We start from the raw sequence: 60,206 nt of genomic DNA, 5'->3' as shown, positions 1-60,206 counted from the left end.
AATTGTAGGAAGTCTCTATGGACCCTAATGGGAGAAGGGGACTCTGGAGACCTCAATTTAATGTGGGGGAGGACTCTGAGGACCCTGATGTAAGTTTGGCAGTCTCTGGGGACCCTAATGTAATGGGAGAGACTCTAGGGATATTGATGTAATGGGGAGGAACTCTGGGGACCATGATGTATTGATCAGGACTCTGGGGATCTGGATGTGATGGGGAGGACTCTAGGGACCCTGATGTAGGGGGGGGGGATTCTGTGAACCCAGATGTAAGTGTGGGGAGGTCTCTGAGGACCTTGATTTAACTTGGGGGGACTTTGGGCACCCTGATTTAATGTGGGGCAACTCTGGGGATTTAAGTGTGGGGAGTCTGCAGACGCTAATGTGAGGTGGAAACTCTGGGGTCCCTGATTTAATGGGGGGGGGGGGGCTCTGGAGACCCCGATGTAAGTGTGGGAGTGTCTGGTGCCCTAAAGTAAGAGGCGAATTCTAGGGACCCTGATGTCATGGTAGGGACTCTGGGGGCCCTGATGTAATGGGGAAAACTATGGTGACCTTATTGTATAAAGGGGAACTCTGGGGACCTTGATGTATGTATAAGGAGGTCTCTTGGGACAATGATTTAATATGGGGAGACTTTGGGACCCTGATGTATGTGTGGTGAGTCTCAGGGGAACTTAATGTAAGGGGGAACTCTGAGGACCCTGATTTAATGGGGGGGGGGGGGGGGGGTGATCTGGGGACCCTGATGTACAGTATATCTGTAACACTTTGTAAGTCTTGTATTGTTTTTCTACAATTGTAAGTAGTTTGTATGTACAACATTCGTATTTATGTGTATGTATACGCATTTAATAAAGCACATAAATATATTACAGAGGTTTATGCTTCCTTTCTTTTGCTGCAAAGTGACCTTAAAAGATACAAAGCAAAACAAAGTGCATGTGGAAGTTTAGTCCACCTGGTCCCAGAACTGCCACGTTTGCAATATTTACAAGTAACAGATCACCAAAAAATGATGTGCACTAAACTAACAGCTCTCTTGCACCGTAGCCTAGGTGGCACGCGCTCATCAAGCACCAAAAGATCATCTCCGGCACCAGCTGTTCTGGGAATGCAGCTCCCAGGCGGAGCAGAAAAATCTGCTGACCATGCCTAAATTCCCCCCACAGCCCGGCAGGGAACCAGCATGTGGGAACTCACCAAAATAGAGGCAACTTACAAAATACACAGCAGAGCCAAAAGGCTCAGTCTTCACCTCATCCCAGTAAGGCTACCCTGCAGGGTATGGGCATTGCTACAGCAGACCACAGCCCTGGACATACATAGCAACCCACTGGCTAACTCATACAATGCAAATGCATACCAAGGTGAGCATACAAAGTGGAATCCTCACTGGGCTCTGGGTACAGCCCTCTAGAAATTTGTAATCTATAGGGGCCAATCCAGATAAATACAGCTGCTCTGGAACAGTGAGGCTTAGCAGTTACAGACTTACAGAGACAGGTCTATCACCAATAGACACTAATAAAAAACTGAGGCAATGTTGGGAGTGGGAGGGGTTATGCAGGACTGAATTAAGCTGGGACCTCTGCTGTGTCTGGCAGTAACTTTTCTTGCTGAGCCACCTGAGATGTTGGAAAGCTCCCTGTCTGATCTGTTAGACCATCCTGCCTTGTTCTTGACCTTTGAACTCTTTGCTCCTCCCATGATCTTCCTATTTAAGCTATGCCTTTGCACTTCCTGTTTGCCAGATTATTATGCTCTCTCTAGCCAATATCTTTCTCTAGTCACTCTTGCTGCTGTCTGTATCTTAGCTATCATGTGTTACCAACCTCTGGCTTGCTCTTCGACTACGCTTCTGCTTGATCCCTACCTGCTATATCTGCAAGTTGACCCTGGCTTGCTCACCTCCTGGTGGGGCGATCCTGAGAACCGCGACTAAAGCAGCAAATCTCATCTCCACCTTCAGGAGCTCTGGTAACTACCAGTTAGTACTTAGACCTCCGCACCTCGGGCGAGCCTGTGTCATCCACCAGTGTGACCTGTTTGTATACCTATTCTGCTGGTCAGTGGGCCTCACTACTCCTATAGCTATTGGACTCCGAGCCTGACTCCAGACACAAGCATTGCTATTTGACAGTGTCCAGTCACCTGGAGGTGGGGCATACCGAAATGGTCTTAGAATAAACTCTCCTGTGATGCACAGTTAGGAAATTGTGTACACACACACAAACAAAACAACATAATCAAAGTCTTTATTAAATTTTGGCAAGTTGATGATGATAATAAAGGTGACCAGCTCATCATCAACTCAGTCCAGTCCTTCAACTTTTGGTGTTTCTATAAAGTAGGTTGATGAAAAGTCATGTGAGCCTTCTTGCGATAGAGAAGATAAATTCTGGAAACTCTCTCCCAAGTGCAAACGCTGATGCCTGATCAGAGCTTTTTTCCAGGAAAAACATCTCCCACATTCTGAACATGAATATGGCTTCACTCCAGTGTGAGTTCTCTTGTGTGAAATAAGATTCTGTATGGTGGAAAAACATCTCCCGCATTCAGTGCAGGAAAATGGCTTTTCTCCCGTGTGACTTCTCTCGTGTCTAATAAGATAATTCTTCTGAGGAAAACATTTTCCGCATTCCTGGCATGAAAAGGGCTTTTCCCCCGTATGGCATCTCTGGTGTTTTATAAGAGTGTCTTTGTGAGGAAAACATTTCCCGCATTCGGAGCATGAAAACGGCTTTTCCCCCGTGTGACATCTCTGGTGTGAAATAAGACTCCCTCTCTGAGTAAAGGACTTTCCACATTCAGAACAGGAAAATGGCTTTTCAGACATGTGAGACTTCTCGTGATAGATAAGATGAGCTCTGGTCACAAAACATTTCCCGCACTTTGAACATGAATATGGCTTCTCTCCCGTGTGCACACGTTGATGCCTTATCAGGGCTCCCTTCCTGGAAAAACATCCCCCACATTCTGAACATGAAAATGGCTTCACCCCTGTGTGAGCCGACTGGTGTGATTTTAGACTTTGTTTGCTGGAAAAACATTTCCCACATTCAGTGCAGGAATACGGCCTCTCTCCTGTGTGACATCTCTGGTGTTTAGAAAGGCTGTCTTTCTGAGGAAAACATTTTCCACATTCGTGGCATGAAAACGGCTTTTCCCCTGTGTGAGATCTTAGGTGTAAAGTAAGATGCCCTCTCTGAACATAGGACTTCCCACATTCAGAACAGGAAAACGGCTTTTCAGACATGTGAGTCTTTTCGTGATGGATCAGATGAGGCGAGGTGGGGAAACATTTCCCGCACTCTGAACAAGAATATGGCTTTTCTACAGAATGCACATGCTGATGTGTGATTAGGGCTCCCTTCCTGGGAAAACACTTTCCACATTCAGAACATGAAAACGGCTTTAGGCCAGTGTGATTTCTCAGATGTCTTAGTGCGCCTGATTTCTGTGTAAAGCGTTTCCCACATTCAGGACATGAAAACGGCTTCTCTCCGGTGTGCGTTCTCTCGTGATTAATAAGATGGTCCATCAGGGAAAAATTCTTCCCACATTCCGAACATGAATACGGCTTCTCTCCTGTGTGAACTCTTTGATGTCTCATAAGAGACCATTTCGAAGTAAACGTTTTCCCGCATTCGGAACACGAAAATTGCTTCATTCCGCTGTGAGTTCTCTGATGGTCAGCAAGAATTTTTCTGGAGGAAAAACATGTCCCACACTCAGAACAAGAGTGGGACTCCTTCCCTGCATGAGACCTCTGGTGTGAAGCAAGATGAGTTCTCTGATGAAAACGTTTGCCGCAGTCAGAACAAGGGAAAGTTTCCCCCTCTCTATGAGCTGTTTGATTGCTGTTGGTAAAGGTGACAGAAGACTCACTAATTGTAGACAACAGAACTGTAGTGTGAGTTGTTGGATGGAGGTTTCGGGAAATGGGGTTTTCTTCTGAAGAGTTGGATGTGATATCCTCATCTTTTTCACCATTTGTTGAGATAAGGGGAAGCTTTATTATATTATATGTTCTGAATTGTCCATCTGCATAAAAAAAAAAAGTGGAAAAGCATGTGTGTAATTAAATAGCAGGGCATTATTTAGATGTCTGATTGTGTTAGTATCATGAAATATAAGTTTTGCAGTTAAAATAGAACTATAGGCAAAGCTTTTTTTTTCCCCATGTTGGATCGAATAAGGGAGGGTTATAACCCCTGTCAGTTTATTTCTTGCCATCTGTGTCCCATTGGGGAGATTTACCTTCACTTCCTGTCCCATAGCCAAAACAGGAAGTGAGAGGAAACCCCAGCAAATTTAGGCCATTTCTTGGGGCCCCCCAGGTCACCAAATCTAGTGTTCCCATTGGAAGATTTCCCCTCTATTACTTTTCTGCGGACAACCCAAAATTTAGGATTATCTTTCACTTTTAATGATAATGGTAAACAGAAGAAATAGAGAAGGTAAATCTCCCTAACGGGGACACAGACAGCAATAAAATCTGACAGGTGTTCTAATCTCTCTCCACTCCATCCAAAACATTGCCTTTAGTTATATTCAAAGAATAAGTTCACCTTATTTAAAAAAAAAAAATTAATTATATTTTTTACATTTTTCATTAGAAACCTATGAAGCATTGCACCCACGACCAGCAAACCGTGGGTGTAATCTCAGCCTCCTGCAGGCTGTTCGTGGAGCTGCCTGCCTGTACCTCGTAGGGGCAGGCAGTTTGTGAATGACAGGAATGATCAATCAACTACCAAGCGCACTCTTCAGTGCCCTGTTAGTTCATTGAGAAATAAAAGATGTCAGCCGCAATGGCGGATGATAGTTGTAGTTCTCCCATTCACAGAACTCTGTACATTTTTGAAATTGTGACAGCGGGTGCGGGGAGAAGATCCCCAGCCTGCTTTCACAACAGGGATTTGGGGGGGTGCAGGAGCTGTTCAGTAAACATGGGTGTAAAATGTAACATGTTACTAAAGGTGAACTTATCCTTTAACATTCAGGAAAAAGGATTTACAATTTTTCACAACCTAAATTACCATCCTGATCATCTCTTCTGGAAATTGTCTCAGATGTACCTCTCAGTAGATATTATTTTTAACTGTTTCTGGTTTAAGGTCTACTACTTACCTATGCTGATTTCGCTAGGAAAATCTGCCTCTTTAATCCTCAAACATTCTTCCTCCTCCTCGATTTTGGCATTACTCACTGTGGAGTCTGTAAATAAAGATGAGAGTGAAGCCCCCTGTACTGAGATGTATGAGAGACCCCAGAGAGTGTGTGTGGAGGGAGACTGGTCACGTCTCAATGACATGATGTAAGGGGGAGAGCCGCAGTCTAATAGAGGCTGATGTCTCCTGACTCCCCCACTGGGCACAGACTGTCTCCCCATTACTGTCTACTGACAGAGGAGGGGGGAGAAGAAGAGATTGTTGTAGTGACTGAACAAGGAGAATCTGGGAATCTTTTCTGGATTTAGTGTTTATTACTCACCACTACTGATCTCAGGAGGAATGTCTTCCTCCTTACATGGATCATCATCTATCACAAATTGATCTTCAGCTTCTTCTTTCACTTCAGCTTTAATCTTATTCAGACTTTCCCACTTAAAAATAGAATAATATAGATATTACAAGGATTCACTAGGTGATTGTTAAGACCATCTACAATAACAGTTGAAAATAAACACCACCTACCTGATCCTCCTGAGGGATCTCCTGATGTTCCTGTGTGGAGTCCCGGGAATACAGAGGACGGGGACATCTCTCTGGGGGATTTCTGTTACTGGATCCATCTGTAGGAAACACACACACTGACTGAATACATTGTTTCTATGTCTTTATATCAGAGGATGTGTGTATCTAGGTGGATCCTCAATACTCTTCTCTTCTTTACAAGAAATGAAAGTCTCCTCTTACCCGGTGATGTGAGGGGTGGCTGGTTCTCCATCATGATGTCCTTGTAGAGATCCTTGTGTCCTTCTATATACTCCCACTTCTCCATGGAGAAATAGTGTCATCCTGACACCTTATAGGAACCTGACATACTATCTCCATATATCGGAGGATGTGTGTATCTAGGTGGATCCTCAATACAAGAAATATTCTCCTCTTACCCGGTGATATGAGGGGCGGCCAGTTCATCATGACGTTCTTGTGTCCCGACTACATCCACCGCTGTGCACTTGAAATATTCAGTAGTTTATGAACTTGAAACTGCCAAAAGTCAATATAAAAACACATAAAATATATCTTGTCATAAATATAGACTGCACACACAGGCTTATGCCTTGGATAGACAGTTCCATTAATATTTATTTATTTTAGGTACTTATATAGCGCCATCAATTTACACAGCACTTTACTTTAGTCCCTGCCCTCTAAGAGCTGCCAGTCTAAGGTTCCTAACTCACATTTATACATACTAGGGCCAATTTACACATGAGACAATTAACCTACCAGCATGTTTTTGGAGTGTGGGAGGAAACTGGAGTCCCTGGAGGAATCCCACACAGGGAGAACATGCAAACTCCAGGCAGGTAGTATCATGGTTGGGATTCAAACCAACAACCCCAGTGCTGCCAGACGGAAGTGCTAACCACTTAGCCTCCCGTTAAAGGGGTTGTAAACCCTCACTTAAAAAAAAATAAACATATTAAACTTACCTCCACTGTGCAGTTTGTTTTGCACAAAGTGGCCCCGATTATCATCTTCTGGGGTCCCCCAACGTCGCTCGTGGATCCTCCCCGCATTGGTGCACCCCCTAGGAAAAGCGCTCTCCTTGCTTGCGCACTCCCGGTCGTTACCTTGCGTTACCTTGCGTGCGCGCTCCTGAGTCCAGCATTTGGCATCCATAGACGCCGAATGTAGGACTCTGCCCTGCCCCCTGCATCATTGGATTTGATTGACAGCAGCGGGAGCCAATGGCTGCGCTACTATCAATCTATGCAATCAGGACTCGAGACACCGGCCGGAGCTGGTGTGCTTGTTCCTGTCGTGCAAATTTCGGGGCTCAGGTAAGTATAAGGGGGGCTCGGGGGTGCTGCTGCAGTAAAGAAGGTTTTTCACCTTAATGCATACAATGCATTAAGGTGAAAAACAACGAGTGTTTACAACCCCTTTAATTGAAGATCAGTGGGTAAAAGCCAACGTATTCTGGTGGCTCACAACTCCCTTAATCAGCGGTTATGCTGGTGGTGATCAGAGGAATACCAGATCACTGTGCAGGTGCCAGACTCACAGTCAGTCTCCCAGATAGCAAGGATAAGTTACCACAAATTTGTGGCAGTGTTGAATTGTAAGTCTGTTAATCTGCTACACATTTTCACCAGCAAGTTGTACACTTGCAGAGCACGTGAAACACAAGTTCTAGTTGACACTTTTCCAATTTGTAGCAAATTTGTGTGGCAAGTCTCCAGCACAGGGGTCTCAAACACAAATTACATGAGGGCCACTGGACAAGTTTTCAACTTTCAAAAATAACATTAAACTAGATACAGTGGTAGTTACTGCTTGCTACCAGTCACTGCAGCTTCACTGTGCCCATCAAATGTAGCCTACCAGTGCCTGGATCACACAGAGCGCCGATCTCCCGCTGTGTCACAGGGCTTGGGTTTAAATTGCCTGGGCGGCCGCTGTAACAAGGTTCCACCTCCTAGATGGGCTTCTATGATACACATCACACCGATTCAATTTCATTGGATCAGTGTGCCACCTATGACAGGAGCTGGTCTAGGAGGCGGGACTTTGTTACAGTGCCACTGAAAATGTCAGACCCAAGCTCCATGACACAGTGGGAGATCCCCACTGTTTGTGACGAACACAAGGAGAGGAGGAGGAGGAGGGGAGCACCCCCACCAAGCTTGCGGCACACTCTGTTTACCTGCCCAGGATCGGCCCTGCCGCTGCAGTCACAGCTCAAAGCGGCCCCAGGGCAGGCGGCCTTCCGGGAAATTTCCTGGTATCCCAGTCTGGCCCTGATCCTGGTGGACCAGTCCTGCGGGCCGTTTGTAACCAGTCTGTGGGCTGTAAATGGCCAGCAGGCCAGTACTTTGAGACCCCCTGCTCTAGTCAGAGCAAAGTTGCAGTGGTGAGTCTACAGCAAAAGCTCTGCAAGTCTACAGCATGAAAATTCAGCCACAGTGCCCCCTGTGGTGGGATGATTATTACACAACATAACTGAATCAGAACTTGCCGCAGACTTGCAGAATGTTTGCAAAGAAAGTTGATCTGGAGTCATGCAATGCGGACTTACTGCAATTGTGCAACAAACTTGTGAAGTCTGACAAGTCTACAAATAGCTTAGCAGGTCATTTTCTATTTTGCAGCTCAGTTGCTTGCTATCCGGGCTGTGATCATTCTCCTTGTCAGGCTGCCTAAAACCGGCTTATTTCGAAAATAGATATTAGTATCTGCTAGAGTTGCCCATGGAAGATTCCAAATTCTTCATCCTTGACAGTGTGCCTGCCCTGTTTTGGAACGGTATTGCTCCCAGCTGCTATAGCCGACCTATCGACTCCCCAAATCCAGCATTGCATGATGGGAGTAATGCAGAAAAACCCAGGTGACTGCCAAAAACCAGGGGGAAGTGATATGTCTGCTCAGCACAGCCCCCGGCCCCATCTAATGTTCCACACATACAGAGGACTTGCAGGAAGATGAGGATTTATAGATGTGACATGACCCCTCCCCATCCAATCCACACACAGTACTGGGACCCCCTTCTCTCATAATAAGACATTATTACCTCCTCCTCACTGGGTACACACTCTGCAGACTCACATCCCCACCAGGAGGATTCTTGTTGAAAACGAACCCTCCGGGCTACAACAAAATGGCCGCTACAAGCTTCTGCTCTGAGACTTCCTGCTGTTACTTCTGAAAACAGTGTCGCCCTCTGGTGGTTGTTTTAGCTCTACGCAGGAGTAACGTCTCTCTGTCACTGTGAAGATTGCCCAATCACTCGGTTGAGCGCCACTATGTTTCCTTCTAGCGGTGGTTCTGATCAGTAAGCCAGCGCTCAATAGAATAAACGGATATGTGATTGCAGAGCTCTCATTCTCCTTTCATTAAAAAAATGTAGAAAGCAATATCCATCGTTATAGCTCAAAAAAGTCACCATAAAGTTATTAAAATCTGAATATTAAATGATTCTTCTGGATGTCCTCAATGTAAAGAGCTAGCGGCCATGTTGTTGTAGCCTACCGGAAGCCTAATGATGCGTCAGATTAGGTAACCCGTCAAATCTTGTAACGGAAGTGACGTTTCGTCACGGCCATCTTGGTACACCCCGCACTAAGCCTAGAGTCTGAAGTCGCAAAGCGGACATCTTTTTACACCCATCGAGGTCTTGCATTTCACACTTATTTTTATGAGTAAACTGAGCTTATATAATAAACTACAATATTTAGAACTCTTTGACACTGGTTTGATGTTGAATCTTAAAAGCAGCGGTCTTCTGTAAGATTAGCAAACGTGTGAGATCAGCAGGCTTGCCACTGCTTTTAAAATTCAACATCAAAACAGTGTCATGGAGTTCTAAATCCTGTATTTCACCATAAAAGCTCAGTTTACGGTGAAAATACTTCTGAAATACAAGACTTTAATGGGTGTACAAATATGTCCGCTTGGCGACTTCAGACTGTAGGCTTAGTGTGGACGCAGGGAGTACCAAGATGGCCATAAGGGAACGTCACTTCCGTTACAAAAAAAGATGGGTCGCCTAATCTGACGGAACACCAGTAATAGCTTCAGCTTAGTGGCTAGCGATTGTGTGCCCAGAGAAGATGAGGTAATAACGTCTTCTTATAGTTTTGATAGTAGAAATATTTTTTCTCTTATTATTACATAGCTCCCAACTGTCCCTGATTTGGAACAATGCCCCTCTGTCCCTCTTTCCTCCTCATTTGTCCCTCATTTTGGTCTGATCTATATAGTTGTATAAAAAATGCACTTTTTATCTTTCAAAAAGTATTTCCCAGAGCTAAACCTTTCAACCAATTTCTAAATTAAAGCACTTCTGGGTTTAATACATTTTTTTTGTATAATTCTCCTTTAAGGAGGGTGTGGTAGGGGGCGTGTCCTATGTCCACATACTTTTGCTAATAGGTGTCCTTTATTCCCATCTCAAAAAGTTGTGAGGTATGTTATTATTATGTATATAACTCCCGCAGGTTGTGCTATAAAAATACCCCCCCCCCCGACGTAAGTTCAGCCTTGAGTGCGTCTACGCAGCTTTCAGACCAGTAGGGGGAGCTCATTCCCAGCCAACGCCAGAAACGTTCACTATTGTACTTGTGGTTCGACGACCGCCCAGTTGAGATGTTTTGTCAGATTAGGTGACCCGTCAGAATTTGTAACGGAAGTGACGTTCCATCGCCGACATCTTGCTACACCCCGCACTCGTCCACAGTAAGGATGCAGTGAGAAGTCGCCAAGCGGACATCTTGTTACACCCACCGGAGTCTTGCATTTCACACTTATTATTAACAGTAAGCTCAGCTTATATAGTGAAATACAGTATTTAGAACTCCGCCGGACTGTTTTGATGGTGAATTTTAACCCGTTCAAAACAGGGCATTTTCACCCCCTTCCTTCCCAGACCAATTTTTAGTTTTCAGCGCTGTCGCACTTTAAACGACAATTGCACGGTCGTGCGATGTTGTACCCAAACAAAATTGACATCCTTTTTTCCCCACAAATAGAGCTTTCTTTTGGTGGTATTTGATCCCCTCTGCGTTTTTTTTTTTTTTTTTGCGCTATAAACAAAAGAAGAGCGTCAATTTTGGAAAAAACACAATATTTTTTTACCTTTTTCTATAATAAATATCCCAATTTAAAAAAAACAAACAAATTTTTTCCTCAGTTTCGGCCGATACGTATTCTTCTACATATTTTTGGTAAAAAAAATCGCAATAAGCGTATATTAATTGGTTTGCGCAAAAGTTATAGCGTCTACAATATACGGGATAGATTTATGGCATTTTAAAAAAAATGTATTGATTTTTTTTTTTTTTTAGTAGTAATAGCGGCGATCTGCAATTTTTTTTTACCTGACTGCGACATTATGGCGGACATATCGGACACTTTTGACACATTTTTGGGACCATTCACATTTATACAGCGATCAGTGCTATAAAATTGCATTGATTACTGTATAAATGTGGCAGGCAGGGAAGGGGTTGACCACTAGGGGGACACGAGGGGTTAAATATGTTTGCTAGGGGAGTGATTCTAACTGTAGGGGGTGGGGACGTACAAGGGGAGGAGACCGATCTTTGTTCCTCTGTACTGGGAACACAGATCGGTTTCCTCTCAACTGACAGGACGTGGATCTGTGTGTTTACACACACAGATCCACGGTCCTGTTAGCTTAACGGGCAATCGCGGGTGCCCGGCGGCACCGGGTCCCGAGCAATGCCGCCAGCGTGCGCGCACGCCCCCTAGACGGCCGGGAAGCCCAGGACATCATATAACGGCCACCCAGGATGGGAGATCCCATCTCAGGCCGTCATATTACTATGGGCGGGTAGTGAAGTGGTTAAAAGCTACGGCAAACCTGCTGATCTCACAGGTTTGGTCATCTGCCAGAACACCACTACTTTGAAAATCAACATCAAAACAGTTTGAGGTATTTGTAAATACAGAACTTCACAATATAAGCTCAGTTTACTGTTAAAAAATAAGTGGGAAATGCAAGACTCCAGTGGGTATAACAAGATGTCCGCTTACCACCTTCTCACTTTATCCTTACTGTGGAGAAGTGCGGGGTGTAGCAAGACGGCGGCAACAGAACGTCTCTTCCATTACAAATTCTGACAGGTCGCCTAATCTGACGAAACACCTACCTGGTTGCCAATGTGATACTGTTGCGTTGCGTATAGGAGGGTCATTTTCTTGTAGCTCAAGTGGGAGACATTAAAAATGCTTTGTTTATTTTCAACTACTGATGATTTGTTCCAGACTAGAGAGTGTGTGCCCAGTGATGAGGAGGTAATAATGTCTTTTTATTATGAGAAAAGAGGGTCCCAGCTAGGGTGCCCACGTGTCCCGGATTGGCCGGGATTGTCCCTTAATGCATATTTGTGTCCCTGGTCCCGGGCACCTTCATTCTGGGACAATACAGTGTCCCGGAATGAAAAAAAAACATACCGCCAGTCCGCCACCCTGATAAACATTGCCTCGCTCAGCCAAACTAATTGGTTGCTAGGGCCGCCCCGCCTCGCATCTAGCAACCAGTGACGTCGGCTGAGCGAGGCTTACCCAGTGCTGCCTTGCGCTGAGCAGCGCGCCTCCGTGTACACCACGCTCCTCGGTCCACCTCAGCTCCGCCCCCTAATTCTGGCTCCCTCAGTCCCTCTCTCTGCATGCAGAGAAAAGCAGGGGCCGCCCTGACCCCCTCGCCCCTGTCAATGCAGAACTCGTGCAGGAGCCCAGAAGAAGGAGGAGCCAGTGTGCAGGTAGCAAGTGCAACCCACAGCTTACAGAACAGGACAGCAGGAGAGAGGTATGTACAGTCCATTACTGTCCCCCTGCCCATCCCACTGTCCCCCTGTCCATCCCTCTGTCATCCTGTCCCCCTGTCCATCCCACTGTCCCCCTGTCCATCCCTCTGTCTTCCTGTCCATCCCACTGTCCCCCTGTCCATCCCACTGTCCCCCTGTCCATCCCTCTGTCCCCCTGTCCATCCCACAGTCCCCCTGTCCATCCCTCTGTCCCCCTGTCCATCCCTCTGTCCCCCTGTCCATCCCTCTGTCCCCCTGTCCATCCCACTGTCCCCCTGTCCATCCCACTTTCCCCCTGTCCATCCCACTGTCCCCCTGTCCATCCCACTGTCCCCCTGTCCATCCCACTTTCCCCCTGTCCATCCCACTGCCCCCTGTCCATCCCACTGTCCCCCTGTCCATTCCACTGTCCTACTGTCCATCCCACTGTCCCCCTGTCCATCCCACTGTCATCCTTTCCCCCTGTCCATCCCTCTGTCATCCTGTCCCCCTATCCATCCCTCTGTCCCTCTGTCCATCCCACAGTCCCCCTGTCCATTCCACTGTCCCTCTGTCCATCCCACAGTCCCCCTGTCCATTCCACTGTCCCTCTGTCCATCCCACAGTCCCCCTGTCCATTCCACTGTTCCCCTATCTATCCCACAGTCCCCCTGTCCATCTCACTGTCCCCCTGTCCATCCCACTGTCCCTCTGTCCATCCCACTGTCCCCCTGTCCATCCCACTGTCCCTCTTTCCATCCCACTGTCTCTCTGTCCATCCCACAGTCCCCCTGTCCATCCCACAGTCCCCCTGTCCATCCCACAGTCCCCCTGTCCATTCCACTATTCCCCTGTCCATTCCACTATTCCCCTGTCCATCCCACAGTCCCCCTGTCCATTCCACTGTTCCCCTGTCCATTCCACTGTCCATCCCACAGTCCCCCTGTCTATTCCACTGTCCCTCTGTCCATCCCACAGTCCCCCTGTCCATTCCACTATTCCCCTGTCCATGCCACTGTCCCCCTGTCCATCCCACAGTCCCCCTGTCCATTCCACTGTCCCCCTGTCCATCCCACAGTCCCCCTGTCCATCCCACTGTCATCCTGTCCCCCTGTCCATCCCTATGTCTCTCTGTCCATCCCACTGTCCCCCTGCTCATCTCACTGTCCCCCTGTCCATCCCACAGTCCCCCTGTCCATTCCACTGTCCCCCTGTCCATCCCACTGTCCCCCTGTCCATCCCACTGTCCCCCTGTCCATCCCACTGCCCCCCTGTCCATTCCACTGTCCCCCCATCCATCCCACTTTCATCCTGTCCCCCTGTCCATCCCACTGTCCCCCTGTCCATCCCACTGTCCCCCTGTCCATCCCACTGTCCCCCTGTCCATTCCACTTTCCCCCTGTCCATTCCACTGTTCCCCTATCCATCCCACTTTCATCCTGTCCCCCTGTCCATCCCACTGTCATCCTTTCCCCCTGTCCATCCCTCTGTCATCCTGTCCCCCTATCCATCCCTCTGTCCCCCTGTCCATCCCTCTGTCCCCCTGTCCATCCCACTGTCCCCCTGTCCATCCCACTGTCCCCCTGTCCATCCCACTGTCCCCCTGTCCATCCCACTGTCCCCCTGTCCATCCCACAGTCCCCCTGTCCATTCCACTGTTCCCCTATCCATCCCACTGTCATCCTGTCCCACTGTCCATCCCACAGTCCCCCTTTCCATCCCACAGTCCCCCTGTCCATTCCACTGTTCCCCTATCCATCCCACTGTCATCCTGTCCCACTGTCCATCCCATTATCCCCCTGTCCATCCCACTGTCCCCCTGTCCATCCCACTGTCCCCCTGTTCATTCCACAGTCCCCCTGTTCATTCCACAGTCCCCCTGTTCATTCCACTGTCCCCCTGTCCATTCCACTGTCCCCCTGTCCATTCCACTGTCCCCCTGTCCATCCCACTGCCCCTCTGTCCATCCCACTGGCACTGCTGATAAGCCAGGATCCACCACGGCAGCTTGTGCCCAGTGCCAGTCCCGGGGCCGACTACTCCCGCTGCCTGCAGCTCATTGCCAGGCCAGCAGCCAGCAGCCCAACTTCTCACCTCCTGAGCCTCCCCCCGCCCACGAGGCGCCAGCCAAACTTCCAGGTTTTTTTACACTACTCACTCACTAATACTATTCTATGAGAACATGCATGCTTGCAATGAGTCATGTGTCCCTGAATGGCAGTTTGGAAATGTGGTCACCCTAGTCCCAGCACTCTGTGTGGACTGGGGTTGTGACATTCAGCCCCATATACAACACACTGGGTGGTTTATATTTATTTTAGGGTTATACCTTATGGTATCAAGTAAGGCCAGATTTTTTTTATGGGCGTTTTATTGATTAGCTCTTTCTGTGCGCTCAGAATTTTTGCGCATGACCCTAGTCTTGTTTGATACTAATATGTCCCCACCTGTCTCTATTTAGGCCTCCTGAGGATGGGTATAGTAAAGGGGAACATCACCTTAACCACTTCCAGCCCAGGCCTATTCTGGCACCCCTTTCCTACATGTAAAAATCAAAATGTTTTGCTGGAAAATTACTAAGAGCCCCCAAACATTATATATATATATATATATATATATATATATATATATATATATATATATATATATATATATATATATATATACACACACAGTGGATATAAAAAGTCCACACACCCCGGTTAAAATGTCAGGTTTCTGTGATGTAAAAAAATGAAACAAAGATAAATAATTTCAGAACTTTTTCCACCTTTAATGTGACCTATAAACTGTACAACTCAGTTGAACAACAAACTGAAATCTTTTAAGGGGGGGGGGAGTGAGAATAAAAAAAATAAAAAAAATATGGTTGCATAAGTGTGCACACCCTCTTATAACTGGGGATGTAGCCGTGTTCAGAATGAAGCAATCACATTCAAACTCATGTTAAATAGGAGTCAGTACACACCTACCATCATTTAAAGTATCTCTGATTAACCCCAAATAAAGTCCTGCTGTTCTATTAGGTCTTTCCTGACATTTTCTTAGTCACATCCTACAGCAAAAGTTATGGTCCGCAGAGAGCTTCCAAATCATCAGAGGGATCTCATTGTTAAAAGGTATCAGTCAAGAGAAGGGTACAAAAAATGTCCAAGGCATTAGAAATACCATGGAGCACAGTGTAGACGGTCATCATCATGTGGGGAAACTATGGCACAAGAGTGGCATTACCAAGAACTGGGCGTCCCTCCAAAATTGATGAAAGGACGAGAAGAAAACTGATCAGGGAGGCTGCCAAGAGGCCTACAGCAACATTAAAGGTGCTGCAGGAATATCTGGCAAGTACTGTGTGGTACATGTGACAACAATCTCCCGTATTCTTCATGTCTGGGATATGGGGTAGAGTGGCAAGACGGAAGACTTTTCTTATGAAGAACATCCAAGCCCGGCTAAATTTTGCAAAACCACATCTGAAGTCTCCCAATAGCATGTGGGAAAATGTGTTCTGGTCTTATGAAACCAAGGTTGACATTTTTGCCCAGAATTCTAAAAGATTTGTTTGGTGCAAAAACAACACTTTACATCACCAAAAGAACGCCATACCCACCGTGAAGCATGGTGGTGGCCGCATCAAGCTTTGGGGCTGTTTTTCTTCAGCTAGAACAGCGGCCTTAGTCAAGGTAGAGGGAATTATGAACAGTTCCAAATACAAGTCAATATTGGCACAAAACCTTCAGGCTTCTGCTAGAAAGCTGAACATGAAGAGGAACTTCATCTTTTAGCATGACAATGACCCAAAGCATACATTCAAATCAACAAAGGAATGGCTTCACCAGAAGAAGATTCAAGTTTTGAAATGGCCCACCCAGAGCCCAGACCTGAATCCCATTGAACATCTGTGGGGTGATCTGAAGAGGGCTGTGCACAGGAGATGCCCTCACAATCTGACAGATTTAGAGTGTTTTTGCAAAGAAGAGCGGGCAAATATTGCCATGTCAGGATGTGCCATGCTGATAGACTCATATCCAAAAAGACTGAGTGCTGTAATAAAATCAAAAGATGCTTCAACAAAGTATTAGTGTAAGGTTGTGCACACTTATGCAACCATATTGTTTTTTATTTTTTATTTTTACTTCCCTTCACCTAAAATATTTCAGTTTGTTGTTCAATTGAGTTGTACAGTTTATAATGTCACATTAACTGCCGGTTCACACAGGGGTGACTTGTCAGGCGACCTAGCCGCCTGACAAGTCGCCTCCCGTTCTGTACTACGGAACTGTTCTAATAGGAGCGACGCAAGTTGCTCCGACTTAGAAAAAGGTTCCTGTAGTATTTTTGGGGCGACTTCAGGCGACTTGCATTGACTATACAGAAGTCATTTTGCAAGTCGCTGCTGAAGTCGTGTGCAGGTCGCCTCGGTGAGGCGACCTGCAAGTCGTGCCGCCCCTGTGTGAACCGGCTCTTAAGGTGGAAAAAAGCTCTGAAATGATTCATCTTTGTCTCATTTTTTCTACATCACAGAAACCTGACATTTTAACAGGGGTGTGTAGATTTTTTATATCCACTGTATACTATATATATATATATATATATATATATATATATATATACACACACATATTTTTATTTATTTTTAGCAGAGACCCTAGGGAAAAAATGGCAGCCGTTGCAATTTTTTATGTCACGTGGTATTTGCGCAGCAATTTTTTAAACGCGTTTAAAAAAAAAAAAACGTTTCATGAATTAAAAAAAAAAACAGTAAAGTTAGCCCAATTTATTTGTATAATGTGAAAGATAGGCTGGGTTCACATTTCATGCTTCATCGCATCCATTTCGCATTCACTGCATCCAATTCGCAATAGCAGGAGATTTTGACCAGCTCTCTTTAGAGCTGGTTCACATATCTCTGCTGCGGCTCTGGTGCAAATTTGTACTAGAGCCTTGTGCGTCTTTTGGTCCATTTCAGGTCTGAATTCAGCCAAAAACGCACAGGACCCCTGCTGGGAGCCCTATTGGTATTAGGTGTTATTTATAGGTATATAAGTATTCACAGCCTTTGCCATGATGCTCAAAATTGAGCTCAGGTGCATTCTGTTTCCACTGATCATCCTTACGATGTTTCTACAACTTGATTGGAGTCCACCTGTTGTGAATTCAGGTGATTGGACATAATTTGGAAAGGCACACACCTGTCTATATAAGGTTCCACAGTTAACAGTGCATGTCAGATCACAACCCAAGCCAGGAAGTCCATAGCATTGTCTGTAGACCTCCGAGACAGGATTGTATCAAGGCACAGTACTGGGGAAGGTTACATAAAAATGAGCACAGTGGCCTCCATCATCCGTAAATGAAGAATAAGAAGTTTGGAACCACAGAACTCTTCCTAGAGTGGGCTACCCAGCCAACCTGAGCGATCGGGGGAGAAGGGCCTTAGTCAGGGAGGTGACCAAGAACCCTATAGTCACTATGACAGATCTCCAGCATTTCTCTGTGGAGAGAGGAGAACCTTCCAGAAGAACAACCATCTCTACAGCACTCCACCAATCAGGTCTGTATGGTAGAGTGACCAAACTGAAGCCACTCCTCAGTAAAAGGCACATGACAGCCCGCCTGAAGTTTGCCAAAAGGCACCTGAAGGACTCTCAGACCATGAGATACAACATTCTCTGGTCTGATGAAACAAAGATGAAACTCTTTGTCCTGCATGGCAAGAGTCATGTCTGGAGGAAACCAGGCACCGTTCATCACCTGGTCAATACCATCCCTACAGTGAAGCACTGTGGTGGCAGCATCATGCTGTGGGGATGTTTTTCAGCAGCTGGGAGACTAGTCAGGATTGAGGGAAAGATAAATGCAGCAATGTACAGAGACATCCTTGATGAAAACCCGCTCTGCACCTCAGACTGGGGTGAAGGTTCATCTTCCAACAGGACAATGACCCTAAGCATAAAACCAAGATAGCAATAGGAGTGGCCATGGGACAACTCTGTGAATATCCTTGAGTGGCCCAGCCACAGCCCAGACTTGAACCCGACTGAACATCTCTGGGGAGATCTGAAAATGACTGTGCACCGACGCTCCCCATCCAATCTGATGGAGCTTGAGAGGTCCTGCTAAGAAGAATGGAAGAAACTGCCCAAAAATAGGTGTGTCATGCTTGTAGCATCATACTCAAAAAGATTTGAGGCTGTAATTGGTGCCAAAGGTGCTTCATTAAGTATTGAGCAAAGGCTGTGAATACTTATGTACATGGAATTTTTTTTGTTTTTTATTTTTAATAAATTTGTGAAAATTTTAAACAAACTTATTTTGCGTTGTCATTATGGGGTATTGTTTGTAGAATTTTGAGGAAAATAATAAATAAGGCTGTAACATAACAAAATGTGTAAAAAGTGAAGTGCTGGGAATACTTTCCAAATGCACTATACAGAGGAGGTCTTGTTCTAGAATTATTGCTCTTGTTCTAATGTTTGCGGCGATACCTCAGATAGGTAATCCCTTGTAATAGGAATAGGGCAATAAAGGTCCCCTTTATGGAGAGATGTGGGGTCTATAAGTCCCCACATCTCTCCTCTATGCTGGAAAGCCTGAGATAAAAAAAAAAAAAGTCAGTGTTTACATCTGCTGGCGCCAGAAGTGACACCATAATAGAGTTGCATGATTAATTGTTAAAAAATCATGATCTCGATTCAACCCCCCTCGCAATCTTAATCCAGCATTTTCTCTATTCTATGTAACAAGTGCAGAGACTGTCAAAAAGAAAAAAAAGCTGGCAAATGTTTATCAACATTGCTCAGCGCTGAGAGATAACTATAAACAATATATCATTTGGTTCTTTTAGATCAAAGGGATGACCTTCTGTCTGTAAATGAGGTCAGTTTAAAGGGGACCTTCAGTAATTTTTTTCAATCCTGGGATGGGTGATCTGTCTATCAAAGTTCCCCAGACAAGGGGGAGGTGCTGTATGTGATGGCGCGGCGGGGAACACACCGCTATTGAAATAAAAGCTGTGATGTTCCCGGCGCTCTAATCAACCTGGCGGCGGCTCTCCTCTCTCTTCCCCTGCACAGGCAAGGCTGCACTGGGGACACACCGGCAAGGCTGCACTGGGGACACACCGGCAAGGCTGCACTGGGGACACACAGGCTGTCTGCCCTGGGGACACACTGGCAAGGCTGCATCTGACGGGCACTGGTGAGGCTGCATTGATCTCTTATATCATGTCTGCAGTCTTTGACCATCTCCTGTGCCATGTCCCCAGTCTCTGACCATCTCCTGTACCATGTCCGCAGTCTCTGACCATCTCCTGTACCATGTCTGCAGTCTCTGACCATCTCCTGTACCATGTCCCCAGTCTCTGACCATCTCCTGTATCATGTCTGCAGTCTCTGACCATCTCCTGTACCATGTCCCCAGTCTCTGACCATCTCCTGTATCATGTCTGCAGTCTCTGACCATCTCCTGTACCATGTCCCCAGTCTCTGACCATCTCCTGTACCATGTCTGCAGTCTCTGACCATCTCCTGTACCATGTCCCCAGTCTCTGACCATCTCCTGTATCATGTCCGCAGTCTCTAACCATCTCCTGTACCATGTCTGCAGTCTCTGACCATCTCCGGTACCATGTCCCCAGTCTCTGACCATCTCCTGTACCATGTCTGCAGTCTCTGACCATCTCCTGTACCATGTCCCCAGTCTCTGACCATCTCCTGTGCCATGTTCCCAGTCTCTGACCATCTCCTGTACCATGTCCGCAGTCTCTGACATCTCCTGTACCATGTCTGCAGTCTCTGACCATCTCCTGTACCATGTCCCCAGTCTCTGACCATCTCCTGTATCATGTCTGCAGTCTCTGACCATCTCCTGTATCATGTCCCCAGTCTCTGACCATCTCCTGTACCATGTCTGCAGTCTCTGACCATTTCCTGTACCATGTCCCCAGTCTCTGACCATCTCCTGTATCATGTCCCCAGTCTCTGACCATCTCCTGTATCATGTCCGCAGTCTCTGACCATCTCCTGTACCATGTCTGCAGTCTCTGACCATCTCCTGTACCATGTCTCCAGTCTCTGACCATCTCCTGTACCATGTCCCCAGTCTCTGACCATCTCCTGTACCATGTCTGCAGTCTCTGACCATCTCCTGTACCATGTCCCCAGTCTCTGACCATCTCCTGTACCATGTCCCCAGTCTCTGATCATCTCATGTACCATGTCTGCAGTCTCTGACCATCTCCTGTATCATGTCTGCAGTCTCTGACCATCTTCTGTACCACGTCTGCAGTCTCTGACCATCTTCTGTACCACGTCTGCAGTCTCTGACCATCTCCTGTATCATGTCCCCAGTCTCTGACCATCTCCTGTACTATGTCTGCAGTCTCTGACCATCTCCTGTACCACGTCTGCAGTCTCTGACCATCTTCTGTACCACGTTTGCAGTCTCTGACCATCTCCTGTATCATGTCCCCAGTCTCTGACCATCTCCTGTACTATGTCTGCAGTCTCTGACCATCTCCTGTACCACGTCTGCAGTCTCTGACCATCTTCTGTACCACGTCTGCAGTCTCTGACCATCTCCTGTATCATGTCCCCAGTCTCTGACCATCTCCTGTACTATGTCCCCAGTCTCTGACCATCTCCTGTATCATGTCTGCAGTCTCTGACTATCTCCTGTACCATGTCCCCAGTCTCTGACCATCTTCTGTACCATGTCTGCAGTCTCTGACCATCTCCTGTACCATGTCCCCAGTCTCTGACCATCTCCTGTATCATGTCCGCAGTCTCTGACCATCTCCTGTACCATGTCTGCAGTCTCTGACCATCTCCTGTACCAGGTCTGCAGTCTCTGACCATCTCCTGTACCATGTCCCCAGTCTCTGACCATCTCCTGTACCATGTCTGCAGTCTCTGACCATCTCCTGTACCATGTCCCCAGTCTCTGACCATCTCCTGTACCATGTCTGCAGTCTCTGACCATCTCCTGTACCATGTCCCCAGTCTCTGACCATCTCCTGTACCATGTCTGCAGTCTCTGATCATCTCCTGTACCATGTCTGCAGTCTCTAACCATCTCCTGTATCATGTCTGCAGTCTCTGACCATCTTCTGTACCACGTCTGCAGTCTCTGACCATCTTCTGTACCACGTCTGCAGTCTCTGACCATCTCCTGTATCATGTCCCCAGTCTCTGACCATCTCCTGTACTATGTCTGCAGTCTCTTACCATCTCCTGTACCACGTCTGCAGTCTCTGACCATCTTCTGTACCACGTCTGCAGTCTCTGACCATCTCGTGTATCATGTCCCCAGTCTCTGACCATCTCCTGTACCATGTCTGCAGTCTCTGACCATCTCCTGTATCATGTCCCCAGTCTCTGACCATCTCCTGTACTATGTCTGCAGTCTCTGACCATCTCCTGTACCACGTCTGCAGTCTCTGACCATCTTCTGTACCACGTCTGCAGTCTCTGACCATCTCCTGTATCATGTCCCCAGTCTCTGACCATCTCCTGTACTATGTCTGCAGTCTCTGACCATCTCCTGTACCACGTCTGCAGTCTCTGACCATCTTCTGTACCACGTTTGCAGTCTCTGACCATCTCCTGTATCATGTCCCCAGTCTCTGACCATCTCCTGTACTATGTCTGCAGTCTCTGACCATCTCCTGTACCATGTCTGCAGTCTCTGACCATCTCCTGTACCATGTCTGCAGTCTCTGACCATCTCCTGCATCACGTCTGCAGTCTCTGACCATCTCCTGTGCCATGTCCCCAGTCTCTGACCATCTCCTGTACTATGTCTGCAGTCTCTGACCATCTTCTGTATCATGTCTGCAGTCTCTGACCATCTCCTGTACCATGTCTGCAGTCTCTGACCATCTCCTGTATCACGTATGCAGTCTCCGATCATCTCCTGTGCCATGTCCCCAGTCTCTGACCATCTCCTGTACTATGTCTGCAGTCTCTGACCATCTCCTGTATCATGTCTGCAGTCTTTGACCATCTTCTGTATCATGTCTGCAGTCTCTGACCATCTCCTGTATCATGTCTGCAGTCTCTGCCCATCTCCTGTATCATGTCTGCAGTCTCTGACCATCTCCTGTACCACGTCTGCAGTCTCTGACCATCTCCTGTACCACGTCTGCAGTCTCTGACCATCTCCTGTATACATTTTTTTTTTAAACAGTCATTTCGGTTTCGGTTTTCGGCCTAGTGTATTTTTCATTTTTGGTATCGGTTTTGGCACCAAAAAACCCATTCGGTGCACCCCTAATTAAATCTTCTGCCCTTGTTGCTTTAACTTTGGATAGAAAAACTGCCAGTATATACCTTATACTGCCCACTTCCTGTTTCTTGTCTGGTAAAAAGCCTAGGCTTATGACATCATGCACAGCTCTCTCTCTTTCTCACTCTCGTGAGAGTTTGCCAGGAAGGGAGTAGGGATGAGTCAAAAGAGGGCCAATGAGAGCTGCAGAGCTGGACGTGTGCTTCTCTGTGTCTGTGTAAATCCAGGAAGTGAACAGACAGCAGCTTCAGCTGTCCACATTTGAAAATGGCTGCAGCCAGACTCAGTGGAGGGAGATTTCTGCAGCATATTTGGCAAGTACAGAATCACAGAATCACAGTATATATAAAATAATATGCAAAATGCATAGCTGCCAACTGTCCCGGATTTCCCAGGACATTCCCAGGACTTGGACTCCATTCCCGAATTTGTGGTGTCCCGGGAAATGTCCCGAAAAATCCGGTTCCCGTTTTCGAAACCGCCGCCGCCGCCGCTAGAGGGCTCCCCGAGGGCTTTCACACTGGAGCGATGCACTGGCAGGACGGTTAAAAAAGTCCTGCTAGCAGCATCTTCAGAGCGGTGAAGGAGCCGAGTGTATACCGCTCCTTCACCGCTCCTGACCATTGAAATCAATGGGACGGCGCAGCTATACCGCCGGCAAAGCGCCTTTGGTTTTTAACCATTTCTCGACCGCTAGCGGCGGTAAAGCGGCGCTAGTGTAAGCGGCGCTTTACCGCCGACGCTTACGCCCGCCCCAGTGTGAAAGGGCCCTTAAACTTTTTATTTTGACACTGTCCTTTTAAAAAAAATGTTAACACTTTTATTGCTGTCACAAGAAATGTAAACATCCCTAGTGACAGGTACTTTATGGAGGGATCAGGGGGTCTATAAGACCCCAAACCCTTCCTCTGCACTTGAAAGTATTCAAAATGTCAAGATCTGCGTTTTTGAATACTTACTATTTTTTTAAAACTGGCGCCTTTAGGATGCCAGTAATCTGAAAGTGAAGTCATGACATTGTTTCCGGGTTACTAGATCCGAGACCTGAATAAAGCTTTGTTTGGGTCTTTGGCCAAACGGTAGATGTACTGGCTGGTCGCTCGAGCCTCCCGGTGGGACGGGAGACCCGGGCGGAGCGGTAGAAGGCAGCGGGAGGGTGTCCCCTCCTACTGCTTGTATGACAGCTGAGTGGCTGCTGAGCCATATCGGATGTTATTACAAGAAAGCCAACTGTCAGCTCTAAAAAACGGTACCGAGGCATCACCTTGGTACAACCCCTAGAAGCAATATCGGTAAATTTGTGACCGATACCGATGCTTCAAAAAAAGTGAATATCGGCCGCCAATAATCGACCGCACCAATAATCGGTCGACCCCTATTCTGAATGTTCCAGTGAGCACTGTTGGGGCCATAATCTGGAAATGGAAAGAATATAATTTCACCATAAACCGGCCACGACAGGTGCTCCTCACAAGATTTCTGACAGAGGAGTAAAAAGAATTATCAGAAGAGTTGTGCATAGAGCAGTGCACTTGACCGCAACCAACGTCCACTGCTCATTTCAAACAACAGGAAGTGAGGGGGGAAAAGAGAGGTTCAGGAACTCATGGAGGATGTTACGGGGGGGGGGGGAACAACATAGGAAGCAACAATTTAATAAAAATTAAAAAAAAAAAAATTCTAACAGCAAACATGGTATTTTTACCTGCTCTGTGTAATGGTATTGTACAGAGCGGCCACAATACTCTTCTTCTGGGGGCCTCCGCCAGTGCTCCTGGCTCCTTCTCTTTGGTGAGTGCCTCCAAGGAAACCTGCTTTCCATGGGGTACCTGTGTACGTTTGCTCCCAAGCTGCCCTTGTCTGTGTGTCGGGGCCCTCTATCTCGTCATAGCATTTAATTAACAGCAGCAGGAGCTGGCTCCTGCTGCTATCAATCTACCTAGTGAGGAGGGACTTGTGCACGTCATCAGACCAGGCTCAGGTAATGGGGATTGGGGGATCCTGCAGCACGGATGTTTTTTTTATCTTAATGCATAGAAAAACTGATCTAACAGAAATACAGTTACTTTACCTTTTTATTGATTTATTGCAGTGTGTGATTTATAAACCACTCTCAAATACAGAGGACTGAAAATATTCAGAAGGACGTCATGATGGAGAACCGGCCGCCCCTCACATCACCGGGTAAGAGGAGACTTTCATTTCTTGTATTGAGGATCCACCTAGATACACACATCTTCCGATATATGGAGATAGTATGTCAGGTTCCTATAAGGCAGTGGTTCTCAACCTGGGGGTCAAATGATCATTTGTCAGGGGTCACCAAATCCTGGGCTGTTCCTAAAGCCCGCGCCACTCTCCCAGTCTTTTTGCGCCTGCCCTGCAGGGCTGTTCCTGGAGCCCAGGGCCGCCCACTCAGCCTCTTTGCAGCCGTCCATTCAGTTCACGGCATGGCTGGGGGCAGAGACTAGAGGTCAGCTGACTGGTGAGGAATGTGAAGTGGCTGGAGGAGACCCTATCTCCTGATTTCGGCATAGGTGTCACTGCTACGAGGTACCACAAAGTCGGAGACACAGTGAGTAACACTACCTGGGATTATAGTTAAAAGTCCCCACTACAGTTCTCAGATCAGCAGATTACCTTGATCAAGAGCACCCAAGTTGGCTGATCAGAACTCCCCCCAGCATTGCCACTCATCCCACCCCCTCAATAAGGAGTAAGAGAAGGAATAAAAATAGAGAATACATGGAAGCGAGAGGAAAAGAGGAACAAAGATAAAAGGGAGAGAAAGAATAAGAGAAAAAAACATGAAAAATGGCTAGAGAGGGCTGGGGAAAAAAACAAGAAATTATTATAGAGAGAGAGAGAGAAAAGGGAAAGAAAGGAGAACAAAGAGAAAGAGTGGTACATCCTAAAATGTACCATAAGGGGTTTTAATACTGTACAAGTGGAAGGGACTCAGGGAGCGATAAATGTCCGTGGGTTAGGGGTGCCAATTACTATCTTGCCTTGGGTGGTGAAAACCCAGGCTATGAAAATAATTTTACTGTTAGGGGTCCCCACAACTTGGGAAATTTTTATCAAGGGGTCACGGCACTAGAGAGGTTGAGAACCATTGCTATAAGGAATGAGGATGTCAGTGTCTATTTCTCCATGGAGGAGTGGGTGTCTATAGAAGGACACAAGGATCTCTACAAGGACGTCATGATGGAGAACCATCCGCCCCTCACATCACCGGGTAAGAGAAGACTTTCATCTCTTGTAAAGGAGAGAAGAGAATTCAGGATCCACCTAGATACACACATCCTCTGATAGCAAGACATAGAAACAATGTATTCAGTCAGTGTGTGTGTTTCCTACAGATGGATCCAGTAACAGAAATCCCCCAGAGAGATGTCCCCGTCCTCTGTATTCCCGGGACTCCACACAGGAACATCAGGAGATCCCTCAGGAGGATCAGGTAATAATAGCTCTCTACCCCCTGAGAACTCAAAGATAGATAGAACCTAGATTCGCAGTCAAAACTAGTATACTATGTCTTCACCATATAAAATTCTGTATGGTGTCTTATACAGGGTGAAGGGCTGATTGTTGTTAAAGTTGAAGTGAAAGAAGAAGAAGAGTCCTATGTGATGGGTGATGATCCATGTAAAGAGGAGGAAATCCCTCCAGAGATCAGCACAGGTGAGTGATAAACAGTAAATCCAGAGAAGAGTCCCAGATTCTCCTTGTTCAGTCACTACAACAATCTCTTCTTCTCCCCCCTCCTCTGTCAGTAGACAGTAATGGGTAGATAGGGGAATTAACAAAGCTTCCTATGGCATTGTAACGTTAACCGCTTGCCGTCCGGGCCAATTCTGACATTTCTCACACACTGTACATGTAAAAAATCTTGTTTTTTTTGTATGTTATAAAATGACTTAGAACCCCCAAACATTATATATTTATATAAAGGTCGTAGAGAATAACATGGTGGTTGGTGCAATTTTTTATGTGTCACAATATTTGTGCAGTCGTTTTATCAAAAGCAAATTTTCTGGAAAAAATACGCTTTAACTACTTCAATACAGGACACTTTCACCCTCTTCCTGCCCAGACCAATTTTCAGCTTTCAGCGCTGTCACACTTTGAATGACAATTACTCAGTCATACAACACGGTACCCATAATTTTTCCACACAAATAGAGCTTTCTTTTGGTGGTATTTATACACCACTGTTTTTTTATTTTTTTTTATTAATTGCTAAATAAACAAAAAATAAAATAAAATAAAATTTTGCAAATAAAATTTTTTTTTTCTTCAAAGATTTAGGCCAACATATATTTTGCTACATTTCTTTGGCAAAATATAACACAAATCATTATATATTATTTAGTCAGTGTGACAGTTATAGAATCCACAAACTATTGGATATACCTGAAAATTGATCAATCCTGATGGCCAATCTCATTTCTTGAGGCCCTAAAATGCCAGAACAGTACAAGTATCCCCCAAATTACCTCTTTTTGGAAAGTAGACAGTCCAAGGGGCATAGCACGTTTTTTGAAGGTGTAATTTTTTGTCACAAATTTTTGGAAAATAAAGAAATTTAAAAAATCTTTTTTTCACAACTTTTTTTTTTACATACTGTCACCAGCGCAGTACAGCATCATATAACTGGTGTGGGGTGAACAGGGACACTGACTGGTGACCGTATGTTTTTTGTTTCTTTTTTTAATATACTGTGACAAGCACATTACAGTGTTACCATAGTTATACTGTACTACTCTGGGGTGGTGATCAGGATTTATTTTTTTCTTTTACACACTATGATCCCTAATAACAGTGATAATCACCGTTTTATAAGCACCCATTTGTTGTGAATAAATCCATTCATTGATTGTGTATTGTTGAGTGTAATTGGCCACAGCTAATCACATGGTACAGATGGGCTGTGATTGTCCCTGTTTGGTCACAGTGATCACATGGTACAATCACAGTGAGCAACATAATGGTACACACTGATAGGCTATTAATAGAAGCCATTCATTGTGTACAATTGCCATGTGAATTGCTGCGATTGGTCACAGCGATCACATGGTACCGGCAGCGGCCGGTACACTGATCTGTCATTCACTGTGTCTGGTGATCGCACCGCAGCATAGCCTGATCCTGGAAGGACATCATATGGCGTCCACCCAGAACGGCAGAGCTCATGCCCGGCTGTCATATTACAATAGGCTGGGTTGGAAGCAGTTATTGAATTTTAGTGCGCATAAACACAAATATAATATCCATTTTTTTTTTTTTGGTAAAATACAAAAGATGATGTTACACTGAATAAATAGATGAATGCAATTTTGTGTTGTTTGTTTTGCGCACTGTGTATCATGAACTGCATTTTTTTTTTTTTTACATACAGTGCGAAAAATAATTATTTGATCCCCTGCAGAGTTTCTAAGTTTTCCCACTTACAAAGTAATGAAGGGTCAATCATTTTTATCATAGGTGTGTTTTATATAATAGAGACAGAATACCAACCAAAAATCCAGAAAAAACACATGACACAAATGTTATAAATTGAGTTGCAGTTCAGTGAGTAAAATTAGAATTTGATCCTCAAGCAAAACATGACTTAGTACTTGGTGGAGAAATCTTTGTTGGCAAGCACAAAAGTAAGGCGTTTCTTGTAGTTGGTTACCAGGTTTGCACACATCTCAGGAGGGATTTTGGTCCACTCTTCTTTACAGATCTTCTCTAAATCCTTAGGGTTTCTTGGCAACTCAAAGTTTCAGCTCCCTCCATAGATTTTCTATAGGATTAAGGTCTGGTGACTGACTAGACCACTCCATAACCTTAATGTGCTTCTTCTTGAGCCACTCCTTTAATGCCTTGGAGGTATGTTTTGGGTCATTGTCATCCTGGAGAACCCATCCACAACCCATCTTCAGTGTTCTGGCTGAAGGGAAGAAGGTTCTCATCCAAGATTTTACAATACATGGCCCCTCAATGCCAGAAAGTTGGCCTGTACCTTTAGCAGAGAAACAGCCCCAGAGCATAATGTTTCCACCTCCACCATTCAATGTGCTTGACTGTAGGGATGGTTTTCTTAGGGTCATAGTCAGCATTTTTCTTCCTCCAAACTCGGCGAGTCGAGTTAATGCCAAAGAGTTTAATTTTGGTCTCATCTGACCACAGCACTTTTTCTCAATCCTTCTCTGAATCATTTAGAGCACATCCTGTAGCCAGTCTGTGGGAGCCAGAACTATTGTTGGTTGGTAGGGGATCAAATACTTATTTTACTTAATGCATATGCTTATGTTCAACTTTTTGCTCAGTGCTGCTGATCTCCAGACTTTTTCCAGCCAATTCCTGCCTACTGGCATAAGCTCCACATCATTGGTCAGGGTGGGCTTCCTGACAATGGAAGGATATTTGTAGTCTTAACCAGGGGTGCATATAGCAGGATGACAACGCAGATCTCTGTGAATGAATGACACAGCTGTGCTGGTGCAGCCATGCACAGCCGCACCAATTTTGAATGTGACATCGGCTGCTGGGGAGAAAAACCTATGCTCACTTTTACAAGGGAAGAATCGGGGTTTAGGGAGTAACATGTAACCTCTAAGGTACATGTTACACCCTAAATACAGTAGTAACATGGGACAAGTTCCAAACTTGAACTTAGTCTTGAGGCTGGGTTCACATATATGCGGCTGCGGTATGCAGTCCGGAGTCCAGTGCGTTTCTGTTCACCGGTTCAGGTTCAATTTAGGCACACATTTTTCCCTGAATTTGCACCTGAACCAGACCCAAAAATGCACAGAACCCTTTTCAAAACTGCAGTGCAGCCGCCCCGCACATGTGTGAACCCGCTCCATTGAAAGCTGGTCACATTCACATGTTATGCAAATTGGATGTGGTTTAAAATTCATCAAATTTTCCAGCAAGGAAATAAGGTGATCTCTATCTGATTTGCTAGAGCTTCTAATGCACACTGCTCACAGTGTGCAGTAAAAGAGCATGGTAAGCAATTTCAGTATAGTAGAGGACACTGCACAAGGCTAAATGGAAGGTTGGATTTCAGCTATAGTTTAGCAATAATAATATACCGTGGTACAATACAAAAGAGAAAAAAAAGTTTAGGCTTTGAATCAACTTTTTTGGGCAATTACTAGATTGAATCCTGTAAAGCCAAATTCCAAAAATTCAGCCACTTTGTAAAAAGCGAGGGCACACTATGAGTTTAGTCCAAGTTGGTGCATGACATCTCCTGGACTTATCTATATTATTTATATCTGACAGATTTATGGCTCTGTCAGAGCATACGCTAACACTTGGGGCTGTGAGGAGAGAGAGAGACACAGAGCAGCCATGCCCTCCCTTCCCCTCTGCTGCCCATTCAGAGAAGCCTTTGTATTTTGTGAATAGGTTCACATAATACAAAGGCTTCTGTGATTGGGCAGGATGAGGGGAGGGGCAGGCATAGCTTCTAATGTTGAAGATGCTTAGACCTGAAGCATCAGCACCAGGCTTCTGAAAATACAGCGATAGCCATCTTCTGGGTGTGTAATAAAACGGTCAGATGTAAATAATAGAGATAAGCCCAGGAGATGTCATGCAGCTCTTTGGACTTAACTCCTAGTGTACAAAGGAGCTGATTTCCTGGAATTCAGCTTTCACAATTTTTAAACCTCTTCAATTTTTTTTCCTCCAGATGGACAATGTGGCACGCATAATCTAGGGAAGTGTTCCAATGTTTTTCCCAATAATGAAACTGAAGATGATGAGATCACGTCCAATTCTTCTGATGATAAACCCATTACCGCCAACCTTCATCCAGTAGTTCAGAGTTCATACTTACTGTCACATTTGGGGTCTCACTCCGATCACTTACCTGTCGCACCTCCTACAGAACATAGAGGAGGTGAGATGCTTCCATGTTCTGATTCTGGTGAACATTTGGCTGAGAAATCTGAACTCACCTCGTACCAGGAAGCTCTTTTGACCCAGAAGATGTATTCATGTTCTGAACAGGGGGAATGTCTTAACACAGAAAATCTTCTTGAGCATCCAAAGACTCAGTCAGCAGACAAACCACCGTACTTTTGTGCGGAATGTGAAAAGTGTTTCACTAGCAAAACCTGCCTTGCTTACCACGAGCGGACTCACAATGGAGAGAAGCCATTTTCCTGTTCCGAATGCGGCAGATGTTTTACTCAAAAAGGACATCTTATTTCTCACCAGCAAACCCACACGGGGGAAAAGCCGTATTCGTGTTCGGAATGTGGCAGATGTTTTACTCAAAGGTCAAATCTTTTAAAGCACCAAAGGACTCACACGGGAGTGAAGCCGTATTCATGTCCCAAATGCCTGAAATGTTTTAACAAGAGAGGAAATCTTACAGCGCACCAGAGAACTCACTTGGGGGACAAACCATATTCGTGTTCGGAATGTCGAAAATGTTTTACCAAAAAATCGTATCTAATATATCATCACTACAAAACTCACACAGGTGATACGCCGTTTTCATGTTATGAATGCGGCAAAGGGTTCACCCAAAAAGACGAACTGATTTCACACCAGGAAACTCATACAACAGAGAAGCTGTATTCCTGTATGGAATGCGGTAAAGGTTTTACCCGTAAATCGACTCTGGGTTTGCACAAGAGGGTCCACACAGGGGAGAAGCCCTATTCGTGTTCCGAATGTGGGAAAGCATTTGCAAAGAAAGCCTCCCTCATGTCCCATCTCAGTTCCCATCAGAAACAAGAAGTTCCTGTCTCTGTTAAGTAAAATTTTCTGCCTATGCAATGTCCCCTTAAAGTGGAACTACACTGTATCTAAACACCACAAACTAAAAATGCTAATTAGTTAATTTTATTATTCAGAGCAAACTCCCCCTTCCATCCATGGCTCTATGCTTTATTTTGCTGAGAAATCACATTAAACCCCCCCCAGCATTTCTGGCCATGGCCATCTTGAGTAAGGGCAGAAATGGGCCATAGGAGTCTATGGGTAATGTCTCTGCGCCAGGCTTTACCAGCTGTTGTCAAGCGCTCTATCTCCTCTTCCCTACAGCTGCCCCTGGCTGACACAGGGAAAAGCATGTGACTGGACTGAAGCAGGCTTTTAATACGTATGTTTATACATCTTTTTTACACAGGTTAGTCAGCAGAGATTCACACATCTTTCCAAAAAACGTAATTAAAGAAATTAAAAAAAAGCATTTTTACTTGCACATGATTGGATTGATGGAAATGAACAAAAGATCATCACATTCACTACGTTCTGGGGTAGATTTCCTTGTAAAGTTAAATTTCCTTTGCAAGGTGTATAACCTATTTTGCTTAGCAGCCAATGCTCTCTGACACACCCAGGATATAGGCCGTTCTACATTGTACGTGATAACGTCAGGATTCCTGCGGCCAACAAAGCAAAATGGCATCCGAGGATAAGTCGTGCAACTGGAAAGAAGCCTGCAGGGAGCAAGAAATTAGGTAAGTACATCTGCTCATTCCTTTCAAACTAAATTAACATTTAACCCTCTCAGTGCATGTAGCACTTGGTCCGATTGGAAGCTGTTCTGCCAGTGCCAAGCAATGTGGTTGGACAATTATAACACCCTCTACTTAGGTAGGTGCTAGAGGTAAGATTTTTGTAGTACAGGTAAATTTAGGCAGTCCTAGCTGGAAGCTAGGCCTGTTTGTTTTTATCTGTGTGGGCTGGGAGTGGCTCAGAGCTGTGACTCACAGACAGCATCACTCCACTGTCACCTCCCTTTTCCTTCTAGAGGATTCTAAAAGAGAGGCGGGGAAGAGAGGTGTGGAGCTGTCTGGGGTGTCTCAAGGAGCCCTGACCAATCCCCAACTAGGATTGGCAGGGGGCAGGCCTCCTTGAAATACCTGGAGTCAGCCCAGCTGGGGATGAGATGTCGGGTGGAAGAACTGAGGATGGAGTACTAGGCCTTTGAGGGAACTCCCCAGTCTGGGGGGGTGGCCTGGGATTCGGGTGCTGGACGGATCCCTTCAAGTACTCATGAGGGATCCGAACAGGAGGCACAGAGAGGACAGGGGGAGCTAGTACTGCTGGGCAAGTCTTCAGGAGGGAACCAGCGGTTTGCAGCCAGGAGGGCTAGTGAGTGACATGTGCTTACGAAAGAACTGGAGAGGCATGCCAGAGAGGACTGAGAGGAAACAGTCAGAACTGGGTGTGGAGCCAGTGAGGATTGCAATGTCACGGGCAGTAAAGTCGGGCAGCTGCAGTCAGGAGGGTTGGCAGGGCCTGAAGAACACTTACTGGGAGCAGTAGTCCACCTTAGGACAGCTGGCACTAAAGACTTCCCATTATTCTATTTTTGCTAAACTAAAAGGGACCCGCGGTGCCAGCCTACAAACGGCAATTGCTGAGCCCTGACTGAGTCAGAGTTGGGCCTAACCATGTGTTAGCTGTGCCTGGAGTTAAGCGGTGTGCAAGAGAGAGAGTGAGAGTAACAGTCTGCAAGCAAGAGATGTGCTGGAGGAGACTGGAGTAGCTAAGTGTGTATAGTTGTCCCAACTGACTGATATACAATCAACCAATTGCTGTTCTATTGGGCATCCCATATATTCCTATCCTTATCCAAGTTCAAATCCCTCAATATAAATACAAAACAATCACATGGACTGTTCATTGTCTCCAAAGGGAATGGGAAGTGAATGCCGGGCTGGGCAGAGTGACAGGTGGGCCAAAACGTTCAGCGGCCCCTACAGGGGTACCACTAAACAATGTTTTGCCCCCCTCATCCAAACACGCTACTAGAAAAGAGACAGATTTGTAAGTGACGGAGCTGGACTCTGGCAGAAGGGGTCGATCTGGAGAGCAGTGCTGCAACTCACAAATGATCACAAAGCGTGCGATGCTGTGTGCCGATCTGCATCTGCTTCTAAACATATACAGCCTAGACTTATATATCACACTCCTGTAGTTCTGAATGATCATTGGCTTTTATTAATGAACACTGAATGCTCTAGGTCTGTGTCATACACGGCACTGGTCCTGACAGCACCTCTTGTTTAGAAATGCTCAGAGCAGTGGGGCTGTGTGATCCATTGACCGAGGCTGTGTATATGTACAAGCAGTGGCAGATAGACACACAGAGTGATCTTCTACTATTGTGAATGAACAATCAGTCCTGCCAGGGCAGTGTGTACAGGACAGGAGGATTGCAGAGGGTATGACAATGGAAAGTAGGCACAGGAGGGGCATAGAGTATGACAGCAGGCAGCATGTGGAGAAAGAGAGTGTGGAGGGTATGTCAGTAGGCATTTTGTGCAGGAGAGGAGTGTGGAGGTTCTAACAATGGGCAGTATAGGAGTGCAGAGGGTATGAGAGTAGGCAGTAAGTGCTAGAGAAGAGCGTGGAGGGTATGACAGCAAACAGTAAGTACAGGGGAGATATGCAGAGGGCATAAGGGCTAGCATTATGTGCATGAAAGCAGTGAGGAGGGTATGGCAACCAGGGCTGCTGATAGGGCAGTACAACCGGCCCTGCTGTACCGGGCCCCATGAGCTCAACTAGGGGCCCGGGAAGCTTTAACCACTTCAGCCCCAGAAGATTTGGCTGCTTAATGACCAGGCCATTTTTTTGCAATGCGATTTTTGCACTGCGACGCTTTTAAGCGGAGTTCCACCCTAAAGTGGAACTTCCGCTCATCGGATCCCCCCCCCCCTCCGGTGCCTCAATTGGCACCTTTCAGGGGGGAGAGGGGTGCAGATACCTGTATTATCCGGGAATAGCTAGCCGCAGCTAGCTGCAAATGCCCGCCTCCCCCCCGTTGTGTTGTGGGAAACACACAGTTCTCACAACACAACGGGGACCAGTGTAGACGCGCAGCGCGACTCACGCATGCGCAGTAGGGAACCGGGCAGTGAAGCCACAGCGCTTCACTTCCTGATTCCCTGACCGAGGATGGCGGTGGGGGCAGCCGAGAGACGAGCAATCGATTGGCTTTGGCTGCCGACATCGCTGGACCCTGGGACAGGTAAGTGTCCATTTATAAAAAGTCAGCAGCTGCAGTATTTGATCACCTCTGCGGTTTTTATTTTTTGCGCTTTAAAAGAAGAGTGATAATTTTGAAAAAAAAAAAAAAACACAATATCTTTTACTTTTTGCTATAATAAATATCCCAAATGTTTTCCTCAGTTTAGACCGATATGTATTCTACATATTTTTGGTAAAAAAATTGCAATAAGCGTACATTTATTGGTTTGCACAAAAGTTATAGGGTCTACAAAATAGGGAATATACTTATGGCATTATTATTATTATTATTATTTTTTTTTACTAGTAATGACGGCGATCAGAGATTTTTATCAGGACTGCAATATTGCGGTGGACAAATCTAACACTTTTGACACATTTTTGGGACCAGTGACATTTATACAGCGATCAGTGCTAGAAAAATTCACTGATTACTGTAAAAATGACACTGGCAGGGAAGGGGTTAACACTAGGGGGTGATCAAGAGGTTAACTGTGTGTCCTACGTGTGTTCTAACTGTAGGGGGGGGGTGGGACTGACTAGGGGAAGAGAGAGATCGGTGTTCATACTTAGTATGAACACATGATCTGTCTCCTCTCCCCTGTTTAAACACACACATCCCCGTTCTGTCATGAGCCCGCCGGGCACTCGCATTGGCTCCGGCGACACGCTTCAGAGAGAGACGCCTTAAAGAGCCGGCGCACAGCTACGATGGCTCTCGCAGGGGAGCCAACCTGCCACAGTATAACTGCGGCGGCTGGTCCGGAAGCGTTAAAGTTAGTTACTGCCTAATTAGATAGAAGGACTTCAAATTCCACCCCACTCCAAGTTGCTTACCAGAGTGTATAAATGTCTGGGCCCCATCAGGTCACCCTCTGGTGACCTGATGGGGCCCAGGAGATGAAAGCAGAGGAGGAACTTTATTTCCATTGTCAGAGCGTAGGCACAATACCCATGCAGCGCGCTGTACAAGTTAAAAGAGAAGCATGTTTTTTTTTTGTTTTTTCTTTACAGAATCATAATTACCTAGTGTTGTAATATGTTGGTAGATTTATGTGGGATTTTATATTATTATCATATATATGTACACACACAGTACAAGATTGACCAGGCCAGATTTCAGTTGATGATGGTTGAGTTGTTCGAGCCAACTCAACATTGACAAGGGGACTTGTTGATCAAAGGGGAAGTGGCCAAACAAGATTTACTCCACATATCAAAGCGGACAGATAGTGACTCTGGGCTATGTTAATGTTAATATGCAAGAATGCAAATTAGGGCAGTTTGTCTGCAGCTGTTTACAGCTAGGGCTCATTGTCTGTCACTCTGAAAGACAGAAGCAGATCAAAGGCCTAATGGAAAAGGCCAATCAAATTGCTCAGCCATTCAGTGTGTAGAGAATATAACATGGCGTTCAGTCTATTCACTCTGTGTGATTATGAAGGCACAGGTCTAGGAAACATGGGACTCTGAAGGCTAGTATATATACTAGTGTTGTCATATTTACTCTGTTGGATTTTATCATCTGTTGCAAGACTTTGTTCTGTGTTGGAAGTCAATAAAGTGCATCTCTCTGGAAGACTTGGGTTGCTGCGGAAGATTGCTTAATTATTATCTACCCACTATAATATATCACTACACCTAGGTGGATGCAACATCGGTCCGATGCTGCATTTGTCAACCGGTGCCACTGCACTGAAAATCGAGCGATCGAACATCGCCGATGGCTCGGTTCTCACAGCTCCCAGAGCAGAGAGCTGCTGACTGTCAATCAGCTGTGGAGGGGCAGGGAAAGGCTTGCTGAGAAGCTGAGACGGGCATTAGTCCAAGCACCTGGCAGATCCAGACTTTATTGTCGGGGTGACGCGGTGCTTGGACTGATTCCTGTAACGTCAACAGAGAGTGGACTTCAGCTCGCTCGCTGCTGAAAACGGGTCACAGGAGTGCAAAATGGATTGCACTCCTGTGACCCATAGGAGAAGCCCAGCCAAACAAGTTCAGGCTGGACTTCTCCTTTAACCACTTCCCTACCCGCCTATAGTCAAATGACGTCCACAGATGGGATCTCCTATCCTGGGTGGACGTCATATGACAGCCTCGGGGTTCCCAGCGTCTAGGGGGCGCGCGCGCGCCCGCCGCGTTGCTCGGGACCCAGTGTGCGATGTCCACACACAGATCCACGTCCTGTCAGCTCAGAGGAGAGCGATCTGTGTTCCCAGAACAGCGGAACACTGATCAGTCTCCTCCCCTTGTACGTCCCCGCCCCCTACAGTTAGAAGCATTCCCTAGGAAACACATTTAACCCCTCCCCGCCCCCTACTGGTTAACCCCTTCACTGCCTGTCACATTTAACACATCGGCTCAAGCCACCTTCTCCACCGCTCCTTCTGTGACTGACCGAAGCCTCAGCAACGCATTGTCCAGGAGGACCAGGAAAATTGTAACCTCCCAGGCTCTGGAAACGCGTTGCACAAATCTTTCTGCAAGGCCTCCCGAAGATGTTTCATCCTCTGCTCCCTCTGCGACGGCAAAATAAGGTCCGCAACCTTAGGCTTGTAACGTGGATCAAGGAGGGTTGCCAGCCAGTAATCATCCCTCCCCTTGATACCGCGAATACGAGAATCCTTCCGCAGGCTTTGCAGGATCAGGGAGGCCATGCAGCGTAGGTTTGCTGAGGCATTCGTTCCGGAGTCCTCTGGGTCACTAAGGACGACATGATCAGCAGCCATCTCCTCCCAGCCATGTACAAGTCCATGGGTTTCTTCGGACTCTAAATGATCCCTTGAAGAATGCTGCTGATGCTGAGTGCCAGGCTCCACCTCCATGCTGACACAATTTTCCTCCTCGTCCTCTTCCTGTGTGATCGGCGGGCACACAGGAACACTGTCTGGATAAAAGGGGCCTTGAGAGTTAAGAAAGTCCTCCTCTTCCTCCCTCTGTTCTGCCTCAAGTGCCCTGTCCATTATTTCACGCAGCGTGTGCTCCAACAGGTGGACAAGAGGGACAGTGTCACTGATGCATGCACTGTCACTGCTCACCATCCTCGTGGCCTCCTCAAATGGTAACAGGACAGTACATGCATCCCTGATCATAGCCCACTAGCGTGGGGGAAAAAAAACAAGCTCCCCTGACCCTGTACTGCTGCCATAGTCGCATAGGTACTCATTGATGGCCCTCTGCTGCGTGTGCAGCCACTGCAGCATGGCCAACATTGAGTTCCACCTGGTGGGCATTTCACAGATTAGGCGGTTCTTGGGCAGGTTAAATTCCTCTTGGGGGTCAGCCAGCCGAGCACTGGCATTATATGACCTGCGGAAATGCACACAGAATTTCCTGGCCTGCTTCAGGACATCCTGTAAGCCCGGGTACCTGCCCAAGAACCGCTGCACCACCAAGTTAAGGACGTGAGCCAAACAGGGCACATGGGTCAGTTGTTCCTGTCGGAGGGCGGAGAGGAGGTTGGTGCCATTGTCGCAAACCACCCTACCTGGCTTAAGCTGGCGTGGCATCAACTACCTCTGAACCTGACCCTGCAGAGCTGACAGAATCTCTGCCCCAGTGTGGCTCCTGTCCCTCAAACACACCAGCTCAAGCACCGCATGGCATCTTTTTGCCTGCCTGCTTGCGTAGCCCCTTGAACGCCTACGGAGCACCGCTGGTTCCGAGGACAAATCAGCACAGGAAGAGGCTATGGAGGAAGAAGAAGAGGAGGGGGTGGAGGAGAGAGGTGTGGCAGAATCACCACTAGTAGAATTTTGGAGGCGTGGTGGCGGAACAACCTCCAACACTACTGCACCTTGTCCTGCATCCTTCCCAGCTGCCAGAAGAGTCACCCAGTGCGCGGTGAAAGATAGGTAACGTCCCTGTCCATGCCTGCTGGACCATAAGTCAGCGGTAATATCCACCTTACCGCTGACCGCCCTGTCCAGCGAGGCCAAGACATTGCCTTCCACATGCCGGTAGAGAGCCGGAATCGCCTTCCGTGAGAAAAAGTAGCGGGAACCTGCCACCGAGGAACCGCACATTCCACAAACTCACGGAAGGGGGCAGAGTCTACCAACTGAAAAGGCAGCAGTTGAAGCGCTAGCAATTTAGCCAAGCTAGCATTTAACCGCTGGGCATGTGGTTGGCTGGGAGCGAACTTCTTTCGGCGGTGCAGCAGCTGGGGCAGGGAAATTTGCCTGGTACAATCTGACGTTGGTGTAACGATAGCAGATTGCCCGCAAGTTATTGGCTGTGACACACCTAATTCTACACCTTCATTCCTCTCAGTGCAGGTTTCAGAGAGGACTGAAGCTATAGCGGGGTTGGAGATCCTAGCTGATGAGGAGCAAGGAGAGGTCCGCTTTGTTCTTTGGTGTGGGTCTTTTAGGTACACTTGCCAACGAACTACATGGCAGGTCGACATATGTCTGGTCAAGCATGTGGTGCCCAAGCAGGTGATGTTTTGGCCACGCGAGATACGCTTGAGACGTAAGTTGCAAATAGCAGCGGTGGGATCTGATGCACTTGTCTCAAAAAAGGCCCACACGAAGGAACTTTTGGAATAACGCGCACTGACAGCAGCGCCCTGCACATGCGGAGCTCTGCGGTGTGATGCAGTCGGTGTGCTGCCCTTAAGCTGACCCCTGGAGGGCATCCTGCCTCGTTGGAGATGTGCCTCCTCCTCCTCTCTCCTATCAGGCACCCACATGGAGTCAGTGACCTCATCAACCTCTCCCTCCTCATCACTGGAGCAAAGCTGGCAGTATGCTGCAGCTGGGGGAACATGACTGCCAGATTGCTGTCCTTCTTGGGCACCCCCTCTGTCCGTGCTTACGTTACTGCCTTCATCTAGCTTAGTATCATCATCAGAGCCTTCTAAACGCTGGGCATCCTCCTGGAGCATGTACCCAACACTGTGGTCAAACAGTTCGAGGGACTCCTCAGGAGGACATGGTGGGGCTAGGGAAGGAGTCACTGATGCCATTGAGCCGAGGGAAGAGGCCGCGTTGGCAGCTGCTTTGCCAGACAAAGTACCCTGAGCCTGGGTGAGAGAAGATGAGGAGGATGAGGACGGCTTGGTCATCCACTCTACCAAGTCTTCCGAATGTTGTGGCTCAACATGGCCAGCTGCCGAAAAAAAGGCCAAGCGTGTCCCACGGCCACGTGCTGATGAGGATGCACCGTCTCCACGACCAGCACTGTTGCCTCTAGACACAGAGCCTGCTTGCCCTCTTTTATTGGCTTGTGACTGTCTGCCTCTCCTTGTTGGCCTTCCAGACATACTAATGGCCTGCAGTGAGCTGTAGCTGCACAAAGCTGGGATGTATATATATACTGATACTGCAGCTTGCAGAATCAACTGCCTGCCTGTAGTATTATTAGTATGAGAACACCAGCAATTGTCTTCAAGTAACTTTAGGTGCACACTGTGCAGAGGACACAGTACACTAACTGTAAATACTGCAGCTGCCTGCCTGTGGTATTAATAGGATCAGAACAACAGAAATTGTCTTCAGGTAGCTTTAGGTGCACACTGTGCAGAGGACAGAATACACAAACTGTAAATACTGTAGCTGCCTGCCTGTGGTACTTATAGGATCAGAAGAACACCACCAATTTTCTTCAGGTAGCTTTAGGTGCACACTGTGCAGAGGACACAGTACACTAACTGTAAATACACACAGTACACTAACTGTAAATACTGTAGCTTCCTGCCTGTGGTACTAATAGGATCAGAAGAACACCAGCAATTTTCTTCAGGTAGCTGTAAATACTGTAAAAACACCTGCCTGCCTGTCAGTAGGAAGAGAATAATAGGAACGGATCTAGCTATATATATATATATATATATATATATATATATATATATATATATATATATATATATATATATATATATATATATATATATATATATATATACATACACACAACACCTAGGATGTATATATATATATATATATATATATATATATATATATATATATATATATATATATACATACACACACACAATACACTGTAAGTGCAGCTATCTGACTCGCCTGCCTACTCTAACTTGAATCAAATGACACTGTCTCTCTGTCTATCTCTCTCCACCGCCGCAACACACTACACAAGGCCGCCAGGGAGGCGGCCTTATAAAGTGTGGGGCATGTACTAAACCCCCTGAGCCATAATTGGCCAAAGCCACCCTGGCTTTGGCCAATTACGGCTCTGTGCAGACGGCGCTGTGATTGGCCAAGCATGTGGGTCATAGTGCATGCTTGGCCAATCATCAGCCAGCAATGCACTGCGATGCCGCACTGAATTATGGGCCATGACGCGCCACCCGAATTTGGCACGAACGGCCCGTAAAGTTCGCAATTCGATAAACGGTCAAACATGGGTTCGACTCGAACTCAAAGCTCATCCCTACTATAGAGATCAATGAAAAGTATTTTCTGGGCTGAAAACGGAGAAAGATCTCAGAACACATTTCTTTGAAATCCTCTTAAGAAAAACATTACTGGCTGATGAAGGAAACGCCCACAGCTCTGATTGGCTCAAATTCCAAAAGACTACTTTCAAATTTGCCCGGCTGAATTGTGAAGAATGTTACAGACAAATAATCAGCCCTATTATACCGCAGAATCCGACACTGAGATCATCAGATGAGACATTCATCCGAGAAATATCATCAATGGTTTATTTTCATTGATTGGTCCGGAATTAATAGAAATGAAATCTGAAGATTATTGAATAATGTAAAACATTTCCATATATTCTCTTTTATTCCAAGTCCTCACAATGCAGAATCCCCCCCCCCCACTGCTACATACAGAGCATGATAGTGTGGAACTGATCGATAATCAGATATGTACCAGTTATGGATTTCCCCCATATTATAACTAGGATAACAATAAAAAGTGAAAGGACTGGTAGAAATCATGACACTGCCAGATACATTCACTAGTATATATTTCATTATCAGAACTGCATAGGATTATGTAACTAACTGGAAACATTATATATATATATATATATATATATATATATATATATATATATATATATATATATTATCATGACAGAAAAATACCGGTATGTACTATGAATCAATAAAGAAAATATTGCGCTTCAGTTGAATCACATCCACATTTCCATTCATCAAAATCTTTAAAAGCTTCTAAATAAATTAAATTCTCTGCAGTGTAATACAGGAATAGACCCCGCCCCTTCTCATGTCTCCCATCAGGTCCGCTCAGCCAGAATGATGTAGCGATATTTGGAGATGGATGATGAGTACATAATCTTTAGTCTGTTGAAGTCAATAAATCACGATGAAAAGAACGGAGCTCAGTAATAACTGGGATCGATTTTAAACATATGATGGAGACGATGAATTTTCCGATCACCAATCCTGGGACATGCACTTTGTTTGGCGCACAATGTGTGTGGGGGGGGAATAAACTACAATATAAGAACTTTACTTCTTCCACCAGTAAGAAATCCGATAATTGTACAGAAATCCTCCATCCATTTCCTGCTGAGATTTGGCGTTAGAATAGATCTGGTTCTCTGGATGGAACGTTCTTAAGGGCCGTACACACGATCGGACTTTTTGACAACAAACATGCAAATGAGCTGTTTTGGAGCAACATCCGACCGTGTGTACGCTCCATCGGACAAACTTTTTCAGTTTCCATCGGACTTTTGTTGGCTGTGCGAACGGACAAACTTTCCGGCAACAAAAGTCCGATGGAGCAAAGTCCGATCGTGTGTACACAAAGCCATCGGACTTTTGTACAAACTACAGTACGCAGCCGCGAGAATGTTTCCAGCGCAATCGGATCGCTCTGGTTCTTGGCGGCAGGGTACTGTACATCTCGTGCTGGCTGCAATAGGAAAAACACATTTTCCTACTGCGGCTAGCGCGAGAGGGAATTCCCCTCTGGGGAATACCAAGCCCTTCGGTCTGGTATGGATTTTAGGGGAATCCCTACGCCGAAAAAACGGTGTGGGGGTCCCCCCCAAATCCATACCAGACCCTTATCCGAGCACGCAGCCTGGCCGGTCAGGAAAGGGAGTGGGGACGAGCGAGCACCCCCCCTCCTGAGCCGTACCAGGCCGCATGCCCTCAACATGGGGGGTGGGTGCTTTGGGGAAGGGGGTGCCCTGCGGGCCCCCCACCCCAAAGCACCTTGTCCCCATGTTGATGAGGACAAGGGCCTCTTCCCGAAAACCCTGGCCGTTGGTTGTCGGGGTCTGCGGGCGGGGGGCTTATCGGAATCCTTTAATAAGAGGGCCCCCAGATCCCGGCCCCCCACCCTATGTGAATGAGTATGGGGTACAAGTCTGTTGCGGAGCGCACAGAGAGCATTCTGGCTGGAGAGAGCGTCGTGTCAACATCTCTGGAAGAGAAGAGGGAAGAAGACGATCCAGAGGTCCGGACCACCGCTGGCAAAAGAGCGCCAGAAGATAGCGGTGGAGCCGGCAGAAGATGCGGACACCAGGAGAAGACGCCGGAGAGACCCCTGAAGTCGGAAGAGGACCCCCGAAGTCGGAAGAAGACCCCGGAGCTGCCTAATAAATTACTTTAAAAACCTGTGTACTGTGTTTTATTGACACTTTTTTCCCTAGGTGAATGGGTAGGGGTACGATGTACCCCATACTCATTCACATAGGGTGGGGAGCCGGGATCTGGGGGCCCTCTTATTAAAGGTAGCTCCCGGATTCTGATAAGCCCCACGCCCGCAGGCCCCGACAACCAACGGCCAGGGTTGTCGGGAAGAGGCCCTTGTCCTCATCAACATGGGAACAAGGTGCTTTGGGGTGGGGGGAGCCGCAGGGCGCCCCCTTCCCCCAAAGCACCCACCCCCCATGTTGAGGGCATGCGGCCTGGTACGGCTCAGGAGGGGGCAGTGCTTGTTAGTCCCCACCCCCTTTCCTGACCGGCCGGGCTGCATGCTCAGATAAGGGTTTGGTATGGATTTTGGGGGGTCCCACGCGTTTTTTTCAGCATAGGGGGTTCCTCTTAATATCCATACCAGACCTAAGGGCCTGGTATGCCCCTGGAGGGAAACCCATGCCGGTTTTTTATTTAAAATTTGGCGCAGAGTTCCCCCTCAAGATTCATACCAAACAAAGTGCCTGGCATTGGCGGGGATCCAAGTCGGATCCCCGCACCAGTGTCAACCCGGCTCACAAGGTGTCAATCTCGCCAAAAAAAAAGTGGCGAGATTGACACAATATCAGACAACAATACACAAGTTGACCAAAGGGTGGTGGTAAAGAGCTGAAAAACTATGTGATATGGTGAAAGTTGGCTGGAAAAGTCCTGTCGTCTGTATGCAAGACAAACTTTTGGGCAACGCCCTTTGTACAAAAATCCAAGGGAAAGTTTGCACAAAGTCCTATCGTGTGTATGGGGCTTAAGACATTGGGGTAGGAGGGAAGATAACGGGTAAAGAGGACTTTGTATGTCTATAGTGATTTTTCAATAAAGGGGTTGTATGGTCATGTGAATGCGCTCATATCTCTGGTATTCTTTCATTTTCTGGTTGGGGTCATTTATCTATTTATTGGGGCGCACTCTACTAATCATTGGGGTGTAATATATGTCCAGTTTTGGGAGGGGTGGGGAGTGACAAATGCTGCATTTTAAGGTGTTTTTGACGATTTGCTTTTAAACATAATATATTGATTTATATATTATGATAATATTATATTTTTATATTTTCTTCCTCATATGTGAATGTTCAGAAGACATTTCTTCAGATGATACTGGATGACGTCAGAGACATGACCTCACCACCGATCTCCCCAGTAATGATTATCAGGTGACATCCAATGGTCATCATAGGGAGTAGAAAAGTCTCCTCTAATACGTTCCATCTGCTCAGCTTTCTATAGCCGGCAGTGATCAGTAATGATGTCTCTCTGTATAAGAGATGATCAGATGGAAGTCACTATCACTGCACATCTCTCTTCTCTTCTATCATTGTTTAGTGAATACGATCTGTCTCCTCCGCCAACAAATACAGAGGAGAAATTAGAAATCAGAACTTCTATTCCTAAGTGATCGGGTTCTAGAATGTTCCCTACACACAGGGACTTTGTTCAATCAGTTGGCCTTTCCCTAATTAGAGAACAAAGAACATCATAGAGCGGGAAATTCAAACCGAGAAACGGCTGAGGATTGGATCATTTAGAACCTGGAGAGGCGGACTTATCGTGATGTCAGGACACGCCCTCCTCTAACCCCGCCCACCTATCCCCTATCTGTATATAAGGAGGCGGCTGTGTGCGGTTTCTTTACTGTTCGTTCTGAATATTGAAGATGTCTGGTCGCAGTAAAGGAGGGAAGGGTCTGGGGAAAGGAGGCGCCAAGCGGCACAGGAAGGTGCTCCGGGACAACATCCAGGGCATCACCAAACCCGCCATCCGATGTTTGGCCCGTAGAGGGGGTGTCAAGCGCATCTCCGGACTCATCTATGAGGAGACCCGTGGAGTGCTGAAGGTTTTCCTGGAGAATGTCATCCGTGATGCCGTCACCTACACCGAGCACGCCAAGAGGAAGACCGTCACCGCCATGGATGTCGTCTATGCTCTCAAACGCCAGGGGCGCACTCTCTACGGATTCGGAGGATAAACCCTCATAGACACCTACCCACTTCATCTACACAAAGGTCCTTCTCAGGGCCACCTACCTTCTCATACAAAGATCTATATACCGTTATTTGCTTTATTAGTAAATGTAATATACATGACGTTTCCTACACATTTATGTAGAGGGAGGGTTTGGACATGTGACATTCGTCCTATGTAGGAGATCAAAGTGTGATCAGACTGCATGAGAGGTGATTGATTTTATTCGTCCAATTAAATGTTATAATCAATCAGTCGTTTGGATTCATCAGGAAACGTCCAGAACTGGGATCGGCTCAGCTTCAGTTGGAAATTTCTACCCGAAGTCTAAGAACGTTCCATCCAGAGAACCAGATCTATTCTAGCACCAAATCTCAGCAGGAAATGGATGGAGGATTTCTGTACAATTATCGGATTTCTTACTGGTGGAAGAAGTAAAGTTCTTATCTTGTAGTTTATTTCCCCTCCCCCATTGTGTGCCAAATAAAGGGCATGTCCCAGGATTGGCGATCGGAAAATTCATCATCTCCATCGTACGTTTAAAATCGATCCCAGTTATTACTGAGCTCCGTTCTTTTCATCATGAAATATTGACTTCAACAGACTAAAGATTATGTACTCATCATCCATCTCCAAAAATCGTTACATCATCCTAGCAGAGCGGACCTGATGGGAGACATGAGAAGAGGCGGGGTCTATTCATGTATTACACTGCAGAGAATTTCATTTATTTAGAAGCTTTTAAAGATTTTGATGAATGGAAACGGATGTGTTTCATCAGAAGTGCAATATTTTCTTTATTGATTCATAGTACATACCGGTATTTTTCTGCTATGTCATGATAATATATATATATAATGTTTCCAGTTAGTTACATAATCTTATGCAGTTCTGATAATGAAATATATACTAGCGTATGTATCTGGCAGTATCATGATTTCTACCAGTCCTTTCACTTTTTATTGTTATTCTAGTTGTAATATGGGGGAAATCCATAACGGGTACATATCTGATTATCGATCAGTTCCACAATCCTATACAGATCTGATGATGAAATGTGTAATATTTTATTTCTCATCTTATAGAAAGGTAGAGATCTATGAGAGAAGTCATCTCACTATCATGTTCTGTATGTAGCAGTGGGGGGGATTCTGCATTCTGAGGACTTGGAATAAAAGAGAATATATGGAAATGTTTTACATTATTCAATAATCTTCAGATTTCATTTCTATTCATTCCGGACCAATAAATGAAAATAAACCATTGATGATATTTCTCGGATAAATGTCTCATCTGATGATCTCAGTGTCGGATTTGGCGGTATAATAGGGCTGATTATTTCTCTGTAACATTCTTCACAATTCAGGTGGGCAAATTTGAAAGTAGTCTCTTGGAATTTGAGCCAATCAGAGCTGTGGGCGTTTCCTTCATCAGCCAGTAATGTTTTTCTTATGAGGATTTCAAAGAAATGTGTTCTGAGATCTTTCTCCGTTTTCAGCCCAGAAAATACTTTTCATTGATCTCTATAGTAGGGATGAGCTTTGAGTTCGAGTTGAACCCATGTTCGATCGTTCATCGAATTGCGAACGTTACGGGGCGCTCGCGCCAAATTTGAGTGGCGCGTCACGGCCCATAATTCACTGCGGCATCGCATTGTGTGTGTGTATATATATATATATATATATATATATATATATATACATCCTAGGTGTTGTGTGTGTATATATATATATATGTTCTTCTGATCATTTTAGTACCACAGGCAGGCAGCTGCAGTATTTACAGTTAGTGTATTGTGTCCTCTGCACAGTGTGCACCTAAAGCTACCTGAAGACAATTGCTGGTGTTCTCATACTAATAATACTACAGGCAGGCAGTTGATTCTGCTAGCTGCAGTATCAGTACATGTATATATATATATGTATATATATATATATATATATATATATATATATATATATATATATATACACATCCCAGCTTTGTGCAGCTACAGCTCACCGAAGGCCAACAACGAGAGGCAGACAGTCACAAACCAATAAAAGGGGGCAAGCAGGCTCTGTGTCTAGAGGCAACAGTGCTGGTCGTGGAAACGGTGCATCCTCATCAGCACGTGGCCGTGGGACACGCTTGTCCTTTTTTTGGCAGCTCTCCGTGTTGAGCCGCAACATGCGGAAGACTTGGTCGAGTGGATGACCAAGCCGTCCTCATCCTCCTCATCTTCTCTCACCCAGGCTCAGGGTCCTTTGTCTGGCAAAGCAGCTGTCAACGGGGCCTCTTCCCTCAGCTCAATGGCATCAGTCACTCCTTCCCTAGCCCCACCATGTCCTCCTGAGGAGTCCCCCGAACTGTTTGACCACAGTGTTGGGTACATGCTCCAGGAGGATGCCTAGCATTTTGAAGGCTCCGATGATGGTACCCAGCTAGAGGAAGGCAGAAACGTGAGCCCAGAGAGAGGGGGTGCCCAAGAAGGACAGCAATCTGGCAGTCATGTTCCCCCTGCTGCAGCATACTGCCAGCCTTGCTCCAGTGATGAGGAGGGAGGGGATGATGAGGTCAATGACTCCACGTGGGTGCCTGATAGGAGGGAGGAGGAGGAGGAGGAGGAACATCTCCAATGAGGCAGGATGCCCTCCAGGGGCCAGCTTAAGGGCAGCACACCGACTGCATCACACTGCAGAGCTCCGCATGTGCAGGGCTCTTCTGTCTCTGTGCGTTATTCCAAAAGTTCTTTGGTGTGGGCCTTTTTTGAGACAAGTGCATCAGATCCCACCGCATCCAGTGCGCAGGCGCACGGGCCGTTTTCTGTCCGCTCCTGATTGGCTGATTCATTCTGCCAATCAGGTGGGGGGGCTTTAAATAGGTGTATCAACTGTCCATGATTGCGCACACACCGGGACGCTACACTGGTCGTTTTGAAAGAGAAGGTAACTTTCGTTCCATGATTAATTCTAACAATTTGCAGTGATAATATATCATAAGATTTACTTTATCATTCCGTTTTAACTTAGGAACCTTGGCTGTACTCTCCAGGCTTGTTTACTACACCTGGTGTGATAAAGTACAAACATCCACTGAAGCATACGTTCTATTTGAAAGCATTAGACTGCTTCTTATCTGCAGCCCAACCTGTTCAGTTTGTTTAACAGGTATGTATGGTTAGTAAATTCTAGCATCCATGACATAGTTTTTGCCTTTTTTTAATTTCTTCATACATATACCTTCCTTTTCTATTTTATTTAGTTTGGTCAATCTATATGGTCCACCATCAGAGCCGATCGATTAACTACTATCGATCTTGTCAGCGTCCCGGTTCCCTATTTTTCTATGGTATTTTAACTTTTGGTAAGTATTAAGGACGTTTCTGTCCTTCCTCTCCCTTTTTGATGTAACTGAGCTAGTTAGCCTCACACACATATTTTTATATTTAATTCCAAAGATTTCTCATCAAGCCCCCTACAGTCACACTAAGGCAGTGAGAAGTTGGCCCTCACTTTGGAGGCTTCCTGTGTGGCCCTCCGGGTCGCCTTGGGTATGTATGTGCGATCTTAAATTGATGATACTTCAATCTATCTTGGGACCCACTGATTGGATGCTATTGTTTAGTTTCCATGCACTTTTGTTAGGGATTAGCACTGCGCTGCTTTTTTGTGTGTCTAGTTTATTTTATTGTATTATTGCAACCTAATACGTCCCCTGAAGAAGCCAATGTATTGGCGAAACTAGAAGGGATTTGTATGATTTTCATCTACTGGTTGTAAAACAATTGTATATGCTCCTGTATATATTTGTACTGTGAATGAAATGCATTTATTTTTAAACAAATTTTTCTAAAAAAAAATTAATTCATTTTAATACTTTCCTTTGTCATACTTTTGGCACCGCAATAATTCCCATTAAACCATCCATTATTTGTGTAGAATTAGGTGTGTCACAGCCAAGTACTTGCGGGCAATCTGCTATCATTACACCGACGTCAGATTGTACCAGGCAAATTTCTCTGCCCCAGATGCTGCACCGCCGAAAGAAGTTCGCTCCCAGCCATCCACATGCCCAGCGGTTGAATGCTAGCTTGGCTAAATTGCTAGCACTTCAACTGCTGCCTTTTCAGTTGGTGGACTCTGCCCCCTTCTGTGAGTTTGTGGAATGTTCAGTTCCTTAGTGGCAGGTTCCCAAACGCCACTTTTTCCCACAGAAGGCGATTCCGGCTCTCTACCGGCATGTGGAAGGCAATGTCTTGGCCTTGCTGGACAGGGCGGTCAGCGGTAAGGTGCATATTACCGCTGACTCATGGTCCAGCAGGCATGGGCAGGGACGTTACCTATCTTTCACCGCGCACTGGGTGACTCTTCTGGCAGCTGGGAAGGATGCAGGACAAGGTGCAGTAGTGTTGGAGGTTTTTCTGCCACCATGCCTCCAAAATTCTACTAGTGGTGATTCTGCCACACTTCTCTCCTCCACCCCCTCCTCTTCTTCTTCCTCCATGGCCTCTTCCTGTGCTGAATTGTCCTCGGAACCAGCGGTGCTCCGTAGGCGTTCAAGGGGCTACGCAAGTACGCAGGCCAAAAGATGCCATGCGGTGCTTGAGCTGGTGTGCTGGAGGGACAGCAGCCACACTGGGGCAGAGAGTCTGTCAGCTCTGCAGGGTCAGGTTCAGAGGTGGTTGATGCCACGCCAGCTTAAGCCAGGTATGGTGGTTTGTGACAATGGCACCAACCTCCTCTTCGCCCTCTGACAGGGACAACTGACCCATGTGCCCTGTTTGGCTCACGTCCTTAACTTGGTGGTGCAGCAGTTTTGGGCAGGTACCCGGGCTTATAGGATGTCCTGAAGCAGGCCAGGAAATTCTGTGTGCATTTCCGTAGGTCATATAATGCCAGTGCTCGGCTGGCTGACCCCCAAAAGGAATTTAACCTGCCCAAGAACCGCCCAATCTGTGTAATGCCCACCAGGTGGAACTCAACGTTGGCCATGCTGCAGCGGCTGCACACGCAGCAGAGGGCCATCAATGAGTACTTATGCGACTATGGCAGCAGTACAGGGTCAGGGGAGCTTGTTTTTTTTGTCCCATGCCAGTGGGCTATGATCAGGGATGCATGCACTGTCCTGTCACAATTTGAGGAGGCCACGAAGATGGTGAGCAGTGACAGTGCATGCATCAGTGACACTGTCCCTCTTGTCCACATGTTGGAGCACACGCTGCGTGGAATAATGGACAGGGCACTTGAGGCAGAAAGGAGGACTTCCTTAGCTCTCAAGGCCCCCTTTATCCAGACAGTGTTCCTGCGTGCCCGATGATCACACAGGAAGAGGAGGAGGAGGAGGAGGAGGATTGTGTCAGTATGGAGGTGGAGCCTGGCACTCAGCATCAGCAGCATTCTTCAAGGGATCATTTACAGTCTGAAGAAACGCATGGACTAGTATGTGGCTGGGAGGAGGTGGCTGCGGATCATGTCGTCCTTAGTTTCAATACAGAGCAGTGCTACCCCCCAAAACTTTACGAAATTAATACAGTGAAGATCAAATAAATAACAAATTAGATTAAGCGTTAATTAAATCAATTGTGATCAAGAACAAAACTAAAGTCCGTCTTCTCAATTCCACAGTGAAAAAGAGAGTGCCAAGCATCAACTGATGCTAAAAGAGCAATATAACTGTGCATGCAGAATTGACAAAAAAGTAGTAGTATTAGTCCATGGTAAGTGAATCCAACCTCCACCACACCTTCAGTGATAAGAAGAATGCTCGCTTACCAGATGGCAAGCAATATGAGCTTGCGGTCTAAACCCGACCAGGGCCTTTCTCCAGGATCAGGATACAAAAATCTGGGGGAGAACCCGTCTAGGAGGTCAGTAGGAGATCGCCAAACTCGTCACCCAGGATCGTTCCCAGACCAATTATGGTGATGATCAGACGTACCAAGAATATATAAAGGTATCACCATAGCGTAACACGTTTAAAACTTGGTTTATTATAGAAGAAAAAAGCCACTTACAGTGTATCGTAGCAATTAAAAGCGGTTCAGCCGGCCGGCTTGTGCAAACACCCGTCCCTTTGGACACAAACGCGAGACGTCAGCACGTCAGCTCCTTCCGACGCGCGTTTTGTCATATAATGACGTCGTCTGATATATATATGACGAAACGCGCGTCATATATGACGAAAAGAGCAATATAACTGTGCGCATGCACAGTTATATTGCTCTTTTAGCATCAGTTGATGCTTGGCACTCTCTTTTTCACTGTGGAATTGAGAAGATGGACTTTAGTTTTGTTCTTGATCACAATTGATTTAATTAACGCTTAATCTAATTTGTTATTTATTTGATCTTCACTGTATTAGGGCGTACACACGGTCGGACTTTGTTCGGACATTCCGACAACAAAATCCATGGATTTTTTCCGACGGATGTTGGCTCAAACTTGTCTTGCATACACACGGTCACACAAAGTTGTCGGAAAATCCGATCGTTCTGAACGCGGTGACGTAAAACACGTACGTCGGGACTATAAACGGGGCAGTGGCCAATAGCTTTCATCTCTTTATTTATTCTGAGCATGCGTGGCACTTTGTCCGTCGGATTTGTGTACACACGATCGGAATTTCCGACAACGGATTTTATTGTCGGAAAATTTTATCTCCTGCTCTCCAACTTTGTGTGTCGGAAAATCCGATGGAAAATGTCCGATGGAGCCCATACACGGTCGGAATTTCCGACAACACGCTCCGATCGGACATTTTCCATCGGAAAATCCGACCGTGTGTACGGGGCATATTAATTTCGTAAAGTTTTGGGGGGTAGCGCTGCTCTGTATTGAAATTTAGTATTGGTGTGTGTATCTCACTTTAGCAGCTGCTTTTTGTTTTAGGTTTTATTCTTCTTGATCGGTTTAGTTACATTATTATAGCGCAGTATTTTTCTTTTTATTTATTGGCTATGTTGTCCTTAGTGACCCAGAGGACTCTGGACCGAATGTCTTAGAAAACTTACGCTGCATGGCCTCCCTGATCCTGCAAAGCCTGCGGAAGGATCCTCGTATTTGCGGTATCAAGGGGAGGGATGATTACTGGCTGGCAACCCTCCTTGATCCACATTATAAGGGTAAGGTTGCGGACCTTATCTTGCCGTTGCAGAGGGAGCAGAGGATGAAACATCTTCAGGAGGCCTTGCAGAAAGGTCTGTGCAAAGCGTTCCCAGAGACTGGGAGGTTACAATTTCCTGGTCCTCCTGGACAACGTGTTGCTGAGGCTTCGGTCAGTCACAGAAGGAGTGGTGGAGAAGGTGGCCCTCTGACCGATGCATTCAGACAATTTTTTAGTCCGCAGCCCCAAGGTCTGATTGGTTCCAGCAACCATCGCCAGCGTCTGTTTTACATGGTGCAGGATTACCTAGGGGCAAGATCAGACTTGGACACCTTTCCCAATGAAAATCCTCTGGGTTACTGGGTCTTGAGGATGGATCACTGGCCAGAGCTTGCACAGTATGCAATTGAGCTACTGGCCTGTCCTGCATCCAGTGTTCTTTCAGAACGCACATTCAGTGCTGCTGGAGGCTTTGTAACCGATCACAGGGTGCGCCCGTCCACCGAATTGGTCGATCGGCTGACCTTCATAAAAATGAATCAATCTTGGATCACCAGCTACCAAGCACCTGATGCTGATGTAACTGATTGATTTTTTTTTAATGTGTGTTCCCTTCAAGACTGCCTATGCTGATGCTGAGTGACTATCCTGTTATGCTGAGTGACAATCCTCTTCCTCCTCAATTTTCATGCTGATAGCTTGTAAGAACATTTTTGGTTCTGGGCACCGCCACAAGTGGCCAAGGCCCAATTTTTAAGCTGTGTTTATCTGCTCTGTTTAACAGGGGCGTATAATTACAATTTTTGATGCAATACTTTGCAGCAGGGCTCATTCCTGAGTTCCAACTATAGCATCTGTGAGGGGTTGCAGTGTTGTGGCACCAGTGCCTAAGGCCCAATTTTTCTGCCCCTGTTCAACAGGGACATGTAATTGCAATTCTTGATCTAATATTTCACAGCAGGACCCGTTCCTGCGCCCACCAAGAGTAACTGTGTGGATTTACAGTGTTGTGGCAACACCAACATCTAAGGCCCCAATTTCTGCTGAGTATATAGGGCCGGCCCCTACTTTCAAACATCCAACTTACAAACGACTCCTACTTGCAAACGGAAGGAGACAACAGATGAAATCTACCCCTAGGAAGGGAAATTCCCTCCTGTAAGAGTTAATATGGGAAAAACGTGTCTCCTCTTCACTGATGCTTTATCACCAATCCTTGTTTCACTAAAAACCCCAAATTTTCAAAAAAACATTTGTCATTGGGACAGAAAGTGACTGAAGAGGAGCACAGACAGCAAAACAAATGTCACAGGGGTGATAACCCTTCCCTATGTTTTCCAAAAAGCATAAAAATAGACTTTTTGGCTGGAGCTACACTTTAAAAATGTACCAGTTCAAAATTACAAACAGACTCTACTTAACAACAAACCTACAGTCCCTTTCTTGTTTGCACCGCCTGTATACTGCTGTTCAGAGTATATAGGGCCTGGGGGCCCCACACCTTTCCTTTTTTTAATTTGGGTGCGGGGTTCTCCTTAATATCCATACAAGACCTAAAGGGACTGGTAATGGACTAGGGGGGGTACCCATGCCGTTTGTCTCACCAATTTTCATCCATATTGTCGGGACCCGACATTACATTAAAGCCGCAGGCAGTTTTCAATTACTTTTATTCCTTTAAAAATGTCATTTTGTGCAGGGACTGTTCTAAGCACGGGAAACACACACCACTTTACAGGCATACTATAGACACTCCCCAGGTACGAGATTTAAAAGAATATTTCACTTTTTTTTTCACTTTAAGCATCATTAAAATCACTGCTCCGTAAAAACGGCAGTTTTTAAAACTTTTTTTTTGCATTGATACATGTCCCCTGGGACAGGACCCGGGTCCCCAAACCCTTTTGTGGACAATAACTTGCATATTAGCCTTTAAAATTAGCACTTTTGATTTTGAACGTTTGAGTCCCATAGACTTTAATGGGGTTCTAAAGTTTGCGCAAACTTTCGGTCCGTTCGCAGGTTCTGGTGCGAACCGAATCGGGGGTGTTTAGCTCATCCCTAACCATGAGCAGAGGAGAATACATGCCCTTGCCTCGTTCGCCTTCTGGAACAGGAATGGCTGCACCTTGTTCCAATAAAGAGCTTACATAAGCTAACAGGATCTGCTTTTTTTCTTCTGAACCTGGAAGAGTTGTAGGCATAAATCTGAGCCTGGGGGTGCTGTTGAAGACCCAGGTGTGACCCGCAGACAGTGGCGTAGCGTGGGTTGTCAGCACCCAGTGCAAGGCAAGTAATTTGCGCCCCCTAACATGCGGACTTTTAGCTATCCCTGAGTCCCTTCAAATACAATAGTACTGACCTACCTGATTCCTATACTGACCACTACACTGAGAACTACACTGTCCACTATACTACACTGACCACTATACTGTCCACTACACTACACTACACTGCCCACTATACTAACCACTATACTACACTATACTACACTACACTGACCACTATACTACACTACACTGACCACCATACTACACTATACTGACCACCATACTACACTACACTGACCACCATACTACACTGACCACTATACTACACTACACTACACTACACTGACCACCATACTACACTGACCACTATACTACACTGACCACTATACTACACCACACTGACCACTATACTACACTACACTGACCACTATACTACGCTACACTGACCACCATACTACACTGACCACTATACTACACTACACTGACCACTATACTACACTACACTGACCACCATACTACACTGACCACCATACTACACTACACTGACCACTATACTACGCTACACTGACCACTATACTACGCTATACTGACCACCATACTACACTGACCACTATACTACACTACACTGACCACCATATTACACTGACCACTATACTACACTATACTGACCACCATACTACACTACACTGACCACCATACTACACTACACTGACCACTATACTACACTACACTGATCACTATACTACACTACACTGACCACTATACTACACTACACTGACCACTATACTACACTACACTGACCACCATACTACACTACACTGACCACCATACTACACTACACTACACTGACCACTATACTACACTGACCACCATACTACACTACACTGACCACTATACTACACTACACTGACCACTATACTACACTACACTGACCACTATACTACACTATACTGACCACCATACTACACTACACTGACCACCATACTACACTGACCACTATACTACACTACACTGACCACCATACTACACTGACCACCATACTACACTACACTGACCACTATACTACGCTATACTGACCACCATACTACACTACACTGACCACCATACTACACTGACCACTATACTACACTACACTGACTACCATACTACACTGACCACCATACTACACTACACTGACCACTATACTACGCTATACTGACCACCATACTACACTACACTGACCACCATACTACACTGACCACTATACTACACTACACTGACCACCATACTACACTACACTGACCACCATACTACACTGACCACTAGGGATGAGCCGAACACCCCCCTGTTCGGTTCGCACCAGAACATGCGAACAGGAAAAAAGTTCGTTCGAACATGCGAACACCGTTAAAGTCTATGGGACACGAACATGAATAATCAAAAGTGCTAATTTTCAAGGCTTATATGCAAGTTATTGTCATAAAAAGTGTTTGGGGACCTGGGTCCTGCCCCAGGGGACATGGATCAATGCAAAAAAAAGTTTTAAAAACGGCCGTTTTATCAGGAGCAGTGATTTTAATAATGCTTAAAGTCAAACAATAAAAGTGTAATATCCCTTTAAATTTCGTACCTGGGGGGTGTCTATAGTGTGCCTGTAAAGGGGCGCATGTTTCCTGTGTTTAGAACAGTCTGACAGCAAAATGACATTTTGAAGGAAAAAACTCATTTAAAACTACCCGCGGCTATTGCATTGCCGACAATACACATAGAAGTTCATTGATAAAAACGGCATGGGAATTCCCCAAAGGGGAACCCCGAACCAAAATTAAAAAAAAAAAATGACGTGGGGGTCCCCCTAAATTCCATACCAGGCCCTTCAGGTCTGGTATGGATATTAAGGGGAACCCCGGCCAAAATTTTAAAAAAAAAATGACGTGGGGTTCCCCCTAAATTCCATACCAGACCCTTCAGGTCTGGTATGGATTTTAAGGGGAACCCCGCGCCAAAAAAAAAAAAAAAAAACGGCGTGGGGTCCCCCCAAAAATCCATACCAGACCCTTATCCGAGCACGCAACCTGGCAGGCCGCAGGAAAAGAGGGGGGGACAAGAGTGCGGCCCCCCCTCCCTCCTGAACCGTACCAGGCCACATGCCCTCAACATTGGGAGGGTGCTTTGGGGTAGCCCCCCAAAACACCTTGTCCCCATGTTGATGAGGACAAGGGCCTCATCCCCACAACCCTGGCCGGTGGTTGTGGGGGTCTGCGGGCGGGGGGCTTATCGGAATCTGGAAGCCCCCTTTAACAAGGTGACCCCCAGATCCCGGCCCCCCCCCTGTGTGAAATGGTAAGGGGGTACATAAGTACCCCTACCATTTCACGAAAAAAGTGTCAAAAATGTTAAAAATGACAAGAGACAGTTTTTGACAATTCCTTTATTTAAATGCTTCTTCTTTCTTCTATCTTGCTTCATCTTCTGGTTCTTCTGGCTCTTCTGGTTCTTCTGGTTCTTCCTCCGGCGTTCTCGTCCAGCATCTCCTCCGCGGCGTCTTCTGTCTTCTTCTCCTCGGGCCGCTCCGCACCCATGGCATGGGGGGGAGGCTCCCGCTCTTCTCTTCTTCTTTTCTTCTTTTCTTCTCTTCTTCTCTTCTTCTTCATTTTCTTCTCCGGGCCGCTCCGCAATCCATGCTGGCATGGAGGGAGGCTCCCGCTGTGTGACGGCGCTCCTCGTCTGACAGTTCTTAAATAACGGGGGGGGGCGGGGCCACCCGGTGACCCCGCCCCCCTCTGACGCACGGTGACTTGACGGGACTTCCCTGTGACGTCACGGGGAATGCCACAGGGAAGTCCCGTCAAGTCACCGTGCGTCAGAGGGGGGCGGGGTCACCGGGTGGCCCCGCCCCCCCGTTATTTAAGAACTGTCAGACGAGGAGCGCCGTCACACAGCGGGAGCCTCCCTCCATGCCAGCATGGATTGCGGAGCGGCCCGGAGAAGAAAATGAAGAAGAAGAGAAGAAGAGAAGAAAAGAAGAAAAGAAGAAAAGAAGAAGAGAAGAAGAGAAGAGCGGGAGCCTCCCCCCCATGCCATGGGTGCGGAGCGGCCCGAGGAGAAGAAGACAGAAGACGCCGCGGAGGAGATGCTGGACGAGAACGCCGGAGGAAGAACCAGAAGAACCAGAAGAGCCAGAAGAACCAGAAGATGAAGCAAGATAGAAGAAAGAAGAAGCATTTAAATAAAGGAATTGTCAAAAACTGTCTCTTGTCATTTTTAACATTTTTGACACTTTTTTCGTGAAATGGTAGGGGTACTTATGTACCCCCTTACCATTTCACACAGGGGGGGGGCCGGGATCTGGGGGTCACCTTGTTAAAGGGGGCTTCCAGATTCCGATAAGCCCCCCGCCCGCAGACCCCCACAACCACCGGCCAGGGTTGTGGGGATGAGGCCCTTGTCCTCATCAACATGGGGACAAGGTGTTTTGGGGGGCTACTCCAAAGCACCCTCCCAATGTTGAGGGCATGTGGCCTGGTACGGTTCAGGAGGGAGGGGGGGCCGCACTCTTGTCCCCCCCTCTTTTCCTGCGGCCTGCCAGGTTGCGTGCTCGGATAAGGGTCTGGTATGGATTTTTGGGGGGACCCCACGCCGTTTTTTGTTTTTTTTTTGGCGCGGGGTTCCCCTTAAAATCCATACCAGACCTGAAGGGTCTGGTATGGAATTTAGGGGGAACCCCACGTCATTTTTTTTTTTAAATTTTGGCCGGGGTTCCCCTTAATATCCATACCAGACCTGAAGGGCCTGGTATGGAATTTAGGGGGACCCCCACGTCATTTTTTTTTTTAAATTCTGGTTCGGGGTTCCCCTTTGGGGAATTCCCATGCCGTTTTTATCAATGAACTTCTATGTGTATTGTCGGCAATGCAATAGCCGCGGGTAGTTTTAAATGAGTTTTTTCCTTCAAAATGTCATTTTGCTGTCAGACTGTTCTAAACACAGGAAACATGCGCCCCTTTACAGGCACACTATAGACACCCCCCAGGTACGAAATTTAAAGGGATATTACACTTTTATTGATTGACTTTAAGTATTATTAAAATCACTGCTCCTGAAAAAACGGCCGTTTTTAAAACTTTTTTTTGCATTGATCCATGTCCCCTGGGGCAGGACCCAGGTCCCCAAACACTTTTTATGACAATAACTTGCATATTAGCCTTTAAAATTAGCACTTTTGATTTCTCCCATAGACTTTTAAAGGGTGTTCCGCGGCATTCGAATTTGCCGCGAACACCCCAAATTGTTCGCTGTTCGGTGAACTTGCGAACAGCCAATGTTCGAGTCGAACATGAGTTCGACTCGAACTCGAAGCTCATCCCTACTGACCACTATACTACACTATACTGACCACCATACTACAATACACTGACCACCATACTACACTGACCACTATACTACACTATACTGTCCACTATACTACACTGACCACTATACTGACCACCATACTACACTGACCACCATACTACACTACACTGTCCACTATACTACACTATACTGACCACCATACTACACTGACCTCCATACTAAACTACACTATACTAACCACTATACTATACTACACTAACCACTATACTGACCACTATACTACACTACACTGACCACTATACTACACTGTCATATTACACTGTCCACCATACTACACTATACTGACCACCATACTACACTGTCCACTATACTACACTGTCCACTATACTACATTACACTGACCATCATACTATACTGTCCACTACACTACACTGTCCACTATACTGACCACCATACTATACTGACCACCATACTACACTGACCACTGCACTACACTGACCACTACACTACCCCCATACTGACCACTACACTACACTGACCTCCATACTAAACTAAACTATCCTGCCTACAGTCTCTCTCTCTCGCCCCCCCGGCCAGTAACAAGACTCTCACTCACCTTCTTATCTTGGCCTGCATCGATCCGGAGGAGGAGGAGGAGAGGACAGCGGCGGCTCACATTCCTCTCTCCCCTGCGCTCTGGCTGCAGCCATGTTCAGTGTCCAGCGCCCTGTGATTGGGCGTATGGGGGGACATGTGCGGAGGCGGGACTTCAGGAGCGATCTAGGACAGGCCAGCCCTACGCCTCACATGACCCCCATACGCCCAATCACAGGGCGCCGGACACTTAACATGGCGGCCGGGCCGGGGACACAGGATCGAGAAATTAGGAGGAGGCAGCCAGTGACACATACTGGCGCCCCCCTAAATTTCGCGCCCGGGGCCACGGCACCCCCTGCACCCCCCACGCTACGCCACTGCCCGCAGAGACCGTTTTGATGGTTCAAAAGTCCTGGATTGAGGCCGCCCAGACATGCCGAAAGTGGAGCAGATGTGACCCCAACTGACAGCGTACCCAATCTCAAAAATACTTTGTGAGTCCTGGTTTTCAGATGACCCACCCTTTTTGAGGGCTTCTTAAA

The 60,206-nt window shown here is 46.4% G+C and overlaps 2 protein-coding genes across 2 annotated transcripts; one reads left to right on the top strand and one right to left on the bottom strand.

The window, feature by feature from the left end:
* Positions 1-1,360: 1,360 nt before the first annotated feature.
* LOC141106507 (uncharacterized) lies at positions 1,361-8,560 on the bottom strand. The gene is given in 7 exon segments (XM_073597323.1): positions 1,361-4,044; positions 5,134-5,220; positions 5,497-5,608; positions 5,700-5,797; positions 5,922-6,020; positions 6,023-6,218; positions 8,257-8,560. Coding segments are annotated over 6 exon segments (2,256 nt in total). The 5' UTR covers positions 6,150-6,218; positions 8,257-8,560; the 3' UTR covers positions 1,361-2,311.
* A 1,144-nt stretch (positions 8,561-9,704) lies between these two features.
* LOC141106529 (uncharacterized) lies at positions 9,705-34,357 on the top strand. The gene is made up of 5 exons (XM_073597372.1): positions 9,705-9,792; positions 24,861-24,952; positions 26,131-26,228; positions 26,344-26,452; positions 30,465-34,357. Exons 2-5 carry the CDS (start codon positions 24,919-24,921, stop codon positions 31,541-31,543), a joined length of 1,320 nt encoding a protein of 439 aa, XP_073453473.1. The 5' UTR covers positions 9,705-9,792; positions 24,861-24,918; the 3' UTR covers positions 31,544-34,357.
* The last annotated feature ends 25,849 nt before the right edge of the window (positions 34,358-60,206 follow it).

The sequence above is a fragment of the Aquarana catesbeiana genome, linkage group LG08 (assembly GCF_042186555.1).
Source record: "Aquarana catesbeiana isolate 2022-GZ linkage group LG08, ASM4218655v1, whole genome shotgun sequence".
Taxonomy (NCBI): Eukaryota; Metazoa; Chordata; class Amphibia; order Anura; family Ranidae; genus Aquarana; species Aquarana catesbeiana.
This window is presented reverse-complemented; position numbering and strand designations above follow the sequence as displayed.

What these genes read in the sequence shown, in the direction of transcription:
- LOC141106529 (XM_073597372.1), top strand. Translation starts at nt 24,919, where the DNA reads ATGATGGAGAACCGGCCGCCCCTCACATCACCGG. An exon ending in GCCGCCCCTCACATCACCGG is followed by an intron (nt 24,953 to 26,130) that starts GTAAGAGGAGAC and finishes TGTTTCCTACAG; the next exon opens with ATGGATCCAGTAACAGAAAT. An exon ending in AGATCCCTCAGGAGGATCAG is followed by an intron (nt 26,229 to 26,343) that starts GTAATAATAGCT and finishes TGTCTTATACAG; the next exon opens with GGTGAAGGGCTGATTGTTGT.